This window comes from Fundulus heteroclitus, unplaced genomic scaffold (assembly GCF_011125445.2).
Source record: "Fundulus heteroclitus isolate FHET01 unplaced genomic scaffold, MU-UCD_Fhet_4.1 scaffold_121, whole genome shotgun sequence".
In the NCBI taxonomy this organism is placed as follows: domain Eukaryota; kingdom Metazoa; phylum Chordata; class Actinopteri; order Cyprinodontiformes; family Fundulidae; genus Fundulus; species Fundulus heteroclitus.
Window position 1 is genome coordinate 604,260 of NW_023396533.1, and position 66,861 is coordinate 671,120.

General features: G+C 41.5%; 2 protein-coding genes across 7 annotated transcripts in view; one reads left to right on the forward strand and one right to left on the reverse strand.

The window, feature by feature from the left end:
* LOC105920858 (cell migration inducing hyaluronidase 1) overlaps positions 1–4,666 on the forward strand; it is a 470,202-nt gene extending 465,536 nt beyond the window's left edge. For both annotated transcript variants that reach the window (XM_036128814.1, XM_036128815.1), the window contains one exon: positions 4,221–4,666. In XM_036128814.1, coding sequence (XP_035984707.1) covers positions 4,221–4,348 — 128 coding nt within the window. In that variant the 3' untranslated portion in view covers positions 4,349–4,666. The remainder of the gene's footprint in view (positions 1–4,220) is intronic.
* Positions 4,667–11,587: 6,921 nt separating this feature from the next.
* rwdd3 (RWD domain containing 3) lies at positions 11,588–45,158 on the reverse strand. Of its 5 annotated transcripts, none has more exons than XM_036128811.1 (5): positions 44,775–45,033; positions 34,339–34,571; positions 34,037–34,267; positions 13,732–13,850; positions 11,588–13,602 (listed from the first exon to the last, which is right to left on the reverse strand). In XM_036128811.1, the coding sequence occupies exons 1-5, from the start codon at positions 44,878–44,880 to the stop codon at positions 13,488–13,490; spliced, it is 804 nt and encodes a 267-aa protein (XP_035984704.1). In that variant the 5' UTR covers positions 44,881–45,033; the 3' UTR covers positions 11,588–13,487. The 5 variants fall into 5 exon arrangements, with proteins under 5 accessions (XP_035984704.1, XP_035984706.1, XP_035984705.1 ...); XM_036128813.1 differs by lacking the exon at positions 11,588–13,602 and adding an exon at positions 16,978–17,248 and having other exon boundaries at positions 13,776–13,850; positions 34,339–34,566; positions 44,775–45,158; XM_036128812.1 differs by lacking the exons at positions 11,588–13,602; positions 44,775–45,033 and adding exons at positions 16,978–17,248; positions 43,892–43,929 and having other exon boundaries at positions 13,776–13,850.
* Positions 45,159–66,861: the final 21,703 nt, after the last annotated feature.

The window sequence follows — 66,861 nt, forward strand, 5'->3', positions numbered from 1 at the left end:
CATTTTGTATGCACAGAGTGCGTACAGAATGAAATTTAATTTGCATACAGCTTGAAAATTACAGTGAATTGCAGTAGATTTCAGGATAAAATAAATTACAAGATAAAATTTACAGGATAGAATGTACAGGATAAAGTTTACAGGATAAAATGCAGCAGTGATTTAACATTACAACAATTGAAATGTAAACAATGCAGGAGAAAGAGACTGTGTGCGATCAAAGTGTACAGGTGAGTATTTCGTAAAAACCATTTGTAGTGCAGAAATGATTTGTGCAAGAGTGCATTTTAGAGACTGAGAGTTCGGCAGCATTTGTAATGCTGGATAAGGATGCAATGAAGTAAATCTGCAAATATGCGAATGTGGTACAGAGTCCAGTTTATAGGTTCAGCAGTTCGTCTGATGGCGACAGGGAAAAAGCTTTTGCAGAACATGGTGGACCTGCAACAGATACTGCGGAACCTCTTCCCAGAGGGCAGCAGGGAGAACAGTCCTAGGTGGGGGTGTGAGGAGTCCCTGATGATGTTACGGGCTCAGGCCACGCAGCGCTGAGATGAAATGTCTTTAATGGAGGGAAGAGGAGCCCCAATTATCTCTTCTGCTGTCCTCACCACTCTCCTCACATTCTTCCAGTCGGAGGCGCTGCATCCTCCACACCACACAGAGAGACAGCTGGTCAGAATGCTCTCTATGGTGCTTCTGTAGAAAGTCGTGAGGATGGGCGGGGGCAGGTGGGCTTTCCTCATCCTCCGCAAATTCAAGTGCCCTCTTCACCAGTGACGTGGTGTTCACAGATCAGGTGAGGTTGTCTGTGATGTGCACCCTGAGGAACTTGGTGCTGCTGACCACCTCCACAGCTGAGCTGTTGATGAGAGGTGGAGCGTGGTGAGGCCGGTTCTTCCTGAAGTCGACGATGATCTCCTTTGTCTACTCCACTTTCAGGATCAGGCTATTGTCTCTGCACCAGCCCACCAGCTGCTCCACCTCCTCTCTGTAGTCCTGGTCGTTGTCGTCTCTGATAAGGCCCACCACCGTTGTGTCATCTGCAAACTTCACGATGTGATTGGTGGTGAACCTTGGGATGCAGTCATGAGTCATCAGGGTGAACAGCAGGGGGCTCAGGACGCAGCCCTGAAGGGAGCCCGTGCTGAGTGTGATGACATCAGAGGTGTTCTGTCCGACCCGGACTGACTGAGGTCTGTTGGGGAGGAAGTGTAGCAGCCAGTTTCGAAGGGGTGTGCTGAAGCCAAGATGTTCCAGTTTTCCCACCAGGTGCTGTGGGATGATGGTGTTAAACGCTGAACTGAAGTCCAGGAACAGCATCCGCACGTGCGTGTTCTTCTCCTCCAGGTGTGTCAGGCTCAGGTGAAGAGGGGAGGAGATAGCGTCCTCAGTGGAGCGGTTCCGCCGGTAGGCAAACTGGAATGGGTCGAGTGTTGAGGGGAGACTGGAGACAATGTGTTGTTTCACCAGCCTTTCAAAGCACTTCATCGTGATGTGAGTCAGTGCAACAGGCCGGTAGTCGTTGAAACAGGTGACTTGAGGTTTCTTCGGCACCGGAATGATGGAGGCAAATTTAAAGCATGCTGGCACTGTGGCTTGCTCCAGCGAGATGTTAAAAATGTCTGTGAGAACACCAGCCAACTGATCTGCACACTCCTTGAGCACCCGCCCAGGTATGTTGTCGGGACCTGGGGCATTCCACGGGTTGACTCTCCTTAGAGTCTTCCACACATCGGCTGTGTCAAGGCAGAGCACCTCCTCTTCCTGATGGGAGACACCTTTCACTGCTGGAGTGCTGTTTAGTACCTCGAACCTCCCAAAGAAGTTGTTTAGTCCGTTAAGAAAGTCAGCATCAACTTCACCCACCAGGGGGGGAGGGCGTGTTGTATTCAGTGATCACCCGTATGCCTTTCCACATGCTCCTGGTGTTGCTGGCATCATGGAAAAGCTCCTGGATTTTCTGACTGTGGTTCCGCTTCCCTAGCCTGATGGCACGGTTCAAGTTGGCTCTCGCTGTCCTCAGTGCCTCCTTGTCACCAGACTTGAAGGCTGAGTTCCGAGCTTTTAGCGCTTGATGGACCTCCACAGTAATCCAGGGTTGTTGGTTGGCTCGGGTGATGATGGTCTTGGTGGTGCTGACGTCCTCAATGCTTTTGTTGATGTAGGCTGACACAGTCATGACGTACTCATCAATGTCGATCTTGTCCTCATAAGTTGCAGCAGCTTTGAACATGTCCAAGTCAGAGCACTCAAAATAGTCCTGGAGCACCTCCATGGCTCCCTCAGTCCACACCCTCACCTGCCTCACTGTAGGATTAGCTCTGATCAGCAGGGGCCTGTATGCAGGAAATAGCATAACAGAGATGTGGTCTGAAGAGCCCAGGTAGGGGCGGGGGGCTGCCCTGAATGCGCCTTTTATGTTTGTGTAAACCAGGTCTAGAGTGTTCTCTCCCCGAGTTGCAAAATCCACATGTTGGTAGAGATGAGGGAGAACAGTTTTCATATTTGCCTGGTTAAAATCCCCAGCAATAATGAAAACCCCCTCTGTGTGTGCAGATTGCATCTCAGAGATAGTCCGATGGAGAACACTCATTGCCTCTTTTCTGTTTGCGCTGGGAGGCACGTAAACCGCTGTGATAACAACAGTGAACTCTCTAGGCAGATAAAAAGGTATGCAGCTAATAATCATAAGCTCAATGTCCGGAGAGCAAAAACTTGTGACTATTCTAGCATTTTTACACCAGTTGTTATTGATGTAAACGCAGAGTCCGCCACCTCGGGTCTTACCGCTGAGTTCTTTATTTCTATCGGCACGCAAAGTAGCTAGCCCTTCCAGGCTAACGGTGTTGTCCGGGATTGATGATGTAAGCCATGTCTCCGTCAGGACGAGAGCACAGCAGTCCCTGAACTCCCTCTTTGCAGAGAGCTCGAGTTGTAAATGGTCTATTTTGTTGTCCAGTGAGCGGACGTTGGAAAGCAAGATGGACGGGAGCAGCGATCTGAATGGGTTAGCGTTTAGCTTAGCTGCTAAGCCTCCGCGGCAGCTGAGTTTCTTCGGCCAGCTACTCCGCTTCCGCTTTGCTCTCCACCGGCGTGAGCTGCACGTCAAGTCCGCCGCCTCACAGGCCCCCTGGACTGGTACCCGTAGTACTCCGAAACCACATAAACAATCAAGTGTAGAAGTGGTTATAAGTCCAAAAACACTACATGACCATAACTCCAGTAGGCGCTGGCGATCGTGCACTGATCGGCTTGGTAGATGAGTGGTTTCCAGCGAGTTTGGCGGCATTTTTTATGAAAATATCCACGAGTTGTAGCGGAGCTGTAAGCCTAGCCGCTGCCCAGAAGCGCAGCCGGAAGTCTCATTCCATGTTCTTTAAGATGAACTTTGGTCAACCAGGATTCACTGAATTATTCAGATGATGGTTTCAACTATTTTTTTTGCCCTTTTGTTTATTTTATGTGTACATAGTTCCTTAGTTTCTTGCTTCTTTGCTTAGTAGTTTAGTTAAGTTTTACTAGCCTAGTAGAGAGGATGTGTTGATTGAAATATATGGTTAATCTGGATGAACATCATTATATAGTGATGTTCATTTGTTTCTGTTAATACATTCTTGAACTTGAAGAGAAATCACCCTTTTATTCTATATGTGTGCAGAGTTTGTTGTTAAAAGATCGCCAGTGCTCGAATCATATATTTCAATTATTGTCCTAATATCAACTGTTTGGGCTGATATTCACCGGACAATACCTAACAGAGAGTTATTTATTAAACATTAAATAACTTAAAACAGTGCGTAATGGTACACCAACATGCTACATCACCCCTTTGTGGAAACTTTTACCTGCTTTCTTTCTTTTGCATCTTGAGACCTTAATACAACTGCCAGTGGCTACAAGCTTGGATACTGAAGGAGACAAGTTGTAAAATTATTATATGAGCTTTGACATTTGTTGTGGAAAGGTTGAGGGAAAAAGCTATTTTTGTTTCCATAAAGCCTAAGATCTGTTTACTTGAATGTCATGGTATGATGTCTTCTGTTTCACCTTTTGAAAAGTGGTTCCGAGAGAGGGCCACTGTGTCATGTCATATTTATGACAGCAGGTCATGAAGTAAAGTAAAAAAATAAAAATAAAAGCTGTTATTTTAAATGACGCAGAACTGATGAACATAATAATTAGCCACTTAAATTAAGATGCTTTTTTTTCTTTTGCAGAAAAACTGGCATTTGTGGGCTTCAAAGGCTTGTTCCATCCTGACTGGGTCAAATTGGAGATCAGCAGCGACCAAGCGAAGATCCATCAGGTGTTGCCTGTCCCTGTGGTAAACAAAATGAAACTATAATTTGTAGGCCAAATGGAAAAGTTGGCAAAGTAACCTTGTCTCAGACATGGAAACACACAGACATTAACAAAATAACAACATGGAAACACATGCTTATGCACTGCAAGTATCATCCAGGGGAACTGTAGTGACGAATGATGATTGGTTTGGTGCCCCCTGCTTTCATCTTTTTTGGGCCAGAACTCCTGGAAACAACAGTTAATAATATTGGTGAATGAAAGACTGAAACTCCAGCTTCTTTCCTAAATCTGTTTGTTACAAACTCTCAAAATCACAAACTTATGTAATATATAATAAACATTCCTCTGTGTAATCATGCCCCAGTGTCCATTTGTGATCTTTGCACATCAATAAAGTTGTGTATTTTCCACATCTCAGTAGGCAACATCAATTCTTATCATGTGCAATAACTTTCAAAGGTTAAACTATGTGATTGCCACATGTAATAATAAAGATTTACATAAACGAACATCACCCCCACAGAATTTCGAGCCACTTTAGAAAATAACAAGCAGACTTGGCAATAGTGCCAAAAACCATATCACATGACGACTGTAGCTATTAGCTGTTTAGTATTAGTAGTTTAGTATTGTTTAGTAATACTGTTTAGTATTAGACTGTATTAGTAGGGATGGGCACCTTTCACATTTTAACCGATATGGTACCAATACTCGGTACCTGGGAATCAATACCGGTACTTAAGCAATGCAATAATGAAACAAAGTTTTACCAAAACAGCAGTTATCAGAGGCATGGAGTGAATGAGGTGAATAAGGGATTGAAGCTGTGTGTGAATAAAATTCAGAGAATTTGAAAGTTGAAACCTGAGCCCTCCCCCTCTGTTTAAAGTTGTTTCTTCTTGCTTTACGTAAACAGGGGGTGAAGGAAGCCATTTACATAAACCGAAAAAAACAACTTTAAACAGAGGTAGAGGGCTCAGGTTTCAACTTTCAAAAGCTTAACACAGCGATAAGTTTGATTCCTGCCAAGTTTCACCCCAATTCACACCTCCACAAATGTGACCACAACATTCCTCCCGTGAGCCAGGCAAACGATGAGGCAAACGCCTTCAGCTTCTGAATAGAAGTCCAGTTGTTTTATTTTTAACCTTATGAGGATTGCTTTTGCTCTGTTTTTATTTCTCCAATGTTTTAATCATGTAAAGCACTTTGCATCGTCCTTGTGCTGAAATGTGATAAACAAATAAATCTGCCTTGCCAAGATGGTCGCACACTATCTGAATGTAAATGTAACGTGTGCAATTCCAATATTTGATTGCTCTATAAAGAACGATCATGTCCCACTTATTATTGCGAACATAGAGCTCCACAGCGACATCTGGTGGGGGCTGGCCCCACTGGCCCCAAATGCAGACATGCCACAGATAGAGTAATATTGTAAAATGACCTTACCAATAAAGTTCTGTTTATAATTTGTGTCTATACATCTAAGTCTAGAATGCTGACAAGTTCAGTAGGTAAAATCCTCTTGAGGCGCCTTGATATTGGAGCCGGCCCACCAACGTTTGTTTCAATAACGAACCAAATCGCAGTATGCATGCCCAACATGTTTTCAGTAGACACCCGTGGAGCACAAATACTACGGCCCCAAGCCCGGATCGTCCAATCAAAATACTGGAATTGCACACGTAGAACGTTTATGTTCTACTATATAGTGTGCGACCATCTAGTGTTGGTTGTACCTGCTAACTCAATTAAGGATTGATGTGAATCTTTTCTGTTCAATAAATAAACAATATGAGTAAGCTTTTATTTATAATTTTATGTATAAAAACTGAATTGCATCTAGCCTGTATTAAATGGCAAATGTAGTATGTTGGTTTATGCTAATTTATGTTTAATTTAAAATTGATCAAAGTCAGGTTGTATGAATAACAAAAATTTGTTGCTGCTAATAGGTGACTTTTTGTGCCCCACTTAACTTATCACTGTGCAGACGTGTGAAAATCTTACACACTGGGGCTTTAAAGTGCTGTAGTATTTTTTTAAACATTTAATTTGTTAAATTTTAGATGAATATATTTAAATAGCAATACATCACTTTCTCAAGAGCAGCAATATGTTACAAGTATGAATAAACATTAACAATTACCTTCAAGTCCAGTAATATTCAAACAACAAATCATGTCAGCCGATGTAAAATTACAGGAAAATTTATTTAAATTGCCAATCAACCCCTAAGCACTCTTAAGCTATAGATAACCAACTTTTGAGGTAAACAATGAAACCAATTACACAATTAGGAGAACTACTAATTTTATAATAAATCTTTAAACTCTGATTCAAACTATAACTGCTTTTGTGTGTAAGTTGGAAGCAACTTTAAAATCGCTAACACGTTAATCTCTCTTTTTTATACTGCTAACCAATTATAACATGTCAGGTTACTACCGTTAGATATTACACGAGGCTACAAGTTGTTAAAGCTGTTGAAAGCAGTTATTGGGAAAATAATAGATGATGCATAGGAATTGTGTATCATCATGTGGCATACATAGATATAGTCAAAAGGGACTGATAAAGGAAAACTGTCAGTTACCTTGGGGCAGATGGATAAACTTGGGCTCCATGCTATCCCACAGTCTGGCAGATAATGCCTGAGTGGTAAACAGTTTCTAACGTCATGTGAGGGGTGTACCGCTCTGATCTATAAGAAGCTGATGTAACCAGCATTCAAGGCTCGCTCTTCCTCATTCCCTTTTCCTGTGTCAAACCTGTTCAGAGCCTCAGTACTGGTCTTGACCATTTCTCTGGTTTGTTTAGTGTTAAACTATATGTCATGGTTTTCAGGTGTTTGGCCCACATGCAGAACACAATTCAAAAGGCAGGCAGGAGTTTGAGATGTTCATTTATGTACTGGAGAACAGAATGAAGAATAGGCTTGCAGAGTGAGCGCCTGACAGAGACGAAGGAACGGTGACCGATCACTCTGTGGATAAAAGACAGCTGATTAGTTCTAGCTGTGGTGATCGACCTGCACGTGAGGGAGGTGTGCTTACCGCCGGGTTCGAGAAACCTATCCAGGGGGAGTGAAACAGGGCAACTGTTTCTGCTGAGTTGTCTTCTAAGTTGGAACCAGGCGACTGAGTGACAGGTGAGCGGGCAGATGGAGCAAGGCGGTCCGAGCAGCACCGAAGCAGAGAGCAGTGAGCAGAGGGCAGCTGGAGGAACCAGGGAAGTCCGGAGATGGTCTCAGCCTGGCTTCGTAAAACCAAGGGTGCACAAGGGAAAAGTTCCAGAGCACGATCCAGAACGGTGAGAACACGGAGGCTTGACTTGAGACGTCAGAACACACGGGGACGCTAGGAGAGGAATCCAAAGCGTGAGGCAACCTGAGAGAAACATGAGTTAGCGCTGGGAAAAAGTAAGCTGTCAGAGATAGTGGCCGCTGAGGCATACCACTCAAGGTTAACATTCTGGCATCTTCCAGCTGTCTGCCTTTATGCTCCAGCACGGAGCTGCTGAACGAGCCGCAGGTGCGCACCACGTCCACCTGTCAACTACAATCACCTGTGAGAACTTATTTCCAACAAAATAAGTTATTTGATGTGTAACCGCTTCTTTAGGGTAAAAGGACTGGATAGGAAACAAAGGAGTCTAATTGGCGACAAGGGGCAGTAGCCATTGACAACTGGTCACCAGAAATAATTTGGTGATTCCTTTTTTAAATCTCTCCTATGGTTGTACTGGTATATTCTGTGTGAGCAGGTTTTAGTATTATTGGAGACAGACAAATGGTTTAGAATAATTGTTTGCAAACGTGTAAAATCACATGTGAATGTGACTTGTGATTATAATGGTGTAAAGCCTGAGAAGTGAGGTGCCAGCTTCTGAGGACTGCTATATTCTAGGAGAAGTAGGTTTAAAGTTTCTTTATTGTATGTAGGGGAAAATACTCTTATCTTACACAAAATATAAAAGCAACTGACCCTAAAACAGTGCACGTCAGATCGGCTTCGGTTTTAAGTCCAGGAAGTATGACAAAAGAGTCCACTTGAGGTTGGATATTTGGTTTAAATAGCTCCAAAGCTTCTCATAAAGGGACTTCAAAGCAGCTAATCCAATTATAATTATTAGAATAGTTCTGTATTTATTTTGGCATATTAAAGCCATGATGAAATAATTGATGTAAGATTGAATTCTGACCATGTACCATGGAGGAGGGACCAGAATGAATTCCACCACCCTGCAGCAAAGACAGTCTCTCCTCAGGGTGCCCGCTGTAAGCCCAGACCTCTCCTTACAGCAGGGTCCATGCTACAGACCACTCCCACAGACATGGGGTCAGAGCACTGTCACTACCCGATCCGTACCGGTAGCACGATCTGTTCCATCAGCTCATTAGCGCACGCGCGAACAGAATAACTTCTGGTAGGCAATATTTTGGGTTTTTTTAAACTTTTTTATTCTTTTGTCTTTTTTCGGGGCGGGGGTTTCTTTTTGTATATCTTTGTATTTGCGTAAATATTGCATATTCTAAAAAATTAAACAACAGAAATACATAAAAATACATTGGTTTTGTTTTTTTAAATAGCAAAAATGTTTCCCAGATGTGGTTAGGGAAATAAGCTAATTCTATATTCTTTAAGATGAACTAAGGTTCTTTCACTTAAACAAAATGTTATTTAATGAAATAACATTTTGTTTAACTCAGGATTCACATGATGAATGGATTGAAAACATGCCAAATGTTGTTCTAAATTAGTTAAGCTAATTTAACTCCATTCAGTGCTTTTTGAATCAGATCTGCAGTGAATGGGATTCACTGAATTATTCTGATTATGATCAACCACGTTTGTTTTGTCTTTGTTTTGTTTTTGCATGTACATAGTTCCTTAGCTTAGTTTTGTCAGGGTTCAGTTTTGATTCGGGTTTTATTTACTATTTTACAAATATCGCTTAATACCAGGTCAGCTTTCTCCTGCACAGCTTAGAAAGATCCCCGCTGTTTTATTTTTTACAGAAAGAAAACTGTACTTACCTTGGTTCCAGCCTGCGCACATGCTTGGGAGGCACTGAATTCCATTTGGACCCATGGTTGCTTTGTCTCTTGTGTAGACCTTCTCTTCACAAGGACCTTCTCTTCAAACGCGCAAAAGAGAATGATGAGAGGTGGAGCTTATGGCTTTGTTCTAGTGGGAACCCTGCAGAAGGGCAGTCCCTTGGGGGAGGAAGTCTCTGCTGCTTCTAGCATTAGAGACAGCTTGATTTCATAGTAGCCTCCAGCCAACAGTCTGATATTTATCTTCTCCCTCGGCTGATATCCCATCTCCCAGTAGGAAGAAGCAGAGCAGAAACAGCAGCACAGCTCCTAGGCCTTATCTCAGTCAGCAATAATGGAATGACCTTTAGCAGGCTTGCTGTAAAAGCAGGGAGACAGCGGAGGAAAGGGAAAGAGAGAAAGGAGGAGGCTTGTGGGCCATAATAAGCATTCTGCTTTGTCCAAAGTTTAACACCCTTATAGGTTGCAGGTTGATTTACAAGAGTAAATAACGTCCATCTCTGTCATGTTATTCAATCGACCATTTTCTGTCAGTCAAGAAGATTCAGCGCCTGACAGACTTAAGTCAAAAAGGAGAAGAATTCATCATGTGTCAAAAAGGGTGTTTACACGTGCCTGTCCGAAATCCTAAGAGCCCAGAAAGTCTCCACACCTGTTCAGGAAGCCTATCCCATGGTGACCATCATTAGGCCCAGTTCCACTGGTTCGTATTGGCCGTGCATCACTTCGCTCCATTCACTTTTGAGTGTTTCAGAAACAATTTAATTCAGGGCACACCCGGGTTCCTCCGGCTTTGCTGAAGACCAAGCTCAAAGCGAGCCGACTTGAGAGTAGTTTTGAGTGAACACGCGTCTTTTCAGTGATTGGTTGCGGAGAAAGAAGAAATGAGGAGGTTTTCTCCAAGAAAGTCCAGAAAAACTGAAGAGCAACACATTCATATTAAGGAGGGTCAAATAATTTGAATATTTTCAAAACCTGAAAAAAGAAAGAAAAAAAAGAACACATCAGCTTTCTATACCTTGATGAGCTGTATAAGTCGGTTTATCGAGGCTTTCTCTCACTTTACACTGAAGGTTGTTAAGTTTTGTCTCTGAAGTTTCTATCCATCCATCCACCTCATGTGGTACAAGGTAGCGGCTGTCTGCTTTTCCCTGACTGCTGTGTCAAAGCATGACGCTCTCTCAGCTGACAGACCAGCCCACAGCATGGTAGTAAGCACAAAAGTCAATCACTAAAAATATCACCGTGGTTAAAAATCTTTCAATCTATTAATATGTTCTCCTAACTTCCGCCATGGCTGAGCCAAAAGATAAAGGTGTAAATATTAACGGCATAGCTGAAAACAGCAGTAAAAAGGGCTGGTCTGCTCCTGGCACCGGGAGCCACTCTAGGGAGCTTGAACATGGCTGAGAGACCTGAAGCTGGCTAAACGGCTCGGCCTCTCTGCCTCTGTCTTTCTCACACTCCAGACAGGCTCTGCCTTATATTATTAGATGTGTGATCTAGATATTTGTCCAGGTGGATTACTCCTTAAACATATCCAAAACAATCATACATGTACAATTATAGAAACATTATTTATATTTTAAATTTATAGCTAAATACATCATATTGCTGTGATTTGATTATTCTGTTGATTCTGCTGTTACTTTACCCTGCTAATTATTACTTGTTAAAGTAGCATATAAAATCCAAAAGAATATGTGGACGTTCAGTCATTAGTCATTTCATCAATGAGTTCTTTGATTGTTGTAAAATTGTCATGGTTTTGATTTGTGAAGTATTGTTTTTAAATGTTTGCTTGTCCGAAATTTAAACAAGGCCTTAGTGAGATTCTTTTCCTAGCTCGGATACCAACTGCATGTTGTAAAAAAAGAGGAATAGCAGCCATAAACAGGCTGTGGATTGCAGGATCCGACAAGGCTACTCATGGGTTAATCTGCAGTCGAAAGCAGGGTGGGATACTGAGAAGGATGAGGCTGTTGGCTAATTATACGAATATTCCTCAACACCAACTTAAATAGAGTGCCTGAGAATTCTGGACTGGGTTATACCCAACAGATTTAGTAATCTCAGACCCATTGGATGGTGAGCTGGAAAAGAGTGAACCTTTCAAAATTAGGGAGGAAAAGGGGAGGTATTGGTCTGAGCGAGGAACTGACCACACTAAAAATCTCTATTAGTATATTATTAAAAACGACTCAGCATAACTACAGATTCAGTCCAGCTCATCAGAGAGACCGTTTATTTGCATGTGCCATTCATACACAATTTACACAAATCATCAGAATGTTCTTGGTCTCTCAAAGAAACAGGGGTTTGTACTGTGAATTAAACAGAATTCTTCATGGCATCAAGAATGATTTATCAAGATGTACGCAACTAACAAACACTCTTGATGACATGCACTAGACGACAGGTTTTATCTGGCAGTTTTACAGATATATATACCAGTAATCTTAAGTCATTTCCATGGTCAAATGACCTGAAAGAAGCACAGAATCATCTTCACATAACGTGGACATTTCAAACCTCCATTAGGTAAAAGGTTCTGTGTGCTGTATTTACAGACACTTGGTTCTTCATACGCTTTTTTAAAAAGACCACTTCTCATCCACAAGAGGCTTAATTCTATGTCAACACTAATCTCAAGGCCTTCCTGAGTTCAATACTTACCTAATTTCCAAACTTTCTCTAGTTATGACAGGTATTTATAATGCTAATTATTCTCATTATTGTCTACGTTCAGAGACAGATTAACATGTAAATATATGTGTAACAGACTAAATTATTCAAATGAGCAGTGTAAATGATTTCAAAATAATTTTCACATTTCTTAGATTGTTCATAGATGTTTGTTTGTTTGGATTAACATTGTGTTGATTGTTTATATTCTGTTTTGATTTAATGGTATTTGTAGATTTCACTATGATGATGGTGATCCAGATGGAAAAGGAAAATAAAAAAAAGGAAAATAAAAAAACTGAAAATCACCTGTTGAGGCTGCTCTGAATATTGTTCAAGAGGTGGGGGGCTATTACAATAATAAATAATAAAAATATTACATTATATATGCAGTTCAACTTTATACAGCTCACAACTGAATTATTTCAGTTTGAAAAGGAAGCATGTGTCCTCTTTAAAAGTCGATGGGATGTCTACAGACTAAAACTGGAACCTGGTTCAACCGGAGAGCAGCCTGATAACGAAAAGACCCGTCTTCCATTCTCCTTTTAGAAATTCTAGGAAGCAACAGTAGAATTGCAGTTTGAGACTGAAGTGCTCTGTTACGAACATATGATGCATGATGGAGCTTGGTTATTAAAGAGGACACACCATTCTTTTAAATCCTTGCTTTTCACATGATTTGGTCTAAATTCCTCGTTTTTGTTGCCCCACAGCTCTTTTGTTCCTGCTCTGTGGTTTACCTGAGAGCAATTAATCTTGATGTGGTGCTCTTTAAATCTAAAAGACAAACTTCACACCCTGTCCCCTTCCAGGCTGAAGAGTGTTCCAATCCACCCCATTCAGCAATTTTTGTTATATGCTGGGGGACGGTGTAACGAATTTCTAATGCTACCTCACTTACTATAGAGATAGTTAGCATGTCAAGGATAACAATAATTAAATATAATTTGTATAAAATATACTTTGTTTGAATCTATTTTGTTCATGAAGAATTCCATGAAGTCATGCCTGCTGCGAGCTGAGGGAAGTGACAGCTGAACAGAGCTATGACTATTCGTAAGTTTGGTTACTGCACAAACAAGAAAAGAGGATTACTGCAGTTATATGCAATGGATTATATAGATGGGTGCCACATATAGTTAGTGTCCAGGTATGAAATGGACATATATGGGTCAAAATTACTGCATGTGGGTGGAAATGGGGTATGGCGTTTATAAGATCCAGATTTGGAAAGCAGGGTCATTCAAATATCCGTTTAATCATAAACTTCTTTAAACAAGTATAACAGAGATTGAATTAGCAGGAAAAATAGCACCTCTTATAAACTTATAGATACAAAATAAACACTTGAAATAAATAGCAAATATTACATTTGGGTCTGTAAATCCAACATGAATAGGCATTAGGAGTATATGCGACATTTCTTCTATCAGGCACTTAATGAAGGCAGCATCTGTTGATAAAGCCCAGCCATGTTTAGCTTCTCAAAGACACCAGTCAGCTCTGATAAAGACTTGTAGTTTGTCACTGCAAATCCCTGGAAACTGACAAAGAGAAAAGAAGTCAATGAAAACAGTCCAAATACTACTGTGAGATCTAAAACACATTCGTCACAGGTTACAAAATGTTTCAATTCCTCTGCTGCAGGTCTGTCACATATCCGTGATGTATACCTTTGTTGACAGGGGAAAGAAGATGGGTTTTCAGCAAGAACCTTCATCATCCTCTCTTTGCATTTCTTGCCAGAAGAATCCACGTCCACCTTAACTGTCTTTAAACGGCGACAAAACTCCTGAAAAAAAAGTTGTTACAGTCATAATCGATAGTAACATGGAGGAAAAGATGTCGTTCCAGATTTAAAAAAACAAAAAGAGCAATATGAAATACATTTTCTTACATCTCAAACTGGTGACAAATGGTCACACCCAAATGATTTGCATAAATTGGCTTAAATTAAAACAACAGATGTTGATAGCTTTTCAAAGGTCGCTGAATGAGCGAGGCCCAATGAAAATTTGGAGGGATGCTCAGATGGCATGTAATGTGTGAAGGTGGCACCTGGCATCAATTTGTGATGGAGGACACAAGTTAATGTTTTGTTTATTTCTTAAATGACGTAAATACATCCGTAGATTAATAAAATTGCACATGACATAGTTTCATGTTATATCCAGTGAACACTAAAATAAAAAAGGGGATCGTAAAAAAATAAAAAACTTTCTTCAGCCTGTCTTCTCTACAGATTTGTTTGTAAGAACATCTCCTATATTAAAACAGTTCAGGGGTCCGTTCTTCGTACGTTGCTTAAAACATCCAAGATCAAATGAGACATCCAAGATGACTTCATTCGGCTAATCATGATCTGGCTAATTGGGTTCTTCGAACACACCTGTTGTTTATGATTAGTATAACTGGATTGAGTTATCTGAGATAACTGCGGATTGATGCGTTGGTTTAAAAGGGGAAATGTATCGATAGTAGAAACAATGATCAGCAACGCTGCTATTGGCTGTTCAGCATGGCCAAAGAACGCCCACAGTTTTTCTCCCAAGCAGAACACGAGCTTTTAATGGAAGGTAATGCCGAATTTATGGAACACCTCAAAGTCTGCTAAAGCCAGGAGAGAGGGCTGGCAAAAAGCAGCAGACAAATTACACGCATAAGTGTTGTCCATGTTAGATGTTTCTATCACTTTCTACAGTATGTATTTTTGCATTTAATAATTTCATATTTACTTTGTTCTTTTATGTCAGAGCCTCTACAGGACCCACTAGAACATGGGGAAAAAAGTACAAGACTATTCTACAAAATGGTAGCCTTTAAATATTATACTGTATTTTAAAAAGCAACTTCTTCCTCTTTTTTAAAAGCCACTGTTAAATGATGTGTTTGTCTGTTTATAACAGCCACCAATAAGAAGGCTGCAAAAAACCGAGTTATTTTTACTTTTGTTGCATGAGGCATGTTTCACCTTTTTTTTCTCTCCACAAAATGACATCCGTTCCCTATAATAACGGCTTCTTCAACAAAATATTAGTATTTTCACCTGGGGAAAAAAAACACAAATTAAGAGGAGAAATTGAACTCCACAACTTAAAAAAAGAGAAAAATTTGACCAGAGATCAAGTTGATTCAAAAGGACGTTCAGAGTAAGTTCTAATACACCATTTGACAGTAGTATTGCTGACTTTACATAACTATCTCTTATTGCAGGCAAAAGATGACTTGCTGTCTTTTCTTTATAAAGAATTGTTTAAATAAAACGACAGGAATGTTTCGTCTTTTAGTAAACATTAAAAAATGGTGTTCCAGCATTCTGTCCCGTCCTCTGCCACTAGGTGGTCCAAGTGCACTGGCTGGACAGACTTGCCTATCTCCGCCGTTTATAAAGCTGCGATCTAATCCTGTTTACATGAAATAGCCTTTTCTCAGAACAACTGTTTCTTTACAATCATTGCTCATTTCTCTCCTAACTTACGCTGCGTTAACAACTCCTGAGGCCTCATGTAGAAAAAAAAGAACACACAAAAAAAACCTCCGGTGTTTCACACACAATATGAACCTCTGAGTTAATGTGCAGGGCACTACATGTAATTGATCATGGCGCACCGCCACGGCAAAACAAAACAAAATAAACTTTTTTGAAAATAAATGTTAAAACAATGTAAAGCATATGACATACTGTCCCCCCCCCCCCCCCCTTTCTTTGCTGCCTGACGGACCTGCGTTCACCGAAGCGCTCCAGGACGCCCGCGGATTTGGAGCTGGGACATCCCCTTAGATAACACAAGTAATGGGACTTTTCCCTTTTTATTTCTCTTTTCACCCATAAGGTGATATCTCATGCCTGGGCAGAAACCTAATAGGATTTAGTTTAATGCTTAAATACTCCAAGACGGAGTTTTGTTTAACTGCTGGATATTTTCTGATGTATGTGCATGCATTTTGCAAGTGATTTTGGCTGTGTTTTTGGTTTGTGGTTCTTATAAGTGACTCTGCCACGGGTAGATTTTTCCATCTTTTCGTTCTCTTTTTCTGTCCTCTTATCAGTTAGTTAAATCTCTTTGTTGGAACTCTCAGTCCGCGCTCCGCCTTTGAAAACCTCATCCAAGACCGATTTCCTAGTCAAGGCACACCCCACACAACTTAGGCGTTGATTACGTCATTAAGACCTCCCCCTTTACGTATCACGCAAGGTTGCAGGTCATGTGTCGTCATAGTTGCCATCTTGGAAGGGTGCAGCGTAGCTAAGCTATAGCTAGCTTGTTGAAGAACATTAAAGCGCCCATCCAACTTCTCAGAGCTAATTTGGTCTTTCAATGCTGCTACGTCGAATGCTGACATCTTGAATGTGATGTTTTTAAACAACTGTGAGTTGAACTAAGATCTACTACCTCTCATTTTAATCCATTTTTGACTTGTTTATTTTCATATATATTTCACATGTTTATGTTAGTAGTGAGTAGAGTTTCCAAGGTTGTTGAATTAGAATAATTACTGTAAAAGGGAATTGCTTTGGTTCAATAAATAGCAACCTGTGGAATAGTAATTGTTTGTGTTCATTTCAATTCAGAGTTTGCATGGTCATCAGAATATACAGAGCTATCTCTTTTCGAGTTAACATCTGACATTAATACAGGGACACAATCAATGGATGGTGATAAAGGAGTAACAATTTAAACCCTAATTGCAGTTCTGTTGGGGTTTTCATAGCTTGCTGGATAAATCTCTTCGGTCAGAAACCAATCAGATAATCATGTTCCTGTTAAGGTTTGACAGAACGGACCCACACGCAACCACTCAGAAAAAAGGTTTCTTTTAATTGGAGCAGTAAAGGGTTTAAGTACAGCGGGGAGTACGGTTCTCCAGGGGGGAGGGCGCAGGAACGTGGATGGAAAGCGCGGACCAGGGGGACTAACCCAGGCGACCCGGGAACGACTGACTCGAGACCCAGAGGAGGAGGGCACCGGACGGCGAGCAACCAACTGGGAAGTGGATGGTGAGCCGCAGTGGCAGCGTCCGGGAGGGGAGAATCGGTCGTGAGCCCAGCTGGCTGAAGATCAGCAAGGTGAGTGAACCAGGATGAATGCAGCAGATGATCCAGTGATGAGTGGTGAGATCGACCGGGTTTTTATCTTGCGTGTGATGAAGATGATGAGTCTCAGGTGTGAAGGTGGCAGAAGGCGGTGGCTTGGCGGAGGATGGTTCCAGAACACAGGGAAGAGAACCGTAGGGAGGGGCGAGACATAGGGCCAAAGAAAATAACACAGAACATGATGAGATAAACAGAAAGAAAACAGGACACTCACCCCTGCTGTGCTGCCACCGTAACAGTTCCGGCATAAAGGAGTTAATAACAGCTAATTAATAAATACATTAGTGGTATTTAGTCATTACAAGCTATAGCCTTGGAATCACCACCATTTGAACCATATTTTTTTATAGCTACTATTTGAGTTTGAATGACCTATTATTAAAATTATAATACTGAATTATAATTAATAATAATATTCAAACAGCTTTCTGGCATAACATTAAATTGGCGTCTTTGGGTGGGCTAATCCATTTTATTGCCGTTTCTTTAGACTAGATGAATGGCCAGCAATTGAATGAACACAATACATATTCCAGCACATTTGGGTGCAGCACCTTGCCAAAAGTGCTATTCAATCATAATTGATTAAGGAAACATTCCTACTAAATATGTATGTGTTTTGGTGGTTTAAAGTGGTTATTCTTTGGTTTAAGTATTGATTCCTAACCTTGAAGTTGGTTATATTGAACCAACTAGGGCACACAGCACCAACTGTTCCCTGATAGTGCAACCATATTGTGTGTCATGTTCTGCTTGAAAAAGAGAGACCTTGCCTCCATCTGGTGGAAGTTGTGTGTAATTGCAGCATAATTGTTTTGGGTGAGGGACACGATCCCATCGGCTGGACATGGTGTGTAATTACAGCTCAGTCTCCCCATGTGAAGGACACCTTGCCTCCATCTGGTGGCCAGGGTGGGTAATTGCAGTCACGGTCAATAACTCAGGTGAAGACACTTGGTTTTCCTTAATGGTTATTTGAAAGTCAGTTTCTTAAAAACTTTTTTATGGTTATTTCTTTTAATATTTAATTGTTCCCAATTGATTATCATTTTAATTTCTTTAAAAAAAAGAATACATTTTTTTATAATTTTTTTTGTTGAAATTCTATTTTCTTCTTTTCCCTTTCTGCTTATCAAAACTGGTTAACATTGAGCTGTGGTTTTGAAACTAAGGTTGCAATTTAGCGGTTTTCTAGGAGTTGTAAGTCACAAGGTTGATTTTCCCCAGCGCAGCCGAATTAAACACACATATTTTACACACCATCTGCAGTAAAGTGTCAGTCATAGTGCGTGTTGCTGTTAACAGTTAAGTGAAACTACTTTAGTAGTTAGCAATTGTTGTTTAGTGCTCTATGTCAGTTTGACATAGAGGACTGTGAAAAGAGGATTCAGGAGTTGGTTGATGAGGTCCAAAGCAGGCCAAAGGATATATTGATAGCAGATGTCCTAGGTGAGTTCACTGCGTTATACCACCAAAGGTTAATGCTAGAGACTGAGCTGAATCACAGAGAGATTAAGAGGCATGTTTTAGCTGAGAAAAGAATCAGAGAGCTAGAACAAGGAAGTGTTCAGGGCAGCTGTCATCGTGGTGAGGAGTAGCGAGATGAGGATCATGCTAGCTTGCAGACAGAAGGATCTGAGTGTGGGAACCTACAAAGAAAGCATAGAGTCCACACGTGAAAGACACTGGATGAATTGGGCCCTCAGGCATCTTCTGAACGAAGGGTAAGCGAAGGAGGTCAGGACAGATGTAGCAGTGTGATACGGAAGGAAACAACTTAGGGCGGGAAACAGGACTGACTCGCATGATGTAAATCATGGGAAAACACCTGCATCCCACCTGACCCCTGGCATTGTCTGCTATGATCTCTCCCCCCCCCCCCCCCCCCCCCCCACCAGGGCGACGGCAGCACCGTTCCTGGGACACAGGGGAACCCCACTTCTCTGAAGTGCATCCACAGACAAGAGTTCATGACAAAGGGTCCCCCGGCGTCCCACGAACGGGGCCGCGCTGATGCCTGGTAGGTGGTAAGAGCTGGAGCCCCCCTCCATCTGTCCTCCGGTCCATCTGAGTCGGAGGAGGACTCAGATGGACCGGCCCCGATCCCTGAACAGGGACTGCGGATGCGTCACCTTGAGTCCCTGGCCCGAGACATAGAGTGTTTTGATCCTAGCAATACAGAATCCACCATTGATGACTATCTCAGAGAGGTAGAGCGCTGTCTGCTAGACTTATACAATCCCTCTGCTCGGGAAAAGTTGAGACTTACCTGGAAAACCACATCCAGAAGTGTCCATGTTTTCATAGAAAGCCTTCCTCCAGCTACGCGTGACCGTTATTCAGCCCTTTGTCAGGCTTTAAGGGAAGAATATTCTGTGTTCACACACCAAGCCTCTTGGAACTTTTGCTATTCAGCAAAAGAGAACTGAAGTACTGAAGGAGTATTACCGTCGCTTGAGAGCTGCTTATTTTCAGGGACGAAATGCTCCCAGCTTGGAGGAAGACCACACTTTCAAATCTTTGTTCCTCCACAACCTTCGTGAAAGCGTGCAATATGAGGTTACCATGCATTGTAGAACCAAGAGACTTACCATGCAGGAAATCAGGAAATATGCGCAGGTTGCATGGGAAACGCGTGTCCGGCCCAACAAAGGAGCCAACAGTGATAACAGGGTTCTACAGATTCAGGCGGAACCAGAAAAGAGGTTAGGTCTGGAGGGACAGGAGATGGCTCCCTCCAAACCTAAAACTAGATTTGGGTTCAAGAAGCAACATGGTTTCGAGCCGCAGGGGAAGAAAGCTTCTCAGGATAGGAGAGGTCAGCATGACAACACGGAGGGTGAGAGGTTTCAAAAATGGCTCAGGTCCGATCCAGCCTGATACGGTAAGCAAACTGACAGGTCAGAGAAGCCGAAAAGCACACATGACAATAAAGGCTGGAACCTGTCTACTTTTAAGACTAGGCTTAAAACTTTTCTTTTTGACAAAAATTATAACTAGTGACTCATGTTACTCTCAGCTACCTTTATAGTTTTACTGCTATAGGCTTAGGTTATTGGAGTATATCAGGATCTAATTTTCTCACTATATTGAGTTCTACTGTTCTTCAATTATGCATTATGTGTTGTCATTTCTGCTTTAACTTTCTGTTCTCTCTTTTCTCTTCATAGTAGGTACACCTGGTCTGGCGTTCTGTTAACTTTGACATCATCCAGAGAAGACGACTCACCTGCTACTACCATCTAATGTAGAACAGATTACTAGATCAATGTGTGCTTCTGTGCTTTTTTGTTTCTCTTGTTGTGTCTCTGTTCTGTCTTCTGTAACCCCAGTCGGTCGAGGCAGATGACCGTTCATACTGAGCCCGGTTCTGCCGGAGGTTTTTTTTCCCCGTTAATGGGTGGTTTTTCTTCCCACTGTCGCTTCATGCTTGCTCAGTATGAGGGATTGCAGCAAAGCCATGTACAATGCAGATGACTCTTCCTGTGGCTCTACGGTTCCCCAGGAGTGAATGCTGCTTGTCGGGACTTTGATGCAATCAACTGGTTTCCTTATATAGGAAATTTTTGACCAATCTGTATAATCTGACCCAATCTGTATAATATGATTGAACTTGACTTTGTAAAGTGCCTTGAGATGACATGTTTCATGATTTGGCGCTATATAAATAAAATTGAATTGAATTGAACCTGCGCATGGAAGAGTCAATGAGAAAGGAGATGGAGGAGACTTTTCGCAGGTTGCTAGCCAAAACAGTACGTCAGATCATGCCACCGCCATCACAGCCACTGTCCAATCCTGCCGACCCTCCTGGGAAACCAGGCCCAAAACCCCCGTCAGCATGACTAGATGTGGACCAGGCTCCCGCCCCTAACAGAGTTTGTCTGATTAAGCGGGGGGACCAACCGAAAAATCACCAACAACCTTTTAAAATCCCATCAGCAGGTGATCAGAAAACCCATTTTCTAAGGTTTCTAGGTGAGCTAAACCACCGTGAAAACGAGCGCCACATATACTGCTCGACAGTTATAGGAGGATGTGTAACTGCAAATGCTCTTTTAGACACAGGTTCCGAGATCAGTCTGATGTGCTCAGATATTTTTGATGAGGTGACCAGAGCTATGGTGTCTTTTGGGAAACCGTTCCAGGTGGAGACCTGTAACGTGGGCATCACTAGCTACACTCAGGATCAGTCATGCATCACCAAACGGGTTTAGTTAGACATCACTTTCCGTGACATGACCCTAGTACACCCCATCTACATCTGCACGTTGGACACAGAACCTTTTCTTGTGGGTCAGGATCTGTTAAACAGGTTAGTTCCACTCGTCGACTGCCATCATAGTCATCTTAGGGCCCAACTGGGGACCCCCAAGCCTCTTACTTCGGGGAGTGGACCGTCCGTCCCTATACACCAGGTGACCTGCTCAGAAGAGCCCAAAGAACTCTTGGCACAGCTTCTGCCTTCAACAGAGCTGATTTTTCGAATCCTCTGACACACCACCCCTTCCCGGCGATCAGAGAACATCTCTCTGCAGCCACACAACTTTCCTTCGCTTAAATACTCTGGAGTTGAACCCTATTACCCCAGAGTGGCCGAAGGTGTGCACCTGGAAAACACGGTGCTACTGGCTTTTTGGTCGGACAAATCCACAATCAGCAGAGATCTGTACAGCTCTTTGTGCCGTGAAAAGTCCCATCTGGCTGAAACAAAACACAGACTCACCCTTGCTCTCAGCAGACTGGCCTCGCCGGCTTCTGAAAGCAACGGGGGTGTGCATACTTTATGCACAGATTGGCACAAGACAACTCACTCATCCCTTCAGCATTGTGGAGAATTTACTTCCTCCAGTGTTTGTTGGTGCTGATCTTCTGGTACGGCTAGGTGCACAGCTGGACACTTGTAACCAGGTCCTGTGGGCTCAGGCTCACGTGACCCCAAGTTCCTTCCTGGGCACCCTTGAAGTCATGCGATCAGGGCAGACCATCCCACAGGCTAGCCAGGTGGCTAACGAAATAAACATGCTAATACCACCACAGACTACAGGTGTACCTATCAGATTAGTCATCATGAAAGGCCAACAAATACAGAGCACACAGGTTTTTTTCTTTCAACCCCTTTCTTACTTCCAGGAATCCAACCTGATAATCCAGGGCACACCCCTGCTTGATCTGAACAACCGCTCAGCTTACCTTTTGGTGGAGAATCCAACCCACATGCTGATCCAAGTTGTGGCGAAGAAACCTCTTGGGGTGCTCATCGAAAGCTTCTTCCACGACTTTGAGCTGAGCATTCTCGTCATTGGAGACCTGCCCTTATCCTTGACCGGCAGACAGGACTCTCCAGACACCGTGTTTACTTTTCCTTCCAACATGATCCAAATCAGGCGACATGAAGCTCTGCCTGCTGGATCCCATTGTGGTGCAACGCTTGAAGCTGAAGGAAACCTGTTGGAAACCTGCAATAGCAACCAACCCAACAGAACCAGCACCAAATCAACCAGAGAACCAGGACTCATCCACTGAGCCCTACCCTGGTTTAAAAACAGAAATTATGCAGCAGCTGGGAAAAGCTGATGCACTGACCACTGAAACAGAGAGAACAGCACTTAAAGAGCTGTTTTATGAGTTTCAGCCAATTTGGTCCAAAGATTCCAACGATTGTGGGATCATATTGACACACGTCCATGACTCACCAGTAGAAGGACACAGAGGCTACAAAGCTCATCTGAAAACTATCCAATAGGTGGCGCACCGGCCTTTAATGGCCCAGGACACCCAGGAGTATGTACAGGGCTGCTTAACCTGCTGCCAGTTACAACCCACACGACCACTAGACTGAGCCTACTTCAGCGAAGGGGGGTTACATTTTTGTGGTCACATTTGCAGATTGACTGGATCGGTCCAGTCCCCAAATCGTCAAGAGGTAACAAATATCTTTTGACAATAACATGCAGCTTCACAGAATGGTTCGAATGTTTGCCGGCACCGAATTACACCGCTGTCACCACAGCAGTCCTGCTGCTAAATCACATTTTCAGCTGGTGGGGCCTTCCCCTGTCCATTGACTTGAACAGAGGAACGCATTTCACATCAAACGTTATGACCGCGCCTTTCAACATGTTGGGTGTGGAAGTTAAATTCCAAATCCCCTACAACCCACAGTCATCGGGACAGGTGGAGCGAATGAACCGCACCGTGGTCGGCATGTTTGTTTCGTTCTTATTTATTCTTTTTTTTTTAACTACGTGCGCTGTGTCTCTGTGCTTCACCGCTCTTACTTCTCTCTCCTCTAAAGGAGCCCTTTACAGTCTTCATTTATGCATTTTCCCCACTGTTTATCCAGCAGCTGGATCATCGTAAAGACGTAGCGTGAACCCCTGCGTGCTTTAAGTGTTACAGCTGAGGGAAAAATGTTGGACCATAGGCTTGATGAAACTCTGCCTCATTCACAAATGAGACCAATATGGATAGAATAATGATAATCTGTAGTGTGAATCTGATAATTCATATTGTGCCTTTTATGATAGTCATGTTAAAGAAATATGTCAACAGCCTTGGCAAGGACTGGGATGTAAAGATTCCCCTGGTCCTAATGCTAATCCGCTCTACCTCACAATGCTTCACAGGACATTTTTGGACATTCTGGTCAAAGCTGCACTCACCTTTGCTCACGCTGCGAAACGCTGGAGGAGATGGAAGCGCGCTGGTGTGTTAACGCCTGCGCAAACTCCGCTCACCGCTACCGGGCATAATCTTGCCAAACGTGCGTTCCATGCCAAACAAACTGCACGAACTGAAACTGATGTTTGGAAAAAACAGCGACTTCTCTTCATCTGCTGTTTTTTGCTTCACTGAGACGTGGCTGTGTGGATTAATTCCGGATGCCGCGCTGCAGCTGGACGGTTTCCAACTTCACAGAGCTGACCGCGACACACATCTTTCCGGCAAAGCGAAGGGTGGATGGATCTGTTTTTACATCAACAATGGCTGGAGCAACGATGTGTCAGTGATCCAGCAGCACTGTTCTCCTGACCTGAAATCCTTCATCATAAACTGTAAGCCCATCTACTCACCCCGCGAGTTTGTTTCAGTCATTCTGGTTGGTGTTTACATTGCGCCGCATGCAAACGTGCAGGTCGCACAGCGCACGCTCGCAGACCAGATACTGAATGTAGAGCAGAGAAATCCAGACTCTTTAGTTATTGTCCTTGGTGACTTTAACAAAGGAAACCTCACTCATGAACTTCCTAAATATAAACAGTTTATTAAATGCCCGACCAGAGAAGAGAGCATTCTGGATCAGTGCTACACCACAGTCAGAGATGCTTATCACACCGTCCCCCCGTCTCTCCATCCACCTTGAAGCACTGTGCTGATCAGCTGTCTCCAGTGTTCACAGACATTTTTAACACCTCACTGGTGACTTGTCACGTGCCAGCCTGCTTCAAATCCTCCACCATTATCCCTGTTCCCAAGAAACCAAGGACCACAGGACTTAATGACATTAGACCTGTCGCTCTGACCTCTGTGGTTATGAAGTCCTTTGAGTGCCTTGTGCTTTCACACCATAAGTACTGCTGCCTGACTCCACCTGCAAGTGGATCACAGACTTCCTGTCTGACAGGAAGCAGCACGTGAAGCTGGGAAAACATGACTCTGACTCACAGCTCATCAGCACCCAGGGCTGTGTTCATTCTATTCTGCTCTTCTCCCTCTACACCAACAGCTGCACCTCCAGTCATCAGTCTGTCAAGCTCCTGAAGTTTGCGGATGACACCACTCTCATCTGATTTATCTCCGATGGTGACGAGTCCGCCTACAGGTGGGAGGCTGACCATTTGGTGACCTGGTGCAGGGAGAACAACCTGGAGCTCAACGCTGCAAAAACAGCGGAGATGGTTGTGGACTTCCGGAAGAACTCAGCCCCAGCTACCCCCATCACCCTCTGTGACTCCACCATTGACAATGTCGAGTCTTTCCGCTTCCTGGGAACTATCATCTCCCAGGACCTAAAGTGGGAGCTGAACATCAACTCCCTCACCAAGAAAGCCCAGCAGAGGATGTACTTCCTGCGGCAGCTGAAGAAATTCAACCTGCCAAGGACAATGATGGTGCAGTTCTACTCCTTCATCATTGAGTCCATCCTCACCTCCTCCACCACCAGCGTGCCATCTGCCACCGCGGACAAGAGCAGACTGCAGCGTGTCATCCGGTATGAAGAGAAGGTGATTGGCTGCAATCTTCCATCTCTCCAGGACCTGTACGCCTCCAGGACTCTGAGGCGTGCAGGGAAGATTATGGCTGATCCCTCGCACCCCAGTCACAGACTATTTTAATCACTTCCCTCTGGCAGGAGGCTGCGGTCCATCAGGACCAAAACCTCTCCCAACAAGAACAGTTTTTTTTCCCCATCTGCTACCAGCCTTACAAACAAGGCCAAGAGCCACCCGTGAAACTGGACACTGTCTCTCTCCCCCGTTCAGGACTTACAAGCTTCTGCGTTACATTAATGCACAGTTTACTGAGTGTATATAGCATCTGTATATATATCCATTTTATTTTATTTTTATTTTTTGTCTGCACCATCAACACCAAGTCAAATTCCTTGTAAGTGCAAACCTACTTGGCGATTAAACTTGATTCTGATTCTGAGGAGTGACACCCTTTGAGATAATGACAGGGAGACAAATGACCCTTCCCCTGCATCTCATTTACCAGCCCAAAGACGTCATTGTGACAACCGCCTGATGTACCGGCACACCAGTACATCACCGATTTAAAAGACCATCTCCAAACGACTTTCTCGTGGGCTCAAAAGAACCTAGAGGCCAGCGTGCAAGGTGCCAAAGCCTATTACGATCGGAAAACGTCCCATAGGGAATATGAAATAGGAGACAAGGTTTTCTATTTCCGAGCCATCCGGTCGGTCCAGGAAGTTTCTTCCAAGCTGGGCAGGCCCTTTCGACATCGTTGAAAAACTCTCACCGGTAGCTTACCGGATAAGAATCCCGAAGCCCCGGCAAAGTCCAGAGTACAAATGGGTTCATGCGAACCAAATTAAACCGTCCACCAAACTCTCCTCACAGGGAATGGAGCCTAACTCCGCCCCCGCCGAAGAGAACAATGCATAAGTGCATGTTCAATCAGGACATTTTAAACAGACACTAATAAACAAATGTCCATACATAACTTCACGTCTATAATTTCACACTCATCAATAATACCATGCATGCTTTGGAAACGCTCACAGAAGTGGTAAAGAATGACATGATGTATAATCAGGTTGTTAGAGATTTAGTGCAGGACCTCAGTCGAGAGGTTAGTTCATCCGTAAATAGCCTTGCTGAAGGACGGATTCCTCTGTACCTGGTACAAGTAGATTTGGTTGAAAAGATTCTAAAATCTGCCTCTAGTGAAACCCTGCAACCACCACAAACACACCTGGCGTGCAGCCTAGGTAGTGCAATTCCAATATTTGTAAATCCTGACAACTGGAGATAGGATTTATGCTAAACCTTCCCATCATTGAAAGAGCTAACGTGTATAGGCTTAAATCAGTATTGAATGTCGGTTTTTGGCAAGGTCAGACCCACGTACACTTATAAACCCCCTCAATGTTAGTCCATCACGATGCTGACCCCAAGATTTATTTAGTCCCAAATTTGGATTTGTGGACCAAAACCAAGAACATTCACTGGGTATGTCCAAGCAATCCATTTATCAGAGACATTACCAATTACCTGTGTGGTCTAAGGAATGAGTCCCCTGAACTCAACTGTCAGGCTGGAATGACCCTTAAAGATGCAGGTGTGGAAACCAAAATTGAATGGGCAGGTAACCGCTGGCTCATTAGCACCCCAGAGGCAGAAGTCCTGTTATCATACGAGCAGCATGACACAGTTACTAGACTAAAACTGCCAAACCAAAACATTTTCTTTTCCCCACCTCAAGGTGCTGTAGTCCACATTGGAAACATGGTTCTGCATCACCTTGACGTTGACAAACATGACTCAGAGATTGAAATAATAGATGTCTTTAAGGGATACAATTTCAGCATTGATGTCGGCATTGAAAGACAACTTTTACTTGCAGGCACCCAATTCAGTCTCACTCCATCAGAGTTGAGTTCGGTCCCTCTGCTTTGCTTCCCCAGAGCTACAAAGTCGACCGACACTCACATTATGACCATTATTGTGGTTCTCCTTGTATTTGGATGGGCCATCACCACCACGATGGCATATGCAGCATACAAGCAGATCAAACAGTTGCAAACCAGGATTGACACCCTCACCTTTGTCGCCCCCAGGTTCATAGCACCAGCTCCTCAAAGGCCACAAGCTGATTAGACTACGAACCACTGTCTCTTTCCTTTTCCCTTTTCTCCTCTCTCCTTTCCTTGGTTCAAAGTTTCAAACCTGATGACCAATGAATGTATCGACAATGGTGATTGTGAAGTTTGCATTTCATTTTTTTTACTTTTATTGTTTGACTTATTAGCCAATAGAAATGATTAGCTATAGCTTAGTTCTGCCCAGGCTAGGTCACTGACCCAGGCACAATAAATACTTTATTTTTATTTTTTTCCCTCTAGGATGATAAACTGAACTGCATGAATCCCAAAGGACTACTAGGACTATTAGGTTGTTCCACTCATGCACAACGGATTTTCGTCACGCCAGAATGGACTTGGTTGTAGCCAGGGTCCGAAATTAACACTCGCCAGTCGCCAAATGCAAGTAAATTTCCCGTTTGGCGAGTGAATTTCCGAGGGCTAGCTGCCACATGGCGAGTAAATGTTTGTACCAAATAAATTAAAAATAACATAGAAATAACAAAACCCATCTGGGCTGCGGATGACCCGTTCTCAGCTCTGTCCATCCAGAGCTCAGTCTAAACTCCTCCTTCTGCGGAGCAGGAGTCATGGGGGCAGAGTGGCTCCCAGATGAAGCCTTTATTCAGAACCAGTCATGGCTGCACGCTGGATTAGAAAACAGTTCTGCTAACCAGATGCATTCTAAAACGGCAATTAGTCTGTTTATAAGTTTCGTTCTTATTTATTCTGCATTTTTTTTAACTATGTGTGTTGTGTCCCTGTGCTTCACCCCTCTTACTGCCCCCCACCCCCCCTGCCCTTTCGGAGCCAGGTGCTTTTATCAGCGGCCAGCCTTCAAAACGTGAATCACTACGTTTAATGTCCTTCCACTCTTACCAAAATGTCCCAATTGAAATCAATAGAAGTCAGTAGCTGTGTTTCTTGCTCTTTTGTTTTTAACTACATAGAACCAGCGGTGCTTCGGTGGCCGTGGTTCCTTGCCCTTGAATTCAGGTGCGCAAAATTACGTTACATGTAATTTAGGTGCGCACTTTTAAGGGTCATTTTAAGGAACTTGTAACATCAGCGGCTTTAGCTCAGACCCATTTTTCCTTCTCTCTCCTCTAAAGGAGCCCTTTACAGTCTTCATTTATGCATTTTCCTCACTGTTTATCCAGCAGCTGGATCATCGTAAAGACGCAGCGCGAACCCCTGCATGCTTTAAGTGTTGCAGCTGAGGGAAAAATGTTGAACCATAGGCTTGATGAAACTCTGCCTCATTCACAAATGAGACCAATATGGATAGAATAATGATAATCTGTAGTGTTTTTTATTGCCTGGATGTGAATCTGATAATTCATATTGTGCCTTTTATAATAAACTTAATATTTTCCTATCAAAGGTAGGAAACAAACATTTCTCTTCCAGGGTCCAGTCAGCAACGCCCCCCAAAATTAACATAATCTCACTCTTAATTTTTGGTAAAAATTAAGAGGTCTGGTGAGGATTAATATTTTGGCCGGTAAAAAATATGCCTGGCCGGTTGATTTTTACATCTACCGGCCAACTTGGCCGGTGAATCAGGAAGTTAATTTCGGACACTGGTTGTAGCTTTAAAGATGGTGACCAGCATCCCACTCTTCAAAGCTAAAGGGGGTATGTAACGCCAGTTCGGGACGTGACAGACTGCATTTTCCATGATGCAATGTAGTCCAAATGGCCATCAACTCCCATCATGCAACACAGCCCAAAATGGCCACCGACCCTAACAATGGCAACCAGATAACGTTGCTATGGAAAGGTATATAACCCAGCTGCATGCTGCGTTCCTTCTTCTTTTTGGCACCCCGCCATCCCGAGAAGACACCACAGCTGTTTTATCCCGTAGGATTCAACCCCCAGACGCCACGTGCTCGACTTTCTCGCTGGTCCCAGATTGACCGAAGCAACTCCATCCCTGCTCCAATCATAGCAGGAGATCGACTTAAAAGTACTTTCCGAACCCACTTTGATCAAAGACTGAGAGCCATTATCTCCCGGTGATCGTTAAAGGGACCATGCTTTCGTTTTGGCCAAACAAAGCATCTAAAAAGCCCAGTGAGATACTTCGGGGACCCCCCCTTTCCTTGCTCCCTGACGGACCTGCGTTCGCCGAAGTGCTCCAGGACGCCCGCGGATTTGGAGCTGGGACATCCCCTGAGACAACACAAGTAATGGGACTTTCCCCTTTTTAGTTCTCTTTTCACCCATAAGGTGATATCTCGTGCCTGGGCAGAAACCTCATAGGATTTAGTTTAATGTTTAATTACTCAAAGATGGAGTTTTGTTTAACTGCTGGATATTTTCTGATGTATGTGCATGTATTTTGTAAGTGATTTTGGGTTTGTTTTTGGTTTGAGGTTCTTATACAGGGTTTATACAGGAATAGGGGGTTTTCAGTGACGTCACTGGCCAGCTTCCGGTCCGCCATCTTGGGTGGCATATTATCATATCATATTGCGAATGGATAAGTATGCCAGCACGCTAGAGCCACCAGATAAGGACGTATATCTGAGGAAATGTTCCGTGATCGACCATATGGACCCCTATGCCCTCCACGGTGCCTTGTTTAGCACTAATCCAGATGATTGGCCAAATAATCGTGTAGAGCACGGCGATATAGTGCATTACCTGGTGTTCAGTGAAAACCCTCTGCACAGTCTTGAGGAAATGAGAGCTTACAATGGTCTAGAGGCTCACAACCAGTTCACATCTGGTTGGGTACGAGATGTAGAAGTTATGTACATGAAGGAAATCGCCATCATACGTGGACGGGTGAGTTTTAATAAGATGGTAAAAATGTAAACAATCCGATGCAAATGCGACGCAAATGCGTGACAGCTTCTGCGGTGGCCGGCGGCCGGCGAAGGTGCTTGGCTGCAGGGCCGATCGACGCCGCTTGCGGCTTTAATTATTTAAGCAGAACAATGACCAGTGCAAAATTGTATTTACCGTATTTACTCCTACCGGCGTAACCCGAAAGTAGCGCGGACGTCACTTTGCATATCAGACGTCTTCGGCTACCTTGTTTGTGGTGTGAGCGCCTATACTTCAGAACAGTTCTGAAGCTACAAGTCCTTGGAGTCTCATGTCCAGTTCACGAATGGATGGGTTCAGGAGCGGCAGATCATAAAGCCAGCAAACTGTGGGAACACAGTAACTCGTACAAAGGTAAGCTGCGCTCAGACGGGCTCTGGCACCTGCTAACCATTAGTGCTAACAACCACTCACGCATGTAATGTACTTTTAACTAGCTGCAGTGTTTCAAAGGTTTAGAACACACTCTCATTGACATCGGGATACTGTGGAAAGTTATGTTCGGTCGTCTTACAGCCGCGATCCAAGCGAGCCGACGACTCTTTGTTATCTCTGACACTTGGTCTCCGTGGTTGCGCCTCCAGGCAGGAAAGCGATGGAAAGTTAACCCATTTTCTATGTTTTTCCCATGGCGATCATGTGTTGCGCTGTTACAGCCCACAACACAGCAACGGTTTACCATGGTTGAAATCAAGTTAAGGTGAAATTAATCAAATTAAAACACGGCTGAGAGGGAGTACAGGACGCGGTAGTCATAGGCAGTAGTCTGAGTAGCGGCGGCGGAGGCAGTCAACATGACGCCCAAGCCCTATTATTAATATATTCTTACATGTTTTAAATGCTTAACAGTTAATTACCTGTGACAAAGTGAGCACCGCAGACTCTGGCGTATTCCAGCTTAACACCGTCCAAATCGGCCCTGGATATCCGTGTCAGCCATAGGTGACGGCGTTGTTCAGATAGCTGTTTTGTTTTTTCACATTGATTCACGATTACGGCTGGTAGACGATAGAGAGAGCGTTGTTCTCCACCTCCACGGGCCGTGCAACCAACCATTAAACACGTTTTCCCCATTGTTCACTTTCAATACTGCCTAAGGCGTAATACAATGCAGAGTCAACGGTGCGAAACGACTGCCACCCAATATGGCGGACGCGCTGAGTAGTCACGTGAGCGTGACGTCACCTGAAAACCCCCTATTAGTAACCCTAATTTAATGCTTTTTAATGGTCTTTTAATGCTCGTCTAAATAATTTTAATGCCATCAACAAGTATCCATGACTATATATATATATATATATATATATATATATATATATATATATATATATATATATGTGTGTGTGTGTGTGTGTGTGTGTATATATATGTATAGTTGTTGATGCCTGTGTTCAGACAACAGAGCACCTCAGCATGCAGTGTTGCATTGGATCCAAATGTTGTTCGAAGACCATCTGATTTCCCGACATTAGTGGCGGTAGAGTTTGCTCCAGCTGCTGCTGCGCTGTTTGCGGTAGCTAATGAGGACGTGACTGGGTTGCTTACAGAACAGTAACTTGACATTGTTAGCTGTTGTCTGCTCCTTGCAGCTGATCTGTGGCTGTCTGCAGTGGTGTAGTGGTCCCTGGAGAAGTGGGTATACTCTCAATGTTTGCCCTTTTAGACGCAGCTCAGAAAAATGCTGTTTTAGAAACAATGACATGTAACACTGCTCTATTTAGTTTACCCAAAAATCCATCACTAGGGTTTACTCATTTTAGCCTAAAATATTTAGCCGAAAACGTGATGTGTGAAAATACTGTTGTCTCTTTTTTAAGATTGTATCAAGCTTCTGGCAGTTAATGTAAAATTTTCTTTGGTTTATATTGAAGGAATCCCTACACTACACCCAGAATCAACATTTCATTACTTTACTGTAGGTTTTCCAATATAGACCTAGATGATAAGGTCCTAAATTGAATGAGAAAGAGAATCTATAGAAAGTGATAAAGTTAATGATGAGGAGAACGTCAAAACTCAAATCTCTGTGTCTCTTTGTCAAATCATGAATTGTCAAATATACCAGTTGAAACACCCAAAGAAGTGTTGATCCTGTTGATTTAGACACCCTGACAATGAATGTTTAGCCCCTCAATCTTAAAATGGACGGTGATATTAAACTTGACAGTCAAATAGGGACCTCAGTGTAAGTCATTTTATCATGCAAGGAACATAGCAAAGGTAAAACCTATTCTTTCAAGGCAAAAATATGGAAACACTACTCTAAGCCTTCATTTCATCATGGCTGGATTAGTGTAATTCTCTTTATCTCTGAATCGGTCAGTCCTCACTCAAATGTCTGCAGCTGGTTCAAATGCTGCTGCTCACCTTTTAATGGAAAAACATAAAATAAAGCACATTACCCCATCCTGGCCTCCCTTCACTGGTTGCCTGTTTATCTTAGAGTTCAGTTTAAAGAACTTCTGTTTGTTTTTAAGGATTTAAACAGCTTATTATTGTTGTTGTTTTAAACTGTTGACTCTTTACTCAAGTCATTTTATTAGATGTTATTTTGTTTTACCTCGTGTTAAAGTGCTCTTTAAATAATGATGACAATGATGATGATTATGATCACAAGAAACTTTTGCATCATCACCCAGAAGCTGTAAAGAAAAGAGACAAAAAGATTTTTCACACCTCACTTAGTAACTCAAGGAATTATTTTAAACTAAATATTTTAGGCTAAAATATGAAACTGTTTATTGGTTGTTATTTTTTCTTAAATCCCACCGTTATGTTTATTAATTTCTGCCAAAAGCTGCAGCATTTTCATTTAATCCATTTGCAAGCCTCACTCTGATTGGATGGAAAGAAACCTGTCTGTGATTGACTGGTGAGGTGGACAGTTTTTTAGAAGTCAGGAGCGCACAGACAGACTCCAGCAAGCAGCGCATAGCTGGTGTTGAGCGTGGACGTAGCAGGTCACGGACAGACACAGAACCGAGTGCGAGCGAGCATAGTGGATTGAGAAGAGTTTATCAGTTTTGAGCGCGCGGCAACCAGGTTTTGAGCGCGCGCGCATGATGTTTAATCGTTGAATACCTATCTCACTGCGCACTCAAACAAAAGACACAAATATCGCTCCAGAAGTTGATATAGGCAATGCTGACTGAAAAATAAGTGGGTATGTGCCGTATACCCATGTCTACCCTGAACTACACTGTCCAACTTCATGTGAGATCATGAAGCATTGACACCCATTGTGCAGCTTTTTTTTTTTTTTTTTTACAAACACGGCAAAATGCTTCGTCATCCTTACTGTCGACAGGCTGCAGCCATGTCCCCAAGTCCTCGTTTTCCATTCACTTTGGTTGAAATTTGCAATTTCCCCATTCTCTAGCTCTTTCTCTGCCTCGAGCTTCTTTCCCAAACATTGTAAAAACATACAGCTTTACGATCAACCGGAAGCAGTTCCGAACACGACGCGGAATCAGTTATATCTGACGGGTATATATTATGACCGTATTTTTTTTTTTTAGAAAAAAATAAGCCATTTTTATTGCTACAGATAATCACATTTAATGACTTTTAATGCCAATTAATGCCTTAATTTAAAAAAAAAATAATTTAATGACTTAATGCCCCGCGGAAACCCTGTGTAATATGCTGTGTTGTCAATCTGAGGGTTTGTCAACCTAATGTTAAAATTGAGTCAGGAAACAAACACAAGTACCTTAATTTTAGGTCTTTCTCCCAGCAGAATAATCAGTATAATCTGCCCCAGTAATAGTCTACCAGCTAGCTGCAGCTGCTGGCTCCAGCATTCCAGGAGTCCAATATATCGCTTTTGAGATCTGATGTGGTCAAGCATTAGAATCGATGTCCACTTCTGTTGTTTTCCTCTCTCCTCTCCAGTCTTCTCCTCATCTGCTAGTTGGTCGTCCGTTGGTTCCATACATTCCTGCTGTGATCACAATATTTCAGTACAGTATCACTGAAACAACTCAACTAATGATCATTTGTGTAAGCCCTTACCTGCAAGTACTCCACCAGCTGGTGAAGCATTGGTTCTGGGGGAAGCTCTGCAGCACGACTCATCAGCTTCTGCCTAATGTTGTGACAGTGAGACTTAGAGAGGCCAGTGGAAGAGATGGAGATGAGAGGAGTAGAGGAAGGGTAGCTGGGGTCTAGATGGAACATCACGCTCACATTCAGCTTGCCGTCTTTTCCACCGGTACAGTTGAGTTGGACCACCAGACCGTCCTGTGCTACAACGAAGACAGCGGCGTCAGATTCAAAGCAGTTCTGGTTTTTAATAACATTAAAACAACTGCCGTATTTAGTACACAAGAACTCCTTGTGAGATTAGCTTATCTGTCAATGCCAGTTGTGCTCTGCTGTCAAGTCAGAATATTTTTAGTGGCCACAGCCATTAACCCCATGGTGCATTCAAGTACAACTCATACTAGGGCTGGGCAATGAAAAACAAAGATATATATCGTGAAAAAACCTCTCCCTAATAGAGATAGACTATTTGATACATGACGATTGTCCAGGTTTTGACAGACAGTACGAATAGCCGATGATACTGAGAGGTTCTCTGCGCTGAATCAATAATGTTGGCGGAATACAGCCACGCGAGTTAGCACACAACAATGTAGCAGACTAGCTGCTAATGCCAACCGGTAGCAACGCACGCAGCCATCTATCTCAGCAGTGAGATAACGCTGTAAAAAAAGAAAATGAGCATAGACCAGTTCATTGTTATTGTTTTGATCCGGGTTTTTTGTGCATGCGCACCGGACTGGTAGGCAAAAAGCGAACACAATGGCGGACGCAAACAAAGGAAAAGACGAGTTCTCAACGTATTTTTGTTCTTCAGATAACATATCACAAGATTATTATAAAAGTAAGTTGATGGTTGATGGTATCAGATTGCTAGATCCGTCCAGCAAAAGCCTGAAGTCTGTGAAATGCTGGACAAGTGCTCCATACTGCGACATATACGAAACGAACGTTTACGTCTTGACTTAAATATATGTCCTAATTTTTTATTTATATAATTATTTAAGTAGAACAGTGACCTGTGCAAAATTAAGTTGTATTTACCGAAGATGAAGTATAGACTGCAAATTCTGTCGTGGTATGATGACTCCCACAGTTGACTGGGATTGTCTGCCTGCGTCCATTTCATTGAAATTATCCATTTCTTTCTGCTTTCTTCGTCCTTCGGTAAACGAAAGAAACGTACATCCGATGATTTGGAATGCCTCTGTGTGTAACCGGGAGCACAACAAGTCATAGGCATTGTTTAGATTCCAAAATAAACAAACTAAAACCACTAAATTCACCCGTTTTGTCATGGAGTAGACGAGAACAGTACTGTTTTTGCCTACCAGTCAAGTAGGCGCATCAGAACCATATCTGTAGCACTGCACTCTTTCCTTCCTCACCTGGACAGCAAGAATACGTACGGCAAAATGCTGTTCTTAGACTTTAGTTCCGCATTTAATACTGTCATCCCATCACAACTGGGGATGGGAATCGAAAACCGATTCCTGTTCAGAACCGGTTCCGTGTGTTCCAATTCCATGGAACCGTTTGGCAGCGCGCTTAACGATTCTCTTTTCGTGTGCTCCAGCTCTGAGCAGCACGACGGTAGCAAGTTACGCAAGTTACGTCACGTTTTTTTACGCAGGTTACGCAAGTTACGTCACGTTTTTTACGCAAGTTACGCACACGGCATTCAGGAGGCAAGTACGACGTGGTCAGGCTTAAAGCAAAACAAAACAAATGCCGCGGTCGAAAGTTTGGCTTCATTTTAAGGAAGAGAAAGATGGCAACGAGGCGCTTGCAAAATCATTGCAAAATGGCATTTACATCCGCGGGAGGAAATACGTTCAACAGGGAGAAATACCTGCGCACACAACATGGCATACATTTTAACGAATGCCGTGTTTTTGATTCTTACCGGACAGAAGCTAAAGTTACGACCAGCATGGAAGGCAACTTTGGTGGTAAGTACAACGGCATCGTTTCACAGAATCGATAAGGGAATCGGAATCGTGAAAATCTTTTCAATTCCCAACCCTAATCACAACTCATTACCAAACTCACAGACCTTGGCATCAGTTCACTCATGTGCAACTGGTTGCTCGACTTCCTGACCGGTCGACCCCAACATGTTCGGTTGGACAACCACTTCTCATTCACCATCATTATAAACACCGGAGTGCCACAAGGTTGTGTGATGAGTCCCTTCCTCTACTCTCTCCTCACCCATGACTGCAGACCTGTCCATGGCTCTAACGCCATCATCAAGTTTGCAGACGACAACACGGTGATCGGCCTAATCAGAGACAAAGATGAGGTGGAGGGAGGAGGTGGACCGTCTGGCTGAGTGGTGCGACAAAAACAACCTGCAATTGAACACCGAGAAGACCAAGGAGCTCATCGTGGACTTCAGGAGGAACGCTGACCTACACCCACCCATCCACATCAAGGGGATAGCGGTGGAGCGTGTGGACAGCTTTAAATTCCTGGGAGTCCACATCGCCGAGGACCTAACCTGGACGACCAGCTGCTCCAAACTCATTAAGAAGGCGCACCAGCTCCTCTTCTTCATGAGGACCCTAAGGAATAACCACCTGTCCTCAGAGATCCTCACAAACTTTTACCGCTGCACCATTGAGAGCATCCTCACCAACTGTATTACAGTTTGGTACAAGAACTGCTCTATCGCCGACCGGAAGGCACTGCAGAGGGTGGTGATAACTGCCCAGCACATCGCCGGGGCACCGCTCCCTACCATCACGGACATCTATAGGAAGCGGTGTCTGAAAAGGGCCGGGAAAATCACCAAGGACTTCACTCACCCTGCACAGATACTCTTCTCCCTCCTGCCCTCTGGGAGGCGTTACAGAAGCCTACGGACCAGAACCACCAGGCACCGGAACAGCTTCTTTCCCACAGCTGTCACGCTCCTGAAGGACTGTAACCCCCCATACAATAATAACATATAGACTGTCCTCACACACACATACATATCATGGACTGTTCCCCTCATACACAAACACAATTTGTATACAATCTGTATATAATCTGTAAATTTTATCTGCCATATTTATCTTGTATTATAAACCCGCTAATACATATATAATCCTTTTCCTGACATTCCTGTATATTCTGTATAATCTGTATAAACTGTACATATAGCTCCCATATTTATATTTAAATTTATAGACAACATTTTATAGTCCCTTACTATTACTTTTTGCTTGTACATACACCTGTAAATAAATATTTATATCCTGTATAACACTTCTGGATAGATGCAAACAACATTTCGTTGCTTGTACTCGTTGAATTCTATTCGACATGAGCCTCAACGCCCACTTTATAGACCAAGATTGGAATTTGAAGAGCAAATGTCTTCAAACTGTATACTTCCTTGAAGACCACGCAGGTGGAATCATTGCTGCAGGACTGTCAGAAGCACTTGCATTATGGGACTTGAATGAAGACAAACAAATTTGCATTACAACCAACAGTGGGACCAACACAGTCAAGGCCACGTCCCTCAATGACTGAACTCGACAGCAATGCTCTGGGCATTGACTTCACTCAGCTGTTGGTCCGTTCTCTTCAGCTGTATCTAAACTAAATCTGGGGAGATTCACTTATTGCATGTTAAGTTAGCAATTAACTTATTGTACTGCTGCATATTTTCACATTACTTATTAGGGATGCATGATATAGAGCTTTGGAAACAACGTCACTGCGCAGTGCATTGTTGGATGTATTACGTCAAGTCACTATTTATGCAGGCCACATACAAAAACAATCTGAATTTGTTACCACTATGTGCTCCTACACAATGCTGAAAAGCAGCTCAAAACAAGATGGACTGTATCGCGACAAGCTTCTGCCAGATGTCAAAGAATGGTTCATGGGAAAAAATAGCTAAAATTGGAAATGTCAATCCATTTGAATTGAAAAATTGGAGCAAAGACCTCGATGATTTACGTCCACTTACATTCCCAGACATATTTACATGCTTGGTCTGTGGTGTCAGTGCTTACACCGCCAACAGTTTTAAAAATTACAAGTATATGGATGTAGGGCTGGGCGATACTTCAATAAAAATAAATAATCAACAGACGTATATCGATGATAGAAAGGTCATTAAGAAGTTCAATAGAAAAAGAGTCTTCCTTCCTTTTGTATTCTAGCCATGTAGATTAATATGACAATCATTATACCCTCCCAACCAATCACAAACAGACTCAGGAATGCTCCTTCACCAAGCATCAGAGAGTATAGGTTCTTTGTGTCTTTTTTTAAAAACTTGCAGTTTTGGTCAAAAGATGGTTCAATAAAGGGTTGAGTTTGAAATCAGTGTTTGTGTTCATTATTTGAAAATAGGTTGTTAAGAAATAGCATAAAATGGCCAGGGCTGCACTTAAAATAAATGTTTTGAATTTGTTGATAATTCAATATCGATCAATATTATTTCTATTCTATTGATATGCTTTTTTCTGTATCGTCCAGTTACAAATGGTTGCGCATGTTTAGTTGAACCCAAATGGCTGGGTGCATGATATGGCTATTTATAAACCAATGAACTGTTAATACATTGTTCGAACAAAGGCATGCCCGCCGACAGGGGAGGACAAACGGGTCAGTTGTCCCAGGCCCAGGACAGAGCGGGGCACAAAACTGATACTCTGACTGACCATTTTAATGGTCAGAATGTCAGTGTGCACGCTGACTACAGCAGCTTCACCGAAGTCTCCCCATCTGTGTCACGGCACTCTGCTGCTCCCCCTCCCCTCTCGTACATGGCTCAGTGACGCCAGCCAATCAGCACGCAGGCTCAGCCTGGCCCTCCCACTCAGCTTCTCTTCACTCAACACACAAACAACTGCACGGCTGCTGCTCAGACTCGGAGAGAGAGAGAGAGAGACACAGAAGCGGAAAAACATGAAGAGGGAAAGAAGCGCCGTTTGGCTTTATTTTAATACCGTAAATGAAATCAAGCTGTATGTTTCGTAAAAAGCCGGTTAAATTCAGTGGAAACACAACAAATTTATCTACGCACGTGAAAAACCATGAGCAAGAAAACGTCGAGTGACAGAAACGAGAGAGGAGACGAAACTTCTCTCATTGCCCCGACAGACCCAGACCCACAGACTGACATCACTGACTGAGGCGTTTCAGTCCTCCAGAGAACATCCAGGTAGATAAGAGTGGTCATCTTCAGCAGCAGTTCATGTTCACTTTCAAAGTAGATATTATCTATCATGTGTTACTGGAGCCCACACAGAAAATGTAATTAAAGGCATACTATGCAACATTTTTCAGTTAATTAATGTGTTCCATACCGTTTTGGATGATTAAATTAGTCATTTCAGGTCGAACAAAGGTTTTCTCGGCCGCCCTGGGGGTCTGTGGGGGAAATACCGCACTTGCAATTGCAAGAGCTCACGGCCCGCACACAGAGAAGTCTGGCTTTACGGCGAGAACTCCATGTGTTATTGCCCTGCCATTCACTATATGCACGCGTGAAAGCAACAACAAAGAACCGCATGTTAACGTCAAATAAACATGCAAGCAATCGAGTTTTTTTTAATTATTATTATTATTATTATTATTATTTTTTTTTTTTTTTTTTATTTTTTTTTTATGTTGGCGAGACGCTACCGCGGTGGCGAGGCGGCGGCAGCGGCGGCGGCGGCGGCTGCGGCTTGGCGAGGCGGTGGCGGTAGCGTCTCGCCAAGATAAAAAAAATAAAATAAATAATAATAATAATAAAACTGGCCAAGATAGCGCTGCTGGAAGCTTGATGTTCATACCTTCACTGTGTCATTGTTTGTACTGCCGTTTTTTCCACTTTTCGTTGCGTTCGCCTGTCTGCTAAGCTCAAAACAACCGCGCCTGTCTTGACGGAGAAACCAGAACAGCTGAGCATCTTTACGACAGTGCACTTTTACTTTCGCCCTCTGGGGGGAGCCTCGCTGGAAAATCAACCCCGGTTGCATAGTATACCTTTAAGACCTTGAAAGAACCCAGTACATATAACCTATTAAAAAGTGTTATTTAAGATAACATTAGCTAATCCTTTATTTATCTCACAACGGGGAAATTTATAGGATTAAAGCAACCGGCAGGTGCACACAACACAGACAAAATTACATAAGGATGAAATATATAAGAGGTGGATTAGGAAAAAAACACTGAACATAAAATTATTATTATTATTATTATTATTATTATATAATTGTAACAGTTTCATGATACATCAAGCTTAAATGTCAAAAGTATCTGTGAATGTTGTGCGTTTAATGGCAAAAAGGAGGCCTTTCTCAGAGATTCAGAGGGCAGAGAATTCCCAAAGTATCTAAAATTTTCTACTTCCTGCAATGGAAGGGAAAAAAATTGTTAGGGACTGGCTAAAAAAGACGCCGTTGTCCCGGGCCCTAGCAAAGCTGTCAGCTGACCTGAACAAAGGTATGTTGCTTTTGACTAGTGTTACACCAATAGCGATACCAGTATGGGACGGGGCCCCGATCCAGAACTAAAATGGTGGTATCGGTATCGGCGAGTACCAACAAATAGGGCACCAATACCATTTTGATGTTTGTATGTCACTTGAACGCAGCCTTCTCTCTCCTGACTAGTATTATACATGTTATATAAGTTCATGAAAGTTGCACTATTTTGGCATTTGAGAGCCAAAACTCAGGATTTAAAAGAGATTATTCAATCATTAATGTAATTTTACTGTCTTACTGTTGCACTACTATTATACATGTTATAATTTCACGAATGTTGCACTATTTTGGCCTTTGACAGCCAAAAGTTTATTCAACTATTGTCACCCATTCCAGGCAGGCAATAAAAAGTTCTACTACCCTAAGTAGTATGCAGTTCTTCATATACACACACACATCAATTTCAAACAGATGGTATCGGTATCGGCTAATACTGCACAGCTATCGGGGCCATAAAAAGGCATTGGCGCAACACTACTCTAAATAATTTCTTTCTGGGATTATTAAAGTATGTCTGATTCTGACTCTTTAATTATGCATATCTGCTAAATGTACACATTTTAAGAATTAATCAGCACATGATTTTTAAAGTACTCTCCGAACTGAAACGACTTAAACACTGAATCGAAGCCATTCCACGTCATTTTTCACACCAGCTTGAGAATATTTTATCTGCTCGTTTTGAAAACAACACGTAGACATTTCCAACCTTTGACTAATTACTGCATACTAATGAATAAAAAAAGAAATAATCAGGATTTAAGTGTTTCAGTGTTGTATTTTTTAAACGTGTAAATCAAAGGTGCTCAAAGTGTAATATTCTGGTTTCTGTTCTGGTTTTATTTTTGAGTCATTTTCCTCTCCTGGTTTAGGTTTTCTGCTTGCTTTGAGTTTGTGTCCTGTCTGGGTTTTTATTTACTGTTAGTTTATCCTGTTTTGTCATCTGTCTTAGTCTTAGCTTTATTTTCTGTTTTAGGTTTTTACTTTAGAGTGATTTTGTTTCTCAGTAAGTTTGGTGTAGTTTCTGTCCACTTGTCCTGTCAGCTTTTTAGCTTTGGTTTCTGGTTTATTTCTTGTTTTGATCCTCTGCACTGATGTCTGGTCTAATTACCCACTCTGCACACCTGCCTTACTCCACCCCTGTTGCAATCATCTCTGACCGGTTTCACCTGCTTCCTCCTCCATATAAACAGTTGAGACAGACATCAGTGCCAGGTCGTCTTGTTGAGTATGGGTGAGCCTCCTCCTGCAAGTTTCTGTATGGTTTGCGTTTGGATTTTTGACCCCCTTGTCTCCAGAAACCTGAGCCGTCCCATTCTGTCTGTTCCTGCCTTGCCTGCCCCGTTAGTCTGTTTATTTTTGTGCTGTCTTTTGGTTTGACAGTGTTTTTTTTTTCCCTGTTTTGCTTTTTGCTAATAAAAGAACCTGAACTGAACCTCTGCTGGTCTGGCTGAATTCTGGGTCCCCTGCCTCTGATCATTACACAAAGTTATGAAATATTATGTGGAATTAGCCTTCAACCTAGCTGATAGCCTGTGCGAAGTTCGTTTATTTTTGTACATAAAGTAATTGGAGCAATCAAGTTAATCGTTCAAATGAAAAGTTATTTGTGAAATTATACACAGATAAAAGATGTAAAGATGTTTTTATTAGTATGGTCCTATTTTTTCATTAACCATTTTGAATTTACTGCTGTATGTGTTCAGAGGTTATGCACTCCCACAAACTAGAAGAGCTGAGCCAAACGCAACTTCCCTGGTGTGATTTGCTGGGGGGGTTTACCCCCCGGTCATTCATGTTTTATCCCTGGGGGGGATACATTCCTCCCCCTGCTGATCTGAATAAGTATTATGGATTTTTCAAAATTTATATTAATACATGTCTTGTGTCCTTCACATTTTTTAATTTAATTTTATTTTATACGGAAGTATTATTACATTTTCTGCTCAAAGTGGTTAAAGTAAACCAATACCCACTCCCGAGTCCTGACAGTAGATGGCGCAAGTTTAAAAACAATAGTCTAACCCATAGACATAATATAAGAGTAGACCCCGCATTGACTGTCGCTGCGCAGGAATTATGGCCACCATCTTGGGGTGGTCGACCTGCTACCCAATCCTGCTGATTCAAGCTGAACACACTAATGATGCCTCAGCACTGTGCGGCTTATTTTTGTTTATATTGAGGGACTATCTACGTCAAGGCTCGAGGGATAACTTTTCACAAGTAAGATGAAAATATATTGTTAATATTTTTTATTAGAATATGATTTCTCTAATATTAGGTAGAGAGATACAGGTCTACATCTCCAAGTCTTTGTGACTTAGTCTCTCCAAAATTGCATCTGCTCAGTAAAGGCATCAGAGCTTTGTTAGACATTAGTGAATAGACAACATATATATATATATATATATATATATATATATATATATATATACACACACACACACACACACACACACACACACACACACACACGAGAGAGAGAGTGAGAGAGCGAGAGAGAGAGAACCCTCGTCATAGCTCCGTTGATCCATCCATTCCCTTAGCTCTTAGCAGTAATGATTTTATGGGATTCTTCATAAATAAAATTGATTCCATTAAAAATAAAATAATTGGCATCCTCCCAAACATGATTACCTCTTACTCAGTAAGTGAGGCAGCGTTGGAGGAATTTTTAAAACCTGCGCAGTATCTGAACTGTTTAGAAGCAGTAGAGCTTTCTGAGCTATCTAAAATTTTAGCTTCATCTAAACCTTCTACCTGTATGTTAGACTCAATCCCAACCAAGTTGTTTAAGGAGGTATTCCCTTTGATCAGTGGTCCTATTTTAGACATGATTAATCTATCCTTGGTAAATGGATATGTACCACAGGCTTTTAAAGTAGCTGGTATTAAACCTTTACTTAAGAAACCATCTCTTGATCAAGATGAGTTAGTAAATTACAGACCTATGTCTAATATTTTCTTATCTAAAATTATTGAGAAAGTAGTTGCTAATCAACTTTGTGAACATTTACAAAGTAATGACCTACTTGAGAAGTTTCAGCCAGGCTTCAGAGCTCATCATAGCACTGAAACAGCTCTGGTGAAGGTCACCAATGATATTCTCATGGCCTCAGATAATGGACCACAAAGACTTGAGCATACTGTAGGGATTAAGGGGAAAGCATTGGGCTGGTTTAAATCTTATCTGTCAGACAGATTCCAGTTTGTTCATGTTAATAATAAATCTTCCTCAAACTATAGGGTCACCTGTGGAGTACCACAGGGTTCAGTCCTTGGACCAATTCTCTTTACTGTAGATATGCTTACGATTGGCAAAATTATCAGAAAGCATGGGATTAATTTCCACTGTTATGCTGATGACACTCAGTTGTATTTATCCATAAATCCTGATGAATACAATCAGTTACTTCGACTGCAGTTATGTCTTGATGACATCAAAAGCTGGATGACTTTAAATTTCCTGCATTTAAATTCTGACAAGACAGAAGTTGTAATCTTTGGACCACAGTCCTCAAAAAATAAACTTCTTAATCAATCACTTAATCTGGATGGCCTTAACTTGGCCTTTGGTAATAAAGTAAAAACTCTTGGTGTTGTTTTCGACCAAGACATGTCATTTAAATCCCATATTAAACAGGTTTCCAGAGTTTCCTTTTTTCACCTCAGGAATATCGCCAAAATTAGAAACATTGATGCTGAAAAACTAGTCCATACATTTGTTACTTCAAGGCTGGACTATTATAATAGAGCTCAGGGCTGTGGACTCGCTTTGCTGCGCTTATGCGCCGTAACGGAGACGGTGTGTTTCCTCAAGTGAACTTCACTTAAAATACTTAAATACAGTGAGAAATTGGAGAATTCATGGACAACATCGAGAGAGCAAAAAAAGAAGGAAAAAAAGATAGGTACCAGACTGTTGAACAATTTGGAACTCTCCGTCTCTGCAGTAAATGGACGATAACACGGAAACTTCCTCCATAGCTGCGTCCGACATGATCTCTATAGGTCTCAACATTAACTCGCACTCAATCTCTCCCACACCAGCTTCCTACACTATATTTTAAAGTACTCTATTCTCTGGGGCAATTTTGTCCACATAAACGTCACTACGCGAGCTTCTGTTTCTGCTGCTTCTTCTTCTTCTTCTTTTTTGTGATTTTTTACCGTCGGGTGACATCTAACGTTAAGATGTAATATCGCCATCTACTGTGCTGGAGTGTGGACCAGATTGTCTCCCTTTAATCTAAATTCTTATGTATAATCCTGTTTCCTTCAAAAATGTAATAACTGCTCTATTTATTTTATTTTTGATTAATAACTTATTAAGTTTTAATGCCTCTATATCATATTTCCTAATTTCTTGTTTTAACTTCTCTCTACTTGCTGTATATTTTTCACAATGAATTATTATATGCTCTACTGTTTCCATGTCCATACCACACTCACAATTACCTGTTGGATGTTTACCTATCATATGTAATGTTTTATTTAATCCAGTATGTCCGAGCCGCAATCTTGTCATTAGTACTTGTTCTTTTCGATTTTCTCCTATTATTTCCATATTGCCTACTTTATTTTGTATTTGAAATAGATGACGACCTTTAGTTCCTATATCCTATATTTGTTGCCATTCAGATTTAATTTTGCTCTTTATAATTGATTTTATTTCAGATTTACCATATGCTATTTCCATAAGTCTGCTTTGTTTTAAAGACATCTTAGCTAGATGATCTGCCATATCATTACCTTCTATATCTTTATGAGCAGGTATCCACATAAACCTAATCTTTGTTTCAGTTTGTTTCATTCTAAATAACGCTTTATAAATTTCATAAACTAACTCCATACGACCATCAGATGAGACATTTAAAATAGACATTAAAGATGATAATGAATCTGACCATATAAGAACTTTTTCAATTTTATTTTGCTCTACCCAATGTAATGCCATGAGAAATACTAACATTTCCACTGTATATACTGCTAAATTGTCCGATGTTCTTTGTTTCATATATATATCTAGTTCAGGAATAGCATAAGCAAATCATGTTTTATTTGAAATTAAATCTTTTGAACCATCTGTATATATAATTTTAAAGGATTTATACATATTCTCAATTCTATCCTTTACATAATTTACCCAGTTATTATCTTTATTAATCTGCATTTCTTTATAAACCTCTAAATCAACATTTGCAGAAGGAAACAACCAAAAAGGTGTAATTGGATAGGGCACCGCAGCACAGTCTCTTCCCCTGTATACCCATTTCCCTACTGCCCATGCAAAACAGTCTGTTTTTGCTTTTCCACTCTCCCAGCAAGGTGTCAAGATTCTCACTGCTGGATTATTGTCCTCCTTATGTCCCTGCAAACTCACCCAGTAATTCATCATAATTTGCTTTGTCTTAATTCTAAAGGAATATCCCCCATTTGCACCTGCACTGCCAAATATGGAGATGTTTTCAAAGCTCCACAGCACAATCTCAAACCTTGATTTTTAATTACTTCTAATTTGCTAATCAATGTTTTTGCAGGCTGCCTATATACTATACATCCGTAATCCAACACTGATCTGATCAATGCAACATAAATCTTTTTTAAATTTATCTTATTTGTGCCCCATTCTAATCCTGTTAAACACCTCATTCTCACTTATTAAGTTCCTTCAGGTCTTGATTATTATTCCGTACGTTTTTCGGCTCTAACTACTCCTGCATACTTCAACCGATTTAAACAATTTTCATATCAAAACATTCAGCTCGTTCACGACATTACTGCTATGTCTTTTGGTAATTATAACTTTTATAACAGTGGCGTGGGAATAGGGGGGCAAGGGGGCCCTCACTTTTTGGACAGGGGGGGCAAAGGGTATGCCCCCCCCCCCCATTTTTGAGATAAAATTTAATTTTAACTTTTTCCACTATTTTGACAAATACAACAATAAGAAAGCTATCAATATCAACAAGAAGTATTTGGCTACCTAATTAATTGATAGTGGTACGGTCATTGAATTTAATTCTTAATATTTATTAATTTATTTTCTCTTAATTAAAGGTATACTATGCAACCGGGGTTGATTTACCAGCGAGGCTCCCCCCAGAGGGCGAAAGTAAAAGTGCACTGTCATAAAGATGCTCAGCTGTTCTGGGGTCTGTTCTTCGTACGTTGCTTAAAACATCCAAGATCAAATGAGACATCCAAGATGATTTCATCCGGCTAATCCTGATCCGGCTAATTGGGTTCTTCAAACACACCTGTTATTTACGATTAGTATGGCTGGATTGAGTTATCTGAGACAACTGCGCGTTCATGCGTTTGTTTAAAAGGGGAAATGTATCGATAGTAGAAACAATGATCAGCAGCGCTGCTATTGGCTGTTCAGCATGGCCAAAGAACGCCCACAGTTTGTCTCCCAAGCAGAACAAGAGCTTGGAAGGTTATGCCGAATTTGAGTCATTAATTAAAACACCTCAAAATCTGTTAAAGCCAGGAGAGAGGGCTGGCAAAAAGCAGCAGACAAATTAATGCGTAAATACTGTCCATGGTAGATGTTTCTATCACTTTCTACAGTATGAATTTTTTCATTTTAATAATTTCATATTCACTTTGTTCTTTTATATCAGAGCCTCCACAGAACCCAACAGAACATGGGGACAAGTAAAAGTGAAATACAAGAATATTCTACAAAATGGTAGCCTTTAATTATTATACTTTATTTTAAAAAGGCACTTGTTATGTCAAGAGATCCAAATTTCAGTGTCATTCCTTAGAGACTGGAAGTAAAGGATATGTGCAAACTGGGAATTTTAACAAAAAAAATCTTTATCCATAAAAAATTAAAATCTTCAATTTCCGAGTCATCCACTGTTTACACGGTCAAAAACTGTATTGCTCCGTGTCTAGATAATCCATCCATAGTTTTTTCTAATACAATATACGGCTCGACAGGAAGCAAGCCTTTCAAAGTAAACTAAACTTCACAATAAAATGGCCTGAACAAATCTTCTTACTGAATATGATAAAAAATAAAAAGCAAACTATCATACAAATAACTTAAATATTTTTGATTTATGGCTCCAACATCACTTTTTCCTCTTTAAAAGCCACTGTTAAATGATGTGTCTGTCTGTTTATAATAGCCACCAAGAAAAATCTCTCTACAATTACACTGTCGCGCTGAGCTGAAGGATCCTGTCTATTGCGCAATACGCAATTAATTCGAAAAACTCTGCAAATTATTCTTGCACCTTCCGCAACAGGTTGCTGTCATAAAAATGAACATGGCTACAACAGACTTCCCTATCTCCTCCGCTTATAAAGCTGCGATCTAATCCTGTTTACATGAAATAAGCCTGCTTTCGAGCTGGCTTAAGCTGGCGCACATGTTGCTATGACAACAAGTGCAGGATGTCTTTTGAAGAACCAAATGATCCAAGATCATGCCAAATCGTCAACAATGAAATCCTGCTAACTGAGTTAGCGACGTACGAAGAACGGACCCCTGGTTTCTCCATCAAGCCAGGCGCGGTTGTTTTGAGCATAGCAGACAGGCGAACGCAAGGAAAAGTAAAAAAAAACGGCAGTACAAACAATGACTAACACATTGAAAGTATGAATATCAGGGTTTCCCGCAGCGCTATCTTGGCAAGGCGGCCGCCTCGCCAAACTCACGCTACCGCCTCGCCAACATTCAAAAAAAAAATAAATAATAATAATAATTAAAAAATAAATAAATAAATAATAATAATAATAATAAAAACTCGATATGCTTGCATGTTTATTTGACATTAACACGCGGTTCTTTGTTGTTGCTTTCGCGTGTGCATATAGTGAATGGCGGGGCAAAAACACATAGAGTTCTCACCGTGAAGCAAGACCGACTCTCGCGGTCTAGCACGAGACTTCTGAGCCTGTGGGTGCCGGCCGAGGGCTCTTGCAATTGCAAGTGCGGTATTTCCCCCACAGACCACCAGGGCGGCCGAGAAAACCTTTGTTCGACCTGAAATGACTCATTTAATCATCCAAAACGGTATGGAACACATTAATTAACTGAAAAAATGTTGCATAGTATGCCTTTAAATGTTTTATTACTTAAAGTCTACTGGTTATTTCATTATCTGTTTAAGGTTCAAATTCATTATTATTATTTTGTTTATTATGGGTTAATCTTCAGTACTCTTAGTATGTGTAAATTGTTTACGTCTTGTATGACTATGTACTGTTTACTGGTGACCTCGTTAATAAGTAACATGTGTGGGCATCTTCTCAGTATCCAACTTTTATGAGTCTGTCCACTTAATGACCTCTTGACTCATGCGCTATAGTCACTTCCTTTAAAACCATTAAGACAAAGAAGACAAGATTTAAACCAAGACCTAGGATAACCTGAATTTTTACAAGAACCCACCGATTCCCAGCGTAGTAAGTTATATTATTTTTATTATCAATAATTGCACATTTGTTATGTCAAAACCATTTTACTCTGAAATCAATATAATAATATAATATAATGAATTTAGCGTAAATTGTCGTCTGGATCACTGTGTATGGAGGCGGCCCAAATTACTGCCCAAATATGGGCAGTAATGGCCGCCTGTCATCACCTCCTGTGACGTGGATAAGCGGAGAGCCGACGGCATTTCGCCGCGCATTAGCAACTGTAGGAGCTGTTGTACACAGCTGCGATCAACAACAATTATTTTGGATTTCCAGAGGACTTCACCATTGAAATTCGCGAGAGCTATTGTTGAAGCAACAATGCTCACCTGAATGGCCAGAGAGAAAACACGTCGTCTGTAGCCAACATTTGGAAGAACAATGTCTTCAAGATGACATGAGAACGAGGATTTTCGGTAGGTTTTTCTTTTTTTATGATGTAGAATTTGCCGTAACATTTGTTTACTCGATCAGAGCGGCGGAGGGATACTACGAACTTGTAAAGAATGCTCACTGTTGTGAAGCCCACTTATTTTATACGACTTTGGTCTTATTTTTTTCTAAAGTGCTTGTAAGTTTTGTGAGTTGTGGGTTGCAGGTTTCTTTGGGCTTGTTTCTGAAAGTGAAGTCGATTGTTTGGGGTCTAAACTAAGTGACGCTGAAATATCCCTCCGCCTCATAACACGCTGCAGTTCATCGTGACAGGAGCAGACTAAACTCAGAAAGAGCCGCTCTGGCCGTATTTTCTGCAGTTTACGGTTGCAATAACTGATGAAAACTGCTGAAAGTAGATTAGGCGGTGCAGATCACCATTTTGAGCAGAGATTGGTTCTAAAAATGAGTTTTATACTCATCCTATAACATTGCAGAACCCAACCCATATACCCGTACTTTAATGCCTATTTGTTGTCTTTTTATGTCTCTAAAATGTAAAATTAGTATTTATTTAAATTTAAATGCTCAGTACCATGTCTATCTTTGTTTAAGAGGTTAAAAAATATTTTGGCATGAAAATGGGTATTTATTTACAAGGGGACAGATAGGGCATTGGGACTTGCTTTACAGCCGATCCCGCACAGTGACGTCACAAACTGGGGAGGAGGCAGTACTGCTCTTCACCAAGATGGCTGCCCCCATAAAAGGACCTTCAAATGAAAATTACTCATAATTAAAAAAGCTTATCATTTATTGAACAGAATGTAATAATTGTATGTTTAAACATTGTTCTTTTTCTTTGAGATAATACCAAATTTAATCTGTCAATATCTGTTGTTTTCCCTTATTATCCAAAATTGAGTTATATATCAAAATTATGGAAATTGTATAATCTGCATTATGATATGTTTTACAAAATCATAATACTAAAATATTTGTATTTTCTAAAATGAACTGAAACCACCTGCCCATTTACTCTTTGAACCTAGTTCCTTTGGGGGCTCAATAGAGGACATAGTTATACCCTAGTTGAGGTTTGGTTACTTCCCCTTGAAGTAGAGTTAGAATTGAACCATGTATTAATTTGAATTATTAATTTTTTAAATATTAATTAATTTTCTTAGAATTCATGAAGATGACATAGATGTAGATGTACTGATTGCCACTTTAATCAGCATGCTCATTAGACATGTTGAATAGGGGTACATTTTCCTTTCCACATCACTTTTCCTTGCCTATGGACCCAACAGATTTTTTTGGTTCGCTCCGCTCGCCATTTGTCTATAATACCTGATCCAGCTCTACACCCTCAGCAGGATTCTGGAGGGGGCATGGGAGTTTGCCCAACCAGTCTACATGTGCTTTGTGGAGAAGGCATTCGACTGTGTCCCCCGAGGGATCCTATGGGGGGTACTCTGGGAGTATGGAGTACCGGGCCCTTTAATAAGGGCTGTCAGGTCTCTGTATGACCGGTGTCAGAGTCTGGTCCGCGTTGCCAGCAGTAAGTCGGTATAGTTTCCAGTGAGAGTTGGACTCCGCCAAGGTTGCCCTTTGTCACCGATTCTGTTCATAACTTTTATGGACAGAATTTCTAGGCGCAGCCAAGGTGTTGAGGGGATCCGTTTTGGTGGCCTTAGGATTGCGTCTCTGCTAATCGCGGATGACATGGTCCTATTGGCTTCATCAGGGCGTGATCTACAGCTCTCACTAGAGCGGTTCGCAGCCGAGTGCGAAGCGGCCGGGATGAAGATCAGTGCCTCCAAATCCGAGACCATGGTCTTGAACCGGAAAAGGGTAGAGTGCCTTTTCCGGGTTGGGAAGGATGTGCTGCCCCTAGTAGTGGAGTTCAAGTATCTTGGGCTCTTGTTCACGAATGAGGGGAAGATGGAGCGGGAGATCGACAGGCGGATTGGTGCAGCGTCTGCTGTGAAGCGGGCGCTGTACCGATCCGTTGTGGTGAAGAGAGAGCTGAGCTAAAAGGCAAAGCTCTCGATTTACCGGTCGATCTACGTTCCTACCCTCATCTATGGTCACGAGCTTTGGGTCGTGACCGAAAGAACGAGATCCCGGATACAAGCGGCTGAAATGAGTTTTCTCTGTAGTGTGTCTGGTCTCTCCCTTAGAGATAGGGTGAGGAGCTCAGTCATCCGGGGAGGACTCAGAGTAGAGCCGCTGCTCTTCCACATAGAGAGGAGCCAGTTGAGGTGGCTCAGGCATCTGGTTAGGATGCCTCTTGGACGCCTCCCTGGCCCAAGTGGTTGGGGAGAGGGACCTCTGGGCCTCCCTACTGAAGCTGCTACCCCCACGACCCGACCCCGGATAAGAGGAAGAAGATGGATGGACGGACCTGATCTATCTTATTTGCCCCCCCACACACACACACACACACACACATTTTAAAACCTTCCTACGCCCCTGTATTGTGATGAATGGTGTGGTGAAGAACCCAGAATTCAGCCAAACACTGTAGCAATGCTTTTGATGGTGTTTTAATGGAGGGAAGGTGAGGAGAGGGAATCAAAACAGGCAAACAGAACAGGGTCCAAAAAGGGTAAGGCAGACATCCAGACAACTTGACTGTGAACCGGCAAACAGAACTGGGCAGAACAAAACAGATCAGGTTACAGACAGGATCAATGTGCTGGGAGCTCTTACCAAACTGAGGCAACGAACGCTTGGGTGACAAGTGTGACGAACCGACCGGGAGCAGAGAACTAAGGAAGGCTTAAATAACCGGACGCACAGGTGAGCAGAGTTAAACTAATTAATCACGGACAGGTGGAAGCGATTGAGGGAGCTGACAGAAACCTGACCATAAAATCTAAGACTGACCAAAACACATAATAGAAAACAGAGCTAATAAAGAGACCAGATAACAGAAATAGTAAACAGACTATGAAAATAAATATGAATCTGAAACAAGACAGAACCTACTGCAGAAATAAACCCAGAGGCAGGAGAGAACTAGCCTACCCAAACAATAAACCCAAACCAAAACAGAACATTACATGTATAATATTCAAAATATTTAACTTTTTGTGAGTTTTTTGCTCTCATTGAAATTGAATGGAGAATCCTTCAAATTCTTCAAAATTTTCAGCTTTTTGGCAGTTTACTGCTTCAGCCTACTTTCAGCTAGAAACGCCATTCAACTTTTAAAATGTTCAAATAACTTTTGGCTATCTTCAGCTTTTTCATATCTGCTACCATTTTCATATAGTACCTTCTTAAAATAATTTAGCATTTTCATAAAACTCAGATAAATGAATGTGTTGCTATGGTTGCTAGGGAGTTCACTTAGAGTGGCCACTGTAGATTTTCCAATACATTTTTCTTCTTCCAACAACTTCTTCTCACTCACTCAATTTTCACTCTATGCACATGAGTTATACATCAAAACGTATGAATTTTTGTCTGGATTTAGAAAATGTAACCATCATTGGTGTGGGATTTATAGATTTTTCGCAAATCACCCCAGAGCGGCAAAAACCCCAAACGCTCTCCTTTGATTTTCTATGGAGGTGCGGTGAAAAATCACACCTGACATTCCCAAGTGACACATGTTTTCACATCGTCCCTACTCCTAAACCGTTTGATGTACAGGCATGAGACTTTCACACATTCATGTTCAGACCCTTCTGGCACTCACAAAAAAGGAAGTTTGTCGATAACTGTTACGGTTTTGCCGCAGGAACAATTTGTTCGGGAGTAGCGAATGTGCAAAATCCTGAAAACGCTTTGGACCTGCATGCTTCTAAATGATGCACTTTTTTACATCGTTGCCATGCCCACACCGATTTTTGTACAAACATAAAAATGAGCACCACAGTCCTCAAAAGCCTGCTGATACTCACGCTGAAAGAATTATTTTGATATCTCTTATACATTTTCAGCTAGAGCGATTTGTTCGGGACCGTTTTTAGAGGATTTTAGAATTTTCGTCAATATTCCCCTTTATGTCATATTTTTTTGCGCCTACATTAAAATATTTCAAGAAAAAAAAACGATAGTTTGTCTTGTTCCCCTATCCGTTCTGAAATAAACGCAGAAAAAATTACGTCTCTAGCCCTAACGGTTGATGAAATATCCAGAGTTCTTCGAGGCAAAGTAATGCCATTTTATTCCAATTAGAGCTCGTCTGACCATAAGTCTCTGCGTGCAGTAGACGGACACCAGCAGCTGTGAGTGAGTTTCCATGACAACAGAACTCTACTGGCCAGAGGTTACTACAGGTCAGGGACAGGCTGCCTTTTCTTAGAATTATTCCGTCGGCGTCTAACTACTCCCGCATACTTCAACCGATTTCAACAATTTTGGTGTCAAAACGTTCGGCTCGTTCCCGGCATGCCTGCTATGACTCATGGTTATGCTAACTTTTACACTTTTAAAAATATTTTACTTTTTGTGCAATTTTTTTGGCTGTTCCCATTGAAATCAATACAAATTGCTTCAAATCAAGTGAGAATGCTGTTGTGCAAATATACACTGTTTAAAGTTATTTAATGTTTCATAAATAACTGTCTGTCTGTTAAGTATTGTCTGGTGATGATCAGCTCTTAAGCTGATATCAAGACAACAGTTGAATTCGAAGGATGAATTCGAGCACTAGCAAACTTTAACAGCAAAACCTGCACACACACAGAATAAAGGAGTGACAACTTCTTTTCAAATCCAAGAATTTAATAACAGAAATAAAATGAACACCCAGAGAACATAACTATGTAATGCTGTTTACATGAATTAGCACAATATTTCGATTACTAAATCCTCTCTACTAGGCTAGTGAAACTTAACTAAACTACTGAGCAAAATGAAGACAAAAAGAAGCTAAGCTAAGGAACTATTTTCAAGCAAAAACAGACAAAAGACAAAACAAAAATGGTTGGTCATAATCAGAATACTTCAGTGAATCCTGGTTCACTGCAGATCTGATTAACAAAAACATGGAATGGAGTTAAAACATTTGCCATGTATTTCAATCCATTCACAATGCAAAGCCCAAGTTAAACAAAACATTATTTGTTGAAATAATATTCTGAGGACCGGTTTGTCCTGTAAAATCATTTAAACCCTTACAACCGAGTTTGTTAATGTGATTCTCCCTCCGGGCGCATGGGGTCGCTGCAGCAACTCGGTGGCTAAGAGGTTACAACATAAAGTTGCCAAACTTGCCTTAAAAACCGGCATTAATATACCATATTGATGCGGGAATAATGCAGATAACACCATCGAAGGATGGCAGAGCAGAACAGTTACGCTTTATGCTTTAAAACGAACTCCTGTTGAAATGTCCGAAACCGGATGTTAGCAAGGCTAATAGCAGTTTGGCTAGCGTGAGCTACCGGTTAGCCCTTTGTTCTAAACACCATGGGTCACAAAGGTTTACAAATCGTTTCCCAATAAACCTTTTAACTTCACTCTCATCTCGCTGCCCAACCTGTTGATGGAGTTTTGTCCACTTTGGCCGTTCCAGGAAGAAGCGTTGAAGGAGGAAGTGGTTGGCTAGCGTTAGTGGGCTAGCACTTGGCTCTGCTGCACCACATGGTCGGGTCGGAGGCCTGGTATCCTGGAGACAGTCTTTGCTACATTCTCTGTCCGGTTGCAGTCCGATTTGAGCAGATTTCTCCTCGGCATGGGGAGGTGGCTTCTGTGCCAGCTTTTCAGCTCTGCGTTGCCTGGAACCAGCTCCGCCTGTGGTGCGCTGAGAAAGCAGAACAAAACTGGCATAGACGGATTCCTTCACTTCGGCATCTGTTTTAAGCAGAAGTGAGAGACTTATCTTTGAATCGCCTGGCAGTTTCTCCCTATGCCTATGAGGAACTGAGTTTCAGAAAGGCTCATTCTCACTCAGCTCGCGGCCTCTTCCAGGCCCCATGGATGGTTCCTGGAGGCCTTCAGTCACATGGCTCCCCCCTCTCCTTGAGTGCTGGTCCTCAGAGGGTTTGGAGGTGTCTGTCTCAGCAGCTTGGAGTCAGGAGAAGAGAGTGAGCAGAGGTGTGCTGTGGCTTTTATGGTCCGTGTACCTTCAAGCAATTCGATTTTTTTCCGGAAAACCAAAACGGAAAACGGAAACTACTTCCGTTTTCTCGTTTTTCCATTTAAAATAAAAAACGGGAAAATGGATAACAAAGCCGTTTTTCCGTTTTTGTCAACACAATTTAGAAACGGAAAACCAGAAAAACTTAATGAAAAAAACGGCCCGTTATTTGATTTTGCCCATTCATTTTTCCATTTTCTTCTTCAGATTGAAAGACGGAGACGGGTTTCACGGCTGGCCCGGAAGTGCAGAAAAATATTTCAAAATAAAAGCCTAGATGTACGCGTAACATAATGCAAGCCTGAATAAAAAAATGAAGCGGAGAGATGTCTTTTGAATAAAAAGAGAACCTTTTTACGTTGCAACATGATAGTTTATTGTAAAAAACGTGAGCTTTATTACGTTATTGTGTGTTTTATTGTTTGGGGTGGGGGGGTGTAATGTCTGGGCAGGATGAAGGTTGAGATGAAAACCTGTTGCTGTTAAATGTGACAACAAAGATTATGTAATGTAAAAATCTAAAATAGCATGAGTATGGGAAAAACTCAGCAGAATGAACTTATTTTTAATCAGTTGAATGATTAAAATTTGTTTTTTGAAGCAGCAACATTCCTACCAGTATACCGTCACCTTGTGGGGATTTGGTATAAGCAGTTGTTTAAGTAAATAGTGTAACACTTCAATAAAATATTAACCACTTGGTCTCATATAAATGTGTGAAATAACCACAAATCTTCAATATTTCAAGCCAAAATAAATATTAAAAATTCTTAGTACCTTAAGGGAAATTTAAATATATTAAAAAAAATCAATCAAAAATATAGTAGAAGAATGTGAGCTGCTGGCAGGAAGGATCTTGAGGAGCTATCATCTTAAAGAACATGAAGAAGTCCCTTGCTCTTTTGATTCTTCACTGTGTTTTGGAGAGGAGGAAGTTATCCATCATCTTCAGTAGCGCCAATTCATGAAACATGTCATCTCGAGACACTTTAAAAAGTCAAATTCAATCATATTATACAGATTGGTCAAAAAAAAGTCCGATATAAGGGAACCAGTTGATTGCTTCAAAGTCCCGACAAGCAGCATTCACTCCTGGGGAAGCGTAGAGCCACAGGGAGAGTCTTCTGCATTGTACATGGCTTTGCAGCAATCCCTCATACTGAGCAAGCATGAAGCGACAGTGGGAAGAAAAACCTCCGGCAGAACCAGGCTCAGTATGAGTCGAGGCAGTCATCTGCCTCGACCCACTGGGGCTTAGAGAAGACAGAGCAGAGACACAACAGGAGAGACAAAAAAGCACAGAAGCACACATTGATCCAGTAATCTGTTCTACATTAGATGGTAGTAGTGGGTGAGCCGTCTTCCCTGGATGATGTCACAGCTAACAGAACGTCAGACTATGAAGAAAAAGAGAGAACAAAAAGTCAAAAGCTGAAATGACAACAGTCATTTCAATGCAATGCAAAACTGGAGAACAGGAGAAATCAGTAGAGTGAGAAAAATAGGCCCTGATGTCCTCCAGTAGCCTAAGCCTATAGCAGCATAACTATAAAGGTAGCTCAGGGTAACATGAGCCACTCTAGTTATAAGCTTTGTCAAAAAGGAAAGTTTTAAGATTAGTCTTTAAAGTAGCACTAGAAAAATTTGCATTTCCTGCGAAAATGCACTGTGAATGCAGATAGCTGAATGATTAAGCAAAAGATGCAGAAGATCTTTGAAGAAGAGAAAAATAGCTGAAACGCATTGAAGAAGTTGAAAAAGTTGAAGAAGTTGAAAAAGTTAAAGAAGTTGAAAGAGTTGAAGAATTTGAACAGGAAAGAACAATAGCTGAATGATTAGAAGAAGAAGAAACTGAGGGAAAGGCACCAAACATTTCCTAACTCATTCTAAACACTGAATCGTTTAACAAAGCAGAAGTAGAATTTCAAACTTGAATGTACTGTAGCCATATGTGGGCCTGCATTTCTAGGGAGTATAAGGGGTTTCGCCCCTATTGAAAAGCATTGGATGTTTGACACCTCCTAACTTGGAGATGCTTTACGTGACGAGGCCCAAACTTATTGTGGAGCATTCTGTATAAAGGAGGTACAGACTCTGTAAAGCAGAAGTTTGTCCGAGCTTCCTAGAGCTACTTCCAATTAGCAACATGCTAACCATTAGCCTCTAACATGGTTGTATTCAGTATCACCGGGTGATTGTACTCTGTCAGTTTGGTCCAAATCCTGTACTGGGAAGTGCCTCAAATAGGGGTGCCAATACCTAATGTCGCCAAACGTCACCAAAGTTCATGGGTCAGATTGGCCTCCTTTAGCAACTCAGCCTCACCACATCTGGGCCCAGAACTCAATATTTGACCAAAATGGTTAGTAGCGCCATTTCCCACAGGTGGGTGGTGCTGTATTGGCCAATTGGGTCGTGTCTGGGCATCATGCCAGGTCCTGTTGGAAGCAAAGGCCCAATAGGAAAGCATGTGAAATCCAAAATGGGAGAGAAAAATGACACATAGCTGAAAGTCACTTGAAAATTTTAAAATGTCAAGAGGAAGTGACTGTGCGAATTTCAGATTCCTACATTAATCACAGCAACTGCGGTGAGCGTCGAAAGTTGCCATTGTATCTCAATTGATCCTCTCCCTCTGGCCCTCAGAGTTCCGTCGTCATGGTAACTCACTCACACACCTGCAGCGGCCAGTCTACCAAAGTGCAGAGACTTTGCTCACAATATGTCCCATTGGGTTATAATGGAGAACTTTGCCTCGCACAACGCTCCATATCTCCTGATCCGTAAATGGTAGAGACGTAATCTTTTCTGCGTTTCTTTCTTAACGGATAGGAGAAGAAGACTTGCTATTGGTTTTTGCTGGAAATATTTTAATAAAGGCATAAAAAAATATGATCTAAAGGACATTTTTAAGAAATTTCCAAAATCCTCTAAAAACGGTCCCGAACGAATCGCTCTAGCTGAAAAAGTATAAGAGATATCAAATTAATTCTTTCACTGTGAGTATCAGCAGGCTTTTGAGGACTATGTTGCTCATTTTTATGTTTGTACAAAAATCTGTGTAGGCACAGCGACGATGTAAAAAAGTGGATCATTTGGGGTGATGGAGGTCCAAAGCGTCTTCAGGATTTTGCAAATTCACTACTCCCGAACAAATTGTTCCTGCGGAAAAACCGTAACAGTTATCCACAAAATTCCTTTTTTGTGAGTGCCGGAAGGGTTGGGACATTCATATGTGAAAGTCTCATGCCTGTACATCAAACGGTTTAGGAGTAGCGACGATGCGAAAACGTGTGATGTTTTGGATTTTCAGACGTCATTTTTCAAAACCGCTCCATAGGAAATGAATGGGGGAGGTTTCGGGTTTCCTACGTTTTGATGTATAATTTATGTGGATAGGTTGAACATTGAGCGAGTGAGAAGAAGTTGTTCGGAGATGAAGAATTTGTTGAATTTCTAGAGTGCGCACTCTATAACTGCCTCCTTGACGACCATAGCAACGCATGTTATTTGCTGAATTTCTTGAAAAGCCAAAATTATTTTAAGAAGGTACTATATGAAAATGGACAAAGACATGAAAAAGCTGAAATATATCATAATAGCTGAAAGATATCACTACATTTTAAAAGTTGAATGACCTTTCTAGCTGAAAGTAGGCTGAAGCAGTAAGCTGTCAAAAAGCAGCTGAAATGAGCGGAATTTTAGTGAATTACATTCATTTCCTATGGGAGAAAAAAAGCTGAAAATTTGCAGAAAAAGCTGAATATTTTAAAAAGTTGAAGAGTTAAAAGTACAAAAAGACATAGCCATCCATTCCAGAAGAAGCTGAATAGTTTAAAAGTTGAATGGTTGAAATCGGAGAAAAATTGTAGGAGGAGAAGTGAATCAAACTTTAAACAGTAAAAACGCATTAGGAAGAATAAACACTAAGAAGAAGAAGAATAAAGAACTAGAAAAATTTGCATTTCCTGCGAAAATGCACTGTGAATGCAGATAGCTGAATGATTAAGCAAAAGATGCAGAAGATCTTTGAAGAAGAGAAAAAATAGCTGAAAAGCATTGAAGAAGTTGAAAAAGTTGAAGAAGTTGAAAAAGTTGAAGAATTTGAAAGAGTTGAAGAATTTGAACATGAAAGAACAATAGCTGAATTATTAGAAGAAGAAAAAACTGAGGGAAAGGCACCAAACATTTCCTAACTCATTCTAAACACTGAATCGTTTAACAAAGCAGAAGTAGAATTTCAAACTTTAATATACTGTTGCCATATGTGGGCCTGCATTTCTAGGGAGTATAAGGGGTTTCGCCCCCATTGAAAAGCATTGGATGTTTGACACCTCCTAACTTGGAGATGCTTTACGTGACGAGGCCCAAACTTATTGTGGAGCATTCTGTATAAAGGAGGTACAGACTCTGTAAAGCAGAAGTTTGTCCGAGCTTCCTAGAGCTACTTCCAATTAGCAACATGCTAACCATTAGCCGCTAACATGGTTGTGCTCAGGATCACCGGGTGATTGTACTCTGTCAGTTTGGTCCAAATCCTGTACTGGGAAGTGCCTCAAATAGGGGTGCCAATACTTAATGTTGCCAAACGTGACCAAAGTTCATGGGTCAGATTGGCCTCCTTTAGCAACTCAGCCTCACCACATCTGGGCCCAGAACTCAACATTTGACCAAAATGGTCAGTAGCGCCATTTCCCACAGGTGGGTGGTGCTGTATTGGCCAATTGGGTCGTGTCTGGGCATCATGCCAGGTCCTGTTGGAAGCAAAGACCCAATAGGAAAGCATGTAAAATCCAAAATGGGATAGAAAAATGACACATAGCTGAAAGTCACTTGAAAATTTTAAAATGTCAAGAGGAAGTGACTGTGCGAATTTCAGATTCCTACGTTAATCACAGCAACTGCGGTGAGCGTCGAAAGTTGCCATTCTATCTCAATTGATCCTCTCCCTCTGGCCCTCAGAGTTCCGTCGTCATGGAAACTCACTCACACACCTGCAGTGCAGAGACTTTGCTCACAATAAGTCCCCCTGGATTATAATGGAGAACTTTGCCCCGAACAACGCTTCATATCTCCTGATCCCTAAATGGTAGAGACGTAATTTTTTCTGCGTTTAGTTCGCAACGGATAGGGGAAGAAGAAAAGCTATCGTTTTTTGCTGGAAAAAGTTTAATAAAGGCGTAAAAAATTATGATCTAAAGGTGGTTTTTAAGGAATTTCCAAAATCCTCTAAAAACAGTCCCGAACAAATCACTCTAGCTGAAAAAGTATAAGAGATATCAAAACAATTATTTCACTGTGAGTATCAGCAGGCTTTTGAGGACTATGTTGCTCATTTTTATGTTTGTCCAAAAATCGGTGTAGGCACAGCGACGATGTAAAAAAGTGGATCATTTGGGGTGATGGAGGTCCAAAGCGTCTTCAGGATTTTGCAAATTCGCTACTCCCGAACAAATTGTTCCTGCGGAAAGACCGTAACAGTTATCCACAAAATTCCTTTTTTGTGAGTGCCAGAAGGGTTGGGACATTCATATGTGAAAGTCTCATGCCTGTACATCAAACGGTTTAGGAGTAGCGACAATGCTAAAACGTGTGATGTTTTGGATTTTCAGACGTCATTTTTCAAAACTGCTCCATAGGAAATGAATGGGGGAGGTTTCGGGTTTGTGTCGCTCTGAGGTGATTTGCGAAAAATCTATAAATGCTACACCAATGAGGGTTACATTTCCTGAATCCAGACAAAAATTCCTACGTTTTGATGTATAATTTATGTGGATAGGTTGAAAATTGAGCGAGTGAGAAGAAGTTGTTCGGAGATGAAGAATTTGTTGAATTTCTAGAGTGCGCACTCTATAACTGCCTCCTTGACGACCATAGCAACGCATGTTATTTGCTGAATTTCTTGAAAAGCCAAAATTATTTTAAGGAGGTTCTATATGAAAATGGTAAAAGATATGAAAAAGCTGAAATAGACCATAATAGCTGAAAGATATCACTACATTTTAAAAGTTGAATGGCGTTTCTAGCTGAAAGTAGGCTGAAGCAGTAAGCTGTCAAAAAGCAACTGAAATGAGCGGAATTTTAGTGAATTACATTCATTTCCTATGGGAGAAAAAAAGCTGAAAATTTGCAGAAAAAGCTGAATATTTTAAAAAGTTGAAGAGTTAAAAGTACAAAAAGACATAGCCATCCATTCCAGAAGAAGCTGAATAGTTTAAAAGTTGAATGGTTGAAATCGGAGAAAAATTGTAGGAGGAGAAGCGAATCAAACTTTAAACAGTAAAAACGCATTAGGAAGAATAAACACTAAGAAGAAGAAGAAGAAGAAGAAGAATAAAGAACTAGAAAAATTTGCATTTCCTGCGAAAATGCACTGTGAATGCAGATAGCTGAATGATTAAGCAAAAGATGCAGAAAATCTTTGAAGAAGAGAAAAAATAGCTGAAAAGCATTGAAGAAATTGAAAAAGTTGAAGAAGTTGAAAAAGTTGAAGAATTTGAAAGAGTTGAAGAATTTGAACATGAAAGAACAATAGCTGAATGATTAGAAGAAGAAAAAACTGATCGAAAGGCACCAAAAATTTCCTAACTCATTCTAAACACTGAATAGTTTAACAAAGCATAAGTAGAATTTCAAACTTGAATATACTGTAGCCATATGTGGGCCTGCATTTCTAGTGAGTATAAGGGGTTTCGCCCCCATTGAAAAGCATTGGATGTTTGACACCTCCTAACTTGGAGATGCTTTACGTGACGAGGCCCAAACTTATTGTGGAGCATTCTGTATAAAGGAGGTACAGACTCTGTAAAGCAGAAGTTTGTCCGAGCTTCCTAGAGCTACTTCCAATTAGCAACATGCTAACCATTAGCCGCTAACATGGTTGTGCTCAGGATCACCGGGTGATTGTACTCTGTCAGTTTGGTCCAAATCCTGTACTGGGAAGTGCCTCAAATAGGGGTGCCAATACTTAATGTCACCAAACATGACCAAAGTTCATGGGTCAGATTGGCCTCCTTTAGCAACTCAGCCTCACCCCATCTGGGCCCAGAACTCAATATTTGACCAAAATGGTCAGTAGCGCCATTTCCCACAGGTGGGTGGTGCTGTATTGGCCAATTGGGTCGTGTCTGGGCATCATGCCAGGTCCTGTTGGAAGCAAAGGCCCAATAGGAAAGCATGTCAAATCCAAAATGGGATAGAAAAATGACACATAGCTGAAAGTCACTTGAAAATTTTATAATGTCAAGAGGAAGTTACTGTGCGAATTTCAGATTCCTACATTAATCACAGCAACTGCGGTGAGCGTCGAAAGTTGCCATTATATCTCAATTGATCCTCTCCCTCTGGCCCTCAGAGTTCCGTCGTCATGGTAACTCACTGACACACCTGCAGCGGCCAGTCTACCAAAGTGCAGAGTCTTTGCTCTCAATAAGTCCCATTGGATTATAATGGAGAACTTTGCCCCGAACAACGCTTCATATCTCCTGATCCCTAAATGGTAGAGACGTAATTTTTTCTGCGTTTAGTTCGTAACGGATAGGGGAAGAAGAAAAGATATCGGTTTTTGCTGGAAAAAGTTTAATAAAGGCGTAAAAAATTATGATCTAAAGGGGTTTTTTAAGGAATTTGCAAAATCCTCTATAAACAGTCCCGAACAAATCGCTCTAGCTAAAAAAGTATAAGAGATATCAAAACAATTATTTCACTGTGAGTATCAGCAGGCTTTTGAGGACTATGTTGCTCATTTTTATGTTTTTACAAAAATCGGTGTAGGCACAGCGACGATGTAAAAAAGTGGATCATGTGGAACAATGCAGCTCTAAAGCATTTTCAGGATTTTGCACATTCGCTACTCCCGAACAAATTGTTCCTGCGAAAAAAACGTAACAGTTATCCACAAAATTCCTTTGTTGTGAGTGCCAGAAGGGTTGGGACATTCATATGTGAAAGTCTCATGCCTGTACATCAAACCGTTTAGGAGTAGCGACGATGTGAAAACGTGTGATGTTTTGGATTTTCAGACGTCATTTTTCAAAACCGCTCCATAGGAAATGAATGGGGGAGGTTTCGGGTTTGTGTCGCTCTGAGGTGATTTGCGAAAAATCTATAAATGCTACACCAATGAGGGTAACATTTCCTGAATCCAGACAAAAATTCCTACGTTTTGATGTATAATTCATGTGGATAGGTTGAAAATTGAGCGAGTGAGAAGAAGTTGTTCGGAGAAGAATAATTTGTTGAATTTCTAGAGTGCGCACTCTATAACTGCCTCTTTGACGACCATAGCAACGCATGTTATTTGCTAAATTTCTTGAAAAGCCAAAATTATTTTAAGGAGGTACTATATGAAAATGGTAAAAGATATGAAAAAGCTGAAATAGACCATAATAGCTGAAAGATATCACTACATTTTAAAAGTTGAATGGCGTTTCTAGCTGAAAGTAGGCTGAAGCAGTAAGCTGTCAAAAAGCAGCTGAAATGAGCGGAATTTTAGTGAATTACATTCATTTCCTATGGGAGAAAAAAAGCAGAAAATTTGCAGAAAAAGCTGAATATTTTAAAAAGTTGAAGAGTTAAAAGTACAAAAAGACATAGCCATCCATTCCAGAAGAAGCTGAATGGTTTAAAAGTTGAATGGTTGAAATCGGAGAAAAATTGTAGGAGGAGAAGCGAATCAAACTTTAAACAGTAAAAACGCATTAGGAAGAATAAACACTAAGAAGAAGAAGAAGAATAAAGAACTAGAAAAATTTGCATTTCCTGCGAAAATGCACTGTGAATGCAGATAGCTGAATGATTGAGCGAAAGATGCAGAAGATCTTTGAAGAAGAGAAAAAATAGCTGAAAAGCATTGAAGAAGTTGAAAAAGTTGAAGAATTTGAAAGAGTTGAAGAATTTGAACAATAGCTGAATTATTAGAAGAAGAAAAAACTGAGGGAAAGGCACCAAACATTTCCTAACTCATTCTAAACACTGAATCGTTTAACAAAGCAGAAGTAGAATTTCAAACTTGAATATACTGTAGCCATATGTGGGCCTGCATTTCTAGGGAGTATAAGGGTTTCGCCCCCATTGAAAAGCATTGGATGTTTGACACCTCCTAACTTGGAGATGCTTTACGTGACGACGGCCCAAACTTATTGTGGAGCATTCTGTATAAAGGAGGTACAGACTCTGTAAAGCAGAAGTTTGTCAGAGCTTCCTAGAGCTACTTCCAATTAGCAACATGCTAACCATTAGCCGCTAACATGGTTGTGCTCAGGATCACCGGGTGATTGTACTCTGTCAGTTTGGTCCAAATCCTGTACTGGGAAGTGCCTCAAATAGGGGTGCCAATACTTAATGTTGCCAAACGTCACCAAAGTTCATGGGTCAGATTGGCCTCCTTTAGCAACTCAGCCTCACCACATCTGGGCCCAGAACTCAACATTTGACCAAAATGATGTTAGTAGTGCCATTTCCCACAGGATGGGTGGTGCTGTATTGGCCAATTGGGTCGTGTCTGGGGCATCATGCCAGGTCCTGTTGGAAGCAAAGGCCCAATAGGAAAGCATGTGAAATCCCAAATGGGACAGAAAAGTGACACATAGCTGAAAGTCACTTGAAAATTTTAAAATGTAAGAGGAAGTGACTGTCGAATTTCAGATTCCTACATTAATCACAGTCGCTGCGCGGAGCGTCGAAAGTTGCCATTGTTCCCAAGGAGTCTCCCTCTGGCCCTCAGAGTTCCGTCGTCATGGAAACTCACTCACACACGCTGCAGCGGGCCAGCTCTACTCAAGTGCAGAAACTTTGTCACAATAAGTCCCATTGGGATATCATGGAGAACTTTGCCCTCGAACAACGCTCATATCCTCCTGATCCCTAAATGGTAGAGACTTAATTTTTTCTGCGTTTAGTTCGTAACGGATAGGGGAAGAAGAAAGCTATCGGTTTTTTGCTGGAAAAAGTTTAATAAAGGCGTAAAAAAATTAGATCTAAAGGAATTTTTTAAGGAAATTTCCAAAATCCTCTAAAAAACGGTCCCGAACAATCGCTCTAGCTGAAAAGTATAACAGATATCAAATTAATTCTTTCACTGTGAGTACAGCAGGCTTTTGAGGACTATGTTGCTCATTTTTATGTTTGTACAAAAATCGGTGTAGGCACAGCGAACGATTGTAAAAAAGTGGATCATGTGGGAAAAATGCAGCTCTAAAGCATTTTCAGGATTTTGCTACATTCGCTACTCCCGAACAAATTGTTCCTGCGGAAAAAACCGTAACAGTTATCCACAAAATTCCTTTTTTGTGAGTGCCAGAAGGTTGGGACATTCATATGTGAAAGTCTCATGCCTGTACATCAAACGGTTTAGGAGTAGCGACGATGCTAAAACGTGTGATGTTTTGGATTTTCAGACGTCATTTTTCAAAACCGCTCCATAGGAAATGAATGGGGGAGGTTTCGGGTTTGTGTCGCTCTGAGGTGATTTGCGAAAAATCTATAAATGCTACACCAATGACGGGTTACATTTCCTGAATCCAGACAAAATTCCTACGTTTGATGTATAATTTATGTGGATAGGTTGAAAATTGAGCGAGTGAGAGAAGAAGTTGTTCGGAGGAGAAGAATTTGTTGAATTTCTAGAGTGCGCACTCTATAACTGCCCTCCTTGACGACCATAAGCAACGCATGTTATTTGCTTCAATCTCTTGAAAGCCCAAAATTATTTTAAGGAGGTACTATATGAAAATGGTAACAAGATATGAAAAAGCTGAAATAGACCATAATAGCTGAAAGACTATCACTACATTTTTAAAAGTTGAATGGCGTTTCTAGCTGAAAGTAGGCTGAAGCTGTAAGCTGTCAAAAAGCAGCTTGAACATGAGCGGAATTTTAGTGAATTACATTCATTCCTATGGAGAAAAAAAAGCTTAAAATGTTGCAGAAAAAAGCTGAATATTTAAAAGTTGAAAAGATAATAAGTAAAAAAGATTATAGCCATCGCTTCCAGAAGAAGCTGAATAGTTTAAAGTTGAATGGTTGAAATCGGAGGAAAAATGTAGGAGGAGAAGCGAAAACATGCAAACTTGTAAACAGTAATAAAAT

Bases quoted from the DNA above. Each gene is read 5' to 3' on its own strand.
- rwdd3 (XM_036128808.1), bottom strand. From the start codon at position 44,880: ATGTTGAGACCTATAGAGATCATGTCGGACGCAGCTATGGAGGAAGTT. The intron at 34,572-44,774 runs GTACCTATCTTT...TCTTCGTTGTAG, and splicing joins CCAAATTGTTCAACAGTCTG to CACAGGACGGTCTGGTGGTC. The intron at 13,851-16,977 runs GTTAGTCCCCCT...CTTTTTTTTCAG, and splicing joins GTCGTTCCCGGGTCGCCTGG to GAGTTTTGTCGCCGTTTAAA.